This window comes from Gracilinanus agilis, chromosome 4, assembly GCF_016433145.1.
Source record: "Gracilinanus agilis isolate LMUSP501 chromosome 4, AgileGrace, whole genome shotgun sequence".
NCBI classification, from domain to species: Eukaryota; Metazoa; Chordata; class Mammalia; order Didelphimorphia; family Didelphidae; genus Gracilinanus; species Gracilinanus agilis.
This window is the reverse complement of record NC_058133.1, coordinates 501,456,483-501,510,532: the sequence shown is the minus strand read 5'-3', so window position 1 is coordinate 501,510,532 and position 54,050 is coordinate 501,456,483. Positions and strand designations below refer to the sequence as shown.

Here is a 54,050-nt window from a genome sequence, read left to right as displayed (position 1 = left end):
CCCCACCCCCTCCAGCTGCAGCACCCACCAAACTTTTCCAGCTGCGCTATGCCTTGGCTCCTGCTACAGCGGCTCTGCTGCCCTCGGGGGTGGCCAGGGGCCTGCCTGCGGCACCCCGAAACCTCCCGCCTCTGGACTCCCGCCCTGTCCCTCCCCCAGTCCAGGGCTCCCCCCTGCGCCTACTTGGCCAGGCCTCGCTGCTGAGCCCCCGGCCCCCGCAGTCTGAACCCCCCCATCGGTAGGGCTTAGGACATGGCCCCCTCTAGGAGGGCCCCCAGACAGACTTGATACCAGGCTCCTACCACCACCATCCTTGAGGAGTGAGGTGTTGGAGGGGCAGGCTCCCTTCCCCCAGGACTTCAGCAAGGTCCCTGCCCCTGGAGGCAGAGCCCAGGAAAAGGGTCTCCAGGAAGATGAGACAGTGGGTAGGGGTGGGGGCAGGGGACTTTGCCCCCTAGCTTTGAGGGAACTCTGCTATTTCTCTCTCCCTGGCTGGGGTGGGGGGGAGGGTTTCAGGGCTGGCCAGAGCTTGCTTTTTCCCATGCCCCAAGAAGGGAGCATTCCCACATCTAGGCTTGCAGGGTGGGGGTGGGGGCATTTTCCATGATCCACCAGTAACCTGGGAAGGGGCCTCTTGCTGGGCACGATGCCAAGGCAGCTGGAGACGTCCTCAGATTTCTCCCTGGCCTCTTCCTTCCCTCCATCCCCTGGTTCCATTGTCGTGGCTGCCAGGAGGGCCTTTGGCCGGGACAGCCAGGCAGCCCTTGGGACCACGCGCCGTCCCCCTCCTCCCATAAACACATCCCTACACTCCGGGCCCCGAGCACCCCAGGCATGAAGGGGTGAGGGCATCGTGGCTTTGGGGGGGAGGGGGGCGCTTCTGTCCAGCAACGAGAGCGGGGCGGACCCGAATGCCCGGCAATGAGAACACTCTGTCCTTTTCTGTCTTGTCTCTTTAGAGTGGGACCTCCGAGAGGGCAGGGCCCTTGTCTTTGTGTGTTCTGTCTAGTGCCCTGCCCGCCAGGCCCCTCAATAAATGTGGTGATGAAGATGATGATGAGGCCAGCCTACTGAACACTGCACGCTCAGCTCATTCCCACCTTCTCTGCTTGCACTCTCCTCCCCCCTCCTCTGTGCCTCTCCATCTCTCACCTGCCCATCCTCCAAGTCCTACCTCTGCCACGAAGCCCACCAGGCAATAAAGTCCTTTTTTGTGTGTGCTGCTTGCCCCGTTGGAAAGAGAACAGAGAGGGTGTGCATGCCAGCCTGGTCTTGGCCAAGCCGGGCTCGGGAGAGGATCCCTCAGCTCCCTGGGCCCCGGCCGGGGCTCCTCGGACTTCACTACCCTGTTCCCTCGGGGCTAGTTTTCCTGGATTGGTTCCAGGCTGACCACCTTCTGCCGAGATCGGCCACCGGAGCGGACCTCTGTTCTGGTCTTTGGCCACGTGGGGAGACACACTGTAGAATTCAGAGTGTTAGAGCCGGAAGAGACCTACGAGACCCCCCTTATTTTACAGATGAGGAAACTGAGAGCGACCGAGGCGAAGTGGCTTGTCCAGGGTCACACGGGTGGTAAGTGGCAGAGCTGGGATTTGAACTCAGGCCCTCTGATGTCCAAATCCGGCATTCTTCACTGCACTCTTGCTGCCTCTCCTTGGTATGTAAGCCTGGCCCCTTCCCGCCTCGGCGGCGGCCTGGAAGAGGCCACTGAAGACGTGGGGTGCCGAGCCTGGGACTCCTGCTCGTGGGAAGTTCCACGTACCCTGTTAGGACTGAAAAGGATGGAAGAATCACCCGATGTACGGTTCGTAAGCCGGGCCCGTGAGCTTGCTTTTGGGTTTGTTTGGAGATGGGCTCTTCTAGGCTGGGAGCCCCAGGACGACTCGCGGGCAGGTCCAGCTCTCATCAGCACGAGAGTTCTGACCTGGACCCTGGACCACCTGGTGGCCCCATTCCCAAGCGCCAAACGTAGAGCAGACACCAAATCTACATAGCTCACTGCAGCTCAGACCATCTACCACCAGCCTTGGCCTCCCCAGTAGCAGGAATCATAGGCATGCCCCACCATGCCCAACTGTGAATTAAAAACATTTTTTTTGGATAACTTGATTTGGGTGTAATTGGTTTCCTTTATGATCCTATGGATTTTAGGCCTTTCACAATTCGGGGAAGGGGTCTGCCTGCAGGGCTTCGCCAGGCCGCCAGAGTGGCCCGTGACACAGAAAAAGGGTTAAGCGCCCCCGAGCTCTGGTCTAGGCTCTTATTTGACCGAGGAGGACGGGAGATCCTGAGAGAAGTGAATTCCTTGCGGTCATCAGACAAAAGTGTGATTTGAATTCAGGTCTTCTGCCTCTTAAGCCTGTTCTTTCCACGATGGGGGTTCAGGGACATTCCTTTTGAGGCCAAGCATCCTAGGGGCCTTGGACCACCAGCCGGGGGGCAGGTCATTGAGTCTGTGGGCCCTGAGTCAGCCTCCTTTCCCTCAGGACCTCCCAGGACCATCTGGTGGGCTGGAAGCAGGTTGCTGGAGGAGGCCGGGATGTTCTCGCCATGGGGATGGGCCCTGGGGAGGGGCTGATGGGCCTGCCAGGGAGAAGTGTTTCCATGGTAACTGGAGGGCCCTTGAAGAGCTCGGTGGAGAAAGGATCATCGGGGAGGGGGCCTGCCCGTGGTGGGCCCCTCGGGGACCCTCCCTGCACTGAAGGGACTGCGGTTTGCCACCAGCGACGGTGGTGGCAGGAGGGGCGGCTCTGGCCACCCCAGTGGGCCTGCCTCTGGGTAGGGAGGGAAGAGAACGTCCAAGTTGTCGGGTTAATGAGAAACTTCATTAACTGAAGGCCCAGGATGTGACCCTGCCTGGGCAGCAGAGGGGGAAGGGAAGCAGGTGCCTGGCGAGCTGGGCTGGGGAAAACGCTCTAAACCTGGGAACAAAGGGAGTGTGAGGATGTGCTCTCGGCAGCCACGCACGCACACGTGAACACACACACACACACACACACACACACAGAGGCGAGCAGGTATCTGTGCGGAATGGGGGAGAAGGAGGGAATGCTTGGCTGCAGACCAAATGATTTCCACTGGAACGAACCACCGGACAACAGGCCTGATGTACCGCTAGGCCGGGGGAGGCGGCCCCCAACCCAGGCAGGTTGTCAGGAAGAAACTGAGCCACCACGGCCGAGGCAGAGAGATCCACCTGCTCCGGCTCCTCCACGGTCCTGGCCACAGAACAGATCTGTCCCCGTTCCGCCACCCTCTCCTGGACCACTTCCATGGTTTTTCTTGCTTTAAAAAAAACCTGAAAATTCTTCCCAAACCTAAAGGTAATAGTTACTGCGCAGAAAGGTTCTTTGCTTTAAGAGACCTGACCAACAGATTCCTTTAACAGCCACTTTCCTTCCCAATGCTGTTTTTTTTTAACCCTTGCCTTTCCTCTTAGAATCAATATTGTGCATTGGTCCTAAGGGCTAGGCAGTGACTTGCCCAGGGTCACCTAGCAGTATCCAAGGCCATATTTGAAGCCAGGACCTCCTGACTCCAGGCCTGGTGTTCTGTCCACTGTGCTACCTAGCTACCCCCGATTTATTAAATATTTAAAAGGAAGAACAAGCTATATATATCATATTCCGTTTCACATATGATACTTATTTAATGTCCTTGTTATGTAGGGAAATAATCATTTTATTTGGTTATTTGTTAAGACAAATAAGCTCTAATAAAAACAAACAAACAAACAACCCTCACCTTCCATCTTAAAATCAATACTAAGTATCAGTTCCAAGGCAGAAGAGCAATAAAGGCTAGGCAATGGGGATTAAGTGACTTATCCAAGGTCACACAGCTAGGAAATGTCTGAGGCTAGATTTGAACCCAGGACCTCCTCTAGTCCACTGAGCCACCTAGCTGCCCCCACAATGCTGTTCATTTAAGGTAATACTGAGATCAGTCTTTCTGGAGTCCTTTTCTTGTGCAAAACAAGGCATATGTGTGGCACCGAAAGTGCCACAGCTTTCCCGAGGGGCTAATTTTTAACTACTCCAACAGCCTTGTAATGGGAGCCTTGACGGTAAAATCCTTGAGCAGAGAATGGAAAGGGGGTGTGTTTGTGATGGAGAAGATAGCATGGCAGCTTCAACTAAGTAACTTGGAGATCCAGCTGGACTTGTTCAGACTCCCAGGCTGGGGACCACGGAAAGCGTCAGACAGCGCTGGCCCCACATGGTCTGGGACGTCAGGGCACCAGTTCAGCTCAGGCACACTCTTGCATGTAGGGAGGGCAAAAAGTTGATGATGAATGCTCCATCTTAGGTCCAGAAGACGGAGCTGTCTGGTCTGCTTAGGTCCCGGGAGGAGCGTTTGAACAGTGTCTGCTTTCTTCAACCAAAAGGAATTTGGGAGCTCCCGAATGTTTCTATTCTCCTGGGCCAGAATGAATTCCTTGGGTCAAGCCCTTGGAAAAACCTTTGGTGGCCATGGATGAAAGTTGTCCACTGTTGTTTTTTCTTTTCCAAGTCTAGGTTCTGCCCTATCCAGTGGTGCCCACCCAAGTAAGGTGAGAAGGATGGGACGGGGGGACAAGACTGAGTATGGTCGCCCTCCTACTCACACCAACTTAGCTGTCTTTAAAAAAAACTCCACCAAATTCTTTACCTTCTGTCTTAGAATCAACACTAAGAATCAGTTCTACTAAGGCAGCAGAGTAGTTAGGGCTAGACTTGGGGTGAAGCAACTTGGCCACATAGCTAGGAAGTATCTGAAGCCACATTTGAACCCAGGACCTCCTGACTCCACTGAAGCATTCTATCCATTGAGCTGCCCCTTAACGGTGCTCTATCAGTCAATTAATAAGTATTTATTAAGTGTCTTTGTGTTAGGAACTGTATAAAGCACAATGGATACAAATACAGAAACGAGACAGTTGCTATCTTCAAGAACTTTATAGGTTGTGAGGGATGAAGGGGGAGGAATGGAACCCCCGAAGTCCTATCTTCCGGGGCTTTAAGCTCCACCACTCATCGCCTCTCCCTCTGAGCTTTCCCCGTGAGTTTATCACCCCAAACAATAACAACAGGTCCCGTTTATATAACTTTATAATTTACATATTCTTTTTATCACCACCCAGAGAAGCAGTGTAGGCAATATTATGCTCATTGGCTAGGGTTGAAAGAAGGCCGGACAAGGTTGGCTGAGCGGCCCAAGGTCGCCCAGCTCCGGAGCTGGGATTCCAAGCCAAGTCTTCTGATCCGTGGTCTTTGGAGTTTTCATGGCTGGAGAACTTGGCATCCGGTAGGCCTTCCTAGCGATGACCCTCTCTGAACCTGGCTAGACCGGTCTTGGGACTATACACAAGCCTTTCTGGTTTGGGCGATAGAACTTGCCAGACTTGTTTGCGGACTGTGGGCCTCTCCTCCATGCCAGGCTGAGACCCTGGAGGACAGGGGTACAGTGTCTGGGACATAAACATTTAATTGAACTGAAATGTATCATTGGTCAGCGACACGGAAGAAGGGAGAGCAAGTAACTGAAATCTTATCTCCGGGACGGAGGAAGGTAGCAAGTGTCAGGTTAGGGCAATGAACCATCCGTCCTTTGGGGTAAGAAGGTGGTGAATAAGCTTGGAGTGGCTGATCTTGGAGGCACAGAGGGAGGACGGATCCAAAGATACCCAGGGAATTGGCAGCAGAGACTATGAGGGAAATGAGGCATCTTCCTCCTTCATGCCTCAGGTTGTTCAGTCGTGTCTGGGGTTTTCTTGGCAAAGACAGTGCAGTGGTTTGTCATTTCTTTCTCCAGTTCATTTTACAGGTGGGGAAACTGAGGCAAACTGGGTTAAGTGACTTGCCCAGGGTCACAGAGCTAGTTTCTGAGGCCAGACTTGAACCTAGTTCCTCTTGACTTCAGGCCTGGTGCTCTGTCTACTGTGAACAAGGGGCCCTGTGATTCAGAGTTAGCTCTAAATCTTTTGGTCCTGAGTAGGGTACAAGGAGGAGATTGTCTCCCTGAGGACGGGGACCTTGACTAAAGTAACACTGACACGTGTGCTCTGTGCATTCTCAATCTGGTCATCCCTAGCCTAGCCTCCGTCCTTTTCCCTCCCTCCTATAACCACTGCCCCCGGATAGATCACCCATTTCCTCTGACTGGACTCCCGCCTTGGCCTCCTGGATGGTCTCCTTGGACATCTTCCCACCCTCACCCCCATCTGCTCTTTGCAACCAGCACAGCTGCCAAACTGACATCCTTAATTAGTGTACATCTGTCCCATTTTTGTTCAAGAAATATCAGTGGCTTTCCATTGCTTTTATTTTAAAAAATCTTTATTTAAAAAAACAAAACAACCCTTACCTTCCATCTTGGAAGGCAGAAGAACAGTAACGGCTAGGCAATGGGGGTTAAGTGACTTGCCCAGGATCACATAGTTAGGAAGTGTCTGAAGCCACATTTGAACCAGTAACCTCCAATCTCTAGGCCTGGATCTCAATCCACTGAATCACCTAATTGCTTCCTCCATTGCTTTTGGCACAAAACACATACCCTCTGTTTGATATTGAAAGGCCTTTACAGTCTGGCTTGGGCAGATCTTTCCAGGCTCATTACATATTCCTCCTCTCTCACACACTCTACCCTCCAGTCACATTAATCGACTTGCTGGTCTCAAAACATAACACCTCCCACCTCTGTACTTTTGCCCAGGCTATGCCTCATAACTAGTGTGCTCTCCTGATCCTCACCTCCACCTCTTAGAACCCCCAATTCCCTTCACTGATCTGTTCAAACATCTTCAGGTCTTTCCCAATTCCCCAAGCTGTCTCACCTACCTTTCCTCCATATTTACTGGGCTCTACACATTATACTCTGTAGAATCTAAGTTCTAGGAGGTCAGAGAATATCTACCCAATCTTGGCTTTGTATCCCCAATGCCTGGGATATAGTGAAGTGCTTGCTTGGCAAATGCTTATGGACCGGTTGGATTGGTTGAATGCAATCTCAACTAAGATGGTAACAACACAAAGTCACTCCTTGGGGTGAGAGTTGGTTCTCTTAGCCTTTATCTCCTCTGTCACTTTTCCCAAATCTATTAAAAAAAAAAAAAGCTGTATTTTAGTATCAATTTTAAAAAAGAAGAGAGGCAAGGGCTGGACAATTGGACTGAGTCGCCCAGGGTCACCCAACTAGAAAGTATCTGAGGCCAAATTTGAACCCAGGTTCTATCAATTGCAGGTCTGGCTCTCTATCTACTATCTGGTCCCCAAGAAAAGCCTTCAAGGGGTGGGATGGGATAGTAAGCCTAGAGATCGGTCTATATCTCAGGATACTGTTAGGGGAATCCAGTTTTACCTTCTGACCTTCTTCCTAAGTTACTTGTTCCCTAGCGACTAAAGGGGACAAGGAGGCACTTGCCTCAATTTCTTAGGAAACTTCAATTTCTCCAGGCTGCTTAGAGGATCCTTGGGAACAGGAAGGAGACAGAGAACATCACTTGGGGAGCTGAGGTGAGTCCCTGGCTGGATTGCCTTAGCAAAGGCCTTTTAGATCCACAGGAAGAGAAGAGAAAGGCATGGAGAGAGAGCACAGCGTCCTTGGGCCCTAGAAGCACTGTGGTTCTACTTGGGTTCTAGGACTTCTCTGACATCCTAGACCCAACACGTGTGGGAAAGAGCACTGGAAAATCTTTGGGTCTTCAAGCTCTGACTCTGACACTCGTCACTTCCTTGGGCAACTTTTCCCTGCCTCGGAATTGGTTTCTTCAGCTGTAAAACAGGGCAACCAGTCTAACTCCAGGGATCCTTGTGAGGAAAGTGCTTTCTAAACCTTAAGCTGGTCTAGGAACACGAGTGACTGCGGTTATAGCTGACAGTGAACATTTGACAGGAGGGGCCCTTGGTGCAGAGCAGGGCAGTTCCTTATGAACCGCACTCTACCATAGAGCCTGCAAGGTGAGAATCCAGCTTGAGTGGGGATCCAAGGTGCGTGGGGAGGGAGGGGCAGCAGGGTTGAAGGAGCAGGTAAGTTCCTCCCTGTAAGCCCTAGGCTCTTGTTCCTCCAGGGTAGAATTTCATTCCTATTGCCACGGCACAGCACCAAGGAACTGGGCAAACACACAAAGTCAAGATGGATCTTATTTGGGGCAGCTAGGTGGATAGAAAGCCTGGGCCTGGAGGTGGGTAGGATCTGGGTTCAAACACGGCCTCAAATTCTGTGTGACCCATGGCAAGTCACTTAATCCCAATTTTCTAGCCCTCTTCTGCTATGGAACAGATATTCAGTATCAATTTAAGACAGATGATAAAGATTAAAAAAAAGATAAACCTTATTTTCAAGTCCACAGGTCTGAAATGTATAGTGTTTACTGCCTGGTCCTCAGCTGGGGGATAGGCACTTGGCACAGGAAGGACTTATCCAAAGTCACCCAGAAAAGCTGATGCCTGAGGCTCAGAAGAAAACAAGGCATCTTGCTCCTCTGGAGCTGACTGGGATATTTAAAGGGCCAGATCACCTCTGAGACAAACTAAGGAAGCTTGTTTGGGGAATTTAAATGGAAGCTCTGACCAGATACAAAAGGAAAAGACAACTTCTTAGCCATGGGCAGTGTTAATCCTGGCCCAGTTTTTTCAGCCAAGCCCTGCTGATTCTATGATGACTACATCTCGTCATACAATGCCAAGTGCTCAAAGGCCGTTCAATTCAGCTGTATTTGAGATGCATCTCTCTCTTCAAACCAGGTCTAGAATGGGTTGACTTAAACCTTCCTCAGTTGCTCTATTAGGGGACAGGGGATGAATACGTCCTTCCAAATGCTCTTTCCTCTCTAGGCTTCTGAGATGCCATTCCTGATCTTGAACAGCAGCTCCCCTGGCTCCTGACACCTCTTCCAAGATTTATCAAAGAATGGTTTGTCCTGGGCTGCCTCTTCTTCCTATAGTGCCCTACCTCTTGGTGATCTCACTCACTAATAGGAAAGGATTAAACTATCACTTGTAAACAGATGACTCCCAAACTTTACTCTCTACTTGCCAAGTTCTGAACCACCAGCCAAGCCATCTACATCTGCACCAGAATGCCCCCTTGTATCTTGAACTCAGTTACATCCCAAACAGCTGCTTGTTTCATTTTTCTCAGTTGGCCATGTTCAAAACTTTGGTTTGTCTTTGACTTCCTTCTCCTTCTACTCTTATATCCAGTGAGTGACCAAATACTTTTCCCATCATCACTACTGAACAGAATCTCATTACCACTTGCTTTGATCAATTCAGTAACTTCGCTACATGGAAGGTGAGAATTCTGTGTTCTCGTAAAACTCAAACATTAGATTAAAAAAAAAAATAAGACCTTACTTTCCATATTATTAGCAGTACTATGTATTGGTTCCAAGGCATAAGAGTGGTAGGCAATGGGGGTCAAGTGACTTGCCCAGGGCCACAGTATTAGGAAGTGTCTGAGGCCAGATTTTTTTTTTTTTTAAACCCTTACCTTCTGTTTTGGAATCAATACTATGTATTGATTCCAAGGTAGAAGAGAGGTAAGGGCTAGGCAATGGGGGGCGGGGGGGTCATGTGATTTGCCCATGGAAGTGTCTGAGGCCAGATTTGAGACCAGGACATCCCATCTCTGGGCCTGGCTCTCAACCCACTGAGCCACCTAGCTGCCCCAAGGCTAGATTTGAACCCAGGACCTCCTGTCTTTAGTCCTGGCTCTCAATCCTTTGAGAGCTCTGCCATTTTCCACACCTCCCTCCAACATAAAATCTTACCAGGAAAGAGGAACCATTTGACATACTTGTTAAAATTGGCAGCCACTTCTCATAGAGGTATTTTTTGGGGAGTGGTACACAGTATATCCTTTCCCTGTTCCAACAGGATTTTCTCCTATAACTCCTCCACCTTCTCATGGGATCTGAGTTTTGCGCCATTTCTCCAGGAGTGAGGATAGACTGCACAGCATTAATTATATGTATAGTCAGTGTTCAGGAATACTTTTTATTATGTTAAACTAGTGTGGAGAAAAGGCAAAGTTGACTCCATTGGCACCATCCACTTCAAGAAAAGCCCTGCTTTGAATCCCACAGATCTCTGAAACAGAATGGACCTTAAGAGGTCATCTAGTTTGGCCATCTGCTTTCATCGAGGCACTGTTCAGAGGAGATGTGTTTAAGTCCTTTGTGCCAAGCCACAGAGCCACCCAGAAAACAGGGATGGGAGGTGGAGGTTGGATTGGAGACACCAATGAGGAAATCTTATTTCAAAGGGGCCTTAGAGGCCATTGAGTTCATTCCTCCCATTTTCCAGGGGAGGGAAAGGTATGAGTGAGCTGCTCAGGGTCTCCAAGGAGCCAACTTTTGGAGGCAGGATTTGACCTTCCCACAAGTCCCACCTTACCCATTTTACCATCTTCTCAGAACAGCTGACCCTTCCCTGCTTCCCCAGGGTTCTCCAGACGGATAACAACGACAAAGGCCCTTGGATTTGTCAGATGTGGTTCATTTGGCTTTTCCCTTGGGTGACATTTTGCAGAGATGATACTTGGGGACAAGGCTGAGGCAGGCACATGGCTGAGGGCGGGGCTCCAAAGTGCCTACAGGATCTGGTGAGCCCCTGAGGCAGGCTGCCGAACCTGGGGAGCCCCTGCCATCCCCCTCCTTCCCCTCCCTCCCAGCGGGGGCCAAGGTCAAGGTCAGGGCCAGGCTCTAGGCTACTTTAAGTGCACTATGGCTAGGAAGCCCACTAGCACCAGCAGGCCCACAAATACACTCTCGTCCCAGCGTGGCCCTGAGCGGGCCCGCTCCTCCTGTTTCTTGCGCATGGCTTCACGCTGGGCCCGCTGGCGCTGCTCCCGCATTAGCTGCTCCCCATAGTGAGCGCGGTAGAAGGCGTCGAAATCGAACATGTGCTGGCCCCCAGGCATCGGGCGTGCGCGCGTGGCAGAGGAGGAGGCGCGTGGGGGCGCGGGCCTGGGAGACTGCGTGGGCGCGCGCGCAACGGCGTGCGCGTGCTCGGCACCCAGCAGGCCGCGGTCGTACTGGCGGCGCAGCGAGGCGCTACTCAGCACCACGTAGGCCTGGCTGATGCGCGTAAAACGCTCCGCTGCCGCAGGGCTACCTGCGTTGCGGTCGGGGTGATAGAGGAAACTTTGCCGGTAGTAGGCCGCCTTGATTTGCGCCTGCGTGGCCGTGACCGGGACGTCCAGCAAGTCGTACAACGCCGTGCGTGAGTACCGGGACGAGCCGCCGCTTGCCTCGTTCTTTCCGGTCCAGGAGCCGCCGCCGCCGCCGGCGGAGCTGGCCCGGGCTTCCTTCCGCCCTGCGGTCCAGAGCAGCTGCGACCACCGGCGGCAGACCGGGGCCGCCATCATTTGAGGGGCGAGGCCACAGGTCCGGCCAATGAGACGGGGCAGAGGACCGGACGAGCCCTCGTCGGTGCCAATAGCGGAGAAGAGGAAGACCGGAAGCAAGAAGGGGAGGGGCCGGGGCGCGAGGGGAGATGACGTCATATAGGCGTCTAGGAGGTGGTTGGACGCGAGTGGCGGCGCCCCTTAGACGTCGTGACTTCCACGCTGAGAAGAATCCCAGAGTGCAGCCATGGCGTGTCGTGGGAAAAGGCCCGAGCACCGCGGGCCCCCTGAGCTGGTGAGGTCCTCCCGCCCCCGCGAGCCGCAGCCCCGCCGGCCCCGCCCGCCCTCTCACCGGTGCCTTTTCTCTTTCTCTTTCCCTTGCAGTTTTACAACGAAGACGAGGCCCGGAAGTACACGCACAAGTGAGGACGGGTCCTGGGGGTGGGGGGTGGGGGGAGGGAGGAACAGAGGAGTGGGCCGAGCCAGCACCTGCCTCAGCGTCCTCTAAAATAGGGCTAACCCTGAGACCTCCCTCGATGGGCTTCGGAGGGTAAAACGGGTCCGGCATCCGTTGTGGTCTTTCGCATCACTAATAGTGACAACAAACGTCAGGAGAGGGCTGCAGCGACTGAGACGGAAGGTTAGAGCGGAGTGGGGTCTCAGCTTCATTCCGTTATGGGGCCTCTTGGGACCACCAGGGTGGAAGCACCAGGAGAGGAAGAGCCCATATGACATCACTGTCTTGGGTCTCAGTGCCCCCCATCAGTTAAAAAGACTCCTTTCCACTCTAAATTGTGATCTCATTAATCCTTTCTCAGCCTTTTTTTTATTATTGAGGTAAAAACAACTCTTATAGTACTTTTCATACTGGTTTCAAGGCAGAAGATCAGTAAGGGTGAGGCAGTGGTGGTGAAGTGACTTGCCCAAGGTCACATAGATACGAAGTGTTTAATACCTGTTGAAACCAGGACCTTCCATCTCCAAGCCTGACTCTAAATCTACTGAGTAATCTCACTGCCCCCATTCTATCCTTTTAATCATGTTCACGGAGTTCTGAACTTTTCCTGTCACAGTAAACACTTAGTGAACTCCCGGTCTGTAACTATGGGGGTAAAGCTCTAATTCTTGCCTTAGGAGAGGTGGGAGAGCATGAGAGACCCTGGTTTCACTCAGCTTTGAACAAGGCCTTACAGGTAATAGTACTTAGTTTAACATCTGTCCTGAAAATAAATTGTATGTTGCAAAAAAGAGGGTGAGCATATGCTTGGCATCATAGGATTTAGAACTATTGGAGACCTTTTCAGGAACCCATTATGCGATCGGTACATGGCCATGTTGAACCTTGAGCTGAGAAATTGGGATGGGGGATTCCAATGAAAAAGATGTTAGAGATCAGTTAGGTGACTCAGTGGATAGAGAACCAGGCCTAGAAATGGGAGGTCCTGGGTTCAAATGTGACCTCAGATGCTTCTTCCTAGCTGTGTGATCCTGGGCAAGTCACTTAACCCCCATTGCCCACCCTTACCACTCTTCTGTCTTGGAACCAATACACAGTATTGATTCTAAGATAGAAGGCAAGTATTTACAAAAGTAGTAATAAAAGAAAAAGATGCCACTCTCTTTTACATGTCCTACACATTTGATTTCATTCACTGGTTTAATCTCCTCTTAAAGAGAAAGATACAGACTCTATAGAAAGACTACTAAGTTACAAAGAGAGCAATAAAAGCCTTAGCGTTTGGAAACAGATCTTGTTATTCCAGATGCAGTGTTATTTCTTCAGTTTTTAAACACTAGGTGCTAGATAAATAGGTCAGACCAAAAGTGAATGGAGGGCTTGAAAGGGGAACAGTTGTTTATCCCTGGCATAATGATTTTGCAGGGGAATTGGGACTTGATCTGGGTGCTGAAGAGTGGGCAGAGCAGAAGTTCACCCTTAGGTGGCAAGTGCATGCCTAGAACAGAGTAGGATCTAACCTCAGACGCTTCCTAGCTGTGTGACTCTGGGCAAGTCACTTAACACCCATTGCCTAGCCCATATCACTCTTTTGCCTTGGAACCGGTACACAGAATTAATTCTAAGATGGAAGGTAAGGGTTTTAAAGAAAAAAAGAGCAGAGGAGGAAGGGGCCTATGAGAAGAAACAGAAAAACAGTGTAAAGAGAACCCTGCAGGTGCTGTTTATNATATATATAATTCTGTGTCATAGAGTTACAGTTATCTCGGCACATTGTTGGCTAATGGAATGAAAGGCAACCAACCATAGCACTGTGTTATTTATCTTGGGTGTTGATTAGCTCAGTGACTGTAGGTTAATAAGAGTGTGAAAAAGGAGAGTGGGAAGGATTTATAAAGCCTTAAATATATATAATAAAATAAATATGACACCACTACTTCATGGATTTTCACCTATCCTGGAGGTCTTTGGAATGTAACTCCCTCAATAGGTAAGGAATCACTGTATCTCCAGATGACTGGCCATCTAAAAGGAGAATTTGTAGTTTCAAATCAAAAAATGTAGCTCTTAAGAATTATTGCTAAAATTATAGTGCCAAATGTTTTCTTGACTATCATATTAGGCATGAAAAAAAAAAACCCATAAGAAAAGTTCCTACCACAATCAGTATATTAAAGTGATGAGCTTAGATCAGCAAAGTGATGTGAGAAAACCTGGAAGGGGCTTTGGGTACTTGAATTATTGACTGAAGCTCTGGGGCTTTATTGTAGATGTCTGTGAAAAATGGAATTCAAGACTTGCCATTGACCCTCAAGCTGCTAAATGTGTGCGAGCAAGCCCTGGTTCTGCTCCGCCTTTTGGTTATATTTATTCCTAAAGTTCCTCTGGAAAAGTTTCTGGGTTTAACTCACAAAAGAGTATTTTGATCATGATCGTTAAAATCCCCATCCATGTGTTACTGCCTCATTCCATTGTTTTGGTTTATTTGATTGGTTGACTAATGAAGTCAAACCCCCCCTACTCTGTCCCATGGATGGATGTCCTAATACTGACGAGCCATGTCACAAATGAACTGCCTGGGTTATAGGATAGAGAATTATAAACAAAACAGTAAAAATTGTTAATTAGTTGGCTCATTCACTCATTTATTCATTCAACTGGCATTTTCTAAATAATTCCATTATTTAAATCACTGTGTTACATGCTGGAGATTGAAAGTTAAAATGATTAAATATAAAGTTCCTTCCTTCCATGTACTTCAATTCTATTAGGACAAGGAGGAGACATGAGATTGTAAATTACAAAAACAAAATATAAGATAATTTGAGAAGGTACAAAATATGGAGAAATAGAGGGATGAAGAAAAGGCTTTTGTTTTTGTTTTGGTTTAGTTTTCCCCTAGGACTTGGGGCAACATATGTATAAGTATTCTAAGAGATGGTGGTGGGGAAAAAAAAAGAATTTCAGGCCTCAAGAGAATCCTATACAAAGAGGAAAAAGTAGGAACTAAAATTCTGAGGTCAGAGAACAGTATGCACACATCAATTTGGCTGGAACTTGAGAGTATGTGAAAAGTGGTGATATGAAATTAGCCTGAACAGGTATCCTGGAGGCTGATAGTTAAGGTCTTATTTAAATGCCAAGCTGAAGAGTCTGCATTTTAACCTACAGTTAATGGGGAGCCACTAAGACTTCTTAAATAGAGAAGTGATATGGTCAAACATTTGCTTTCAAAAGATTATTTTGGTAGCTGTGTGGAGGTTGGGTTTCAGAGGGAAGAAACTAAAAACAGAGATACCAATTACAAAGTTATTTAAATAGTTTTTATGAGAGGTGATGAGGGCCTGAATGATGGTAATGTCTGTAGAGGTGGAGACAAGAGAGTGGATATGAAAGGTTTTATGGAGGTAGAGCAAACAAAATTTGGCAACTGGTCAGAAATGGCTGATAAAAGAGAACAAAAGGATAAGCATAATACTCAGGTGAGTTGGAAAATGATGGCATCCTCAAAAGAAATTAGGAAGTTTGGACAAGGAGTAAATGGGAAAAGGAGAAGGAAGCAGGGATAATGAATGAGTTCTATTTTGAACAAGTTGAACTTGAGATATCTACAAAATATCCAGGTGGAAATATTCTACAGGAAAGGCTAGACAGAAGAAGAAAGATAAGGACTACATATTTAGGGATCACTACATTTTTTTCAGTCCCTAAGACTAAAGAAAACAAAACAAAAGAAAAAAAATTTTAAAAGTCAAGGTACATTCATCTGTTAGTACTATTACCATCTTTGTTCCCAGAATGAAGAATATGGGGTAGCACAATGTTTTAAAAACTTATAGAACCTTAAGAATAGGTTTATGAGGAGGCAGCTAGGTGTCTCAGTGGATAGAGAGCCAGGCCTAGAGACAGGAGGTCCTGGGTTCATATTTGGCCTCAGACACTTCCTAACTCTGACCCTGGGCAGGTCACTTAACCCCCATTGATTAGCCCTTACCATTCTTCTGTCTTGGATCCAGTACACAGTATTGATAATAAGACACTAAGACAGAAGGTAAGGAGAGAGAATATAATCTTGGTCTGGCTGGCTTTTTTTCCTTTTCTTTTTCTTGATTTCTGCCCAAAAAATGTCCACGAGCAGTATTAATCAGAAGACATGTTCACTTCTTACTTCTTGCCCTGTGTCTCCCTTTCCAGCTCACGGATGATTGAAATTCAGACACAGATGTCAGAACGGGCCGTGGAACTTCTCAATCTGCCTGAGGACCAGCCCTGCTTCTTGTTAGATGTTGGGTAAGATGTCAGGTACTTTTTGAAATGTCACATGGTGTCCTCATTGCTGTTGTCCACTCCCTGATATCTTGCCTGATTTTGCCTTTCAGCTGTGGTTCTGGGCTCAGCGGTGACTTCATTTCAGAGCAGGGGCACTACTGGGTGGGCATTGACATTAGTTCTTCTATGCTGGGTAAGTGAGGTTTTTTAGGGATTGCATGCGTTTGTCTGAAAAAAGCAGCTGGATATATTAGCCTGTCTCCTCTAACATGATCATCTCTGAATAAACAGATGTGGCTGTGGATAGAGAAGTGGAAGGAGACCTGCTTCAGGGAGACATGGGTCAGGGCATCCCCTTCAGGCCTGGGTCTTTTGATGGTTGTATTAGGTAAGATGTGTCACCCATGTAAATGCTGGAGGCAGGGTTTATGTGGAAGAGTGTTGTTGGCAGTTAATTTGAGTGTACAGTGGATAGAGCTATGGACCTGGGGTCAGGAAGACCTAGACTCTTCTCTCTGACACACATTAGCTGTGTGACCTTAGGCTGGTCACTTGCTTGATCCTCAAAGAGATCCCACACCTACCTATATTTGATGCTACGCTTAGAGTGTTAGTGGTGCTGTGTTAGCAGAATCTCAAGAATGCAGTTCCTTTTAGAGCTTACCTTCTAGAAAGGACAGATGAATAAATGTGTCCTATTTAATGTTTGGGTGGGGTGATTTTTGGGAGGTGGGTACAAATGTGAAGAGGGGCAAAAATATAGATTGATGAACATGAGCTGAATGAGTACCTCATTTCTTTCATCTTGAGTTGGATTATGAAATGGGGAGAAATCTGGGGTGGAAGTTTTTTTGTTTTTCTTTCAAAATTCTTATATTATTAGTATCACTTCTAAGACAGGAGAATGGCAAAGGCTAGACAGTGGAGTTAAGTGACTTGCCCAGATTCACACAGGTAGGAAGTGTCTGAGGCCAGATTTGAACCTGGGACCTCCTGACTCCAGACCTGGTGCTCTGTCTACTGTGCCACCTACCTGCCCTCAGGAGGAAATTTCCAAGGTAGGTCTTGGAGGAGAATGCTGAATCATTCCTCTCCATTAGGGAGGACTTTTTAGAGAAAGACTGGAAGAGAGATGTTTATTTCAAAGCCCAAGTGCACCTTTGTCTGACCTTGATTTTTGACTCAGCTGGAGAAACACAAAGGCAATTTTAACAAAGACAGGCAGGCAGAGGACCTTGAAGGAAAAGCAGTTTGAGCAGCTTTGAATCACTTTATTGCAGAAGGATTGACTCGAGTAGAGGATGATAAAATATATCTTGGTGGGCCTACAGGAAGGTATCAATGACCTTTTTGGATGTTCTTGGTTTAAATGATAGAAATAGAATGAGTCCAAGATGAGAGGAAGTCAGAGTGCTGAGATAATATACTTGGTTTCAAGGAAAGACATAGGGCAAATAGCACAGTGGATAGGAGTGCGAGGTCTAGAGTTGGGAGAACCTCGGTTCAAATCTAACCTCTGATACTTCCTAGCTGTGTGACCCTAGGCAAGTCACTTAACCCTAATTGCCCACCCTTTCCACTCTTCTTAGAATTGATATTGAGATAGAAAGTGAAAGTTTTTAAGGGAGCTGGGATGGGGAATGGGAAAAGGCAGCCAGAGACAAAAAGAAGAGGCAGAGATGGAGAGAGAAGAATTGAGAGCTAGCTCCCTTGGGGTTGGGGTGGCAACATGAGGAGATAGTGGAATCTTCAAGATAGAAGTGGGGGGTGGGCCTGCCCGGCCTTGACTTTGTTCCTTAAAAGGTCTTGAACCCTTTCTTAAGCATTTCTGCTGTGCAGTGGCTCTGTAATGCTGACCAGAAGACACACAACCCTGCCAAGCGCTTGTACTGCTTTTTTTCATCACTTTATTCTGCTCTGGTGAGTACAAGATCTCCATGACTTTTTGTAGATGACCATTGGGTCCTCCAGTGGTCCCAGACAGCCTTCTCTGTTGCTTCAGATGGTAACTGGGGCCTGGCCAGAAACCAACAGTTTCCATTCTCCTTCAGGCCCGAGGAGCTCGAGCAGTTCTACAGCTGTATCCAGAGAATGCTGAGCAGGTGAGTCTGTCTATAATGTGGCCAAGCTGTTGAGTCAGGATCCAAACTAGGGGACTAATGGCATTTAAGAATTGGAAGGGAAGGGACCTCAAGGCTCATCTCTTCCAACATGTACCTAAATGGGAATACCTTTCATATCACATCATCTTTATTTTAACTAATCCTATGTGTTTTATACACTTTAAAAAAAGAACAAAACAGAAAAGCCCACTCGTTATTCTGTGAAGTGGCCCATAGTCTTTATAGGGTCCATGGCACAAAAATAGTTGAGAACCTCTGGTCTAAGGATTAGGAAATTTCATCTAAATCATTAAGCCTAAATTTTGGATTATGGTGTTAAGATTAGGGTTAGGGAAGTGTAGGCACCTCTCTCCGCCAATGTCTATGCTAATTGGTGAGAAGAAGGAAAAACTTCTCTCTCCCACCCTTCTAGGCAGTTGTGGATTTCTGTATAATCTGTGTCAGATAAGACATTGGCCTCTACTCCAGAGTCCACATTGGGGTTCAGTCATAGAACGTCCTTCTCTAGAAGGGAAGTAGACCCAAAAGATGTCTGTCTTTATTTTTGAGAATTTTATTAATTTATCTACTTGTTGGTTACATGAAGATTCCAGGGTATCTCCCTCCCTCCCCTCACCACCCCAGAGAAGGCATCATTTGTCAAGAAAAATCAAGTATACTTGAAACTATGGCCTTCTCTGATAATCTGCTCTTTCTCTGGAGGTGGACTTCCACAAGTTATTCTTCCAGCTTTAATTCTGTAGCTATATAGAATATTCTCTTGGTTCTAATCATTTTCATTTTCATAATTTTATGTATGTCCTCCTAGGTTTTCTTATAGTGCTGTGGTATTACATCACAGTCATATGTCACAGCTTATTCAACCATTCCACAATTGTTAACGTTCCCTCCCTTTCCAGTTCTTTGACACCACAGAGAGAGCTACTATAAATTTTTGGAACAGATAGAGACCTTTCCTTTTCCCCTGCTCTCCTTGGGAAATAGAGCCACCGGTGGCATTCCTAGGTCAAAAGGCATACAGTTTTATGACTGGGTATTATTTCAGAGCGCCCTTTCCTAAAGGTGTCTTTTAAAGGAGAGAGGAAACTTCAGGTCTTTTTCATCATGGTGGGTTGTGGAATTAAATTACTTATTGTAGAATAGAAAGGTTTGATATCACTGTTAAGGGAGGATGTCCGAACCACAGGCTTCAGACCATGGGCAGCTCTTCTGAGCCTCAGGAGGAGCTCTTGGAGTAACAGGCTGTTTTTTTTTTTTTTTTTTTTTTTTTGGTCTAGAATTAGGATTTTCCTGGTATAGGAAATTCTTGCTGAGGAAATGCCAACTCCTTCTGCCAATGCAGGCTGATAACTGTTCTGCAGCTGGTAGCCTTAAGGAGTTGCTGGAGTCACTTTCAGGTTCTGAGATCTGTCTGTGGTAACATGGTCCACATCTGAGTTAAGCAGGCAAGCTTTTATGTGCCAGACACTGAACTCAGGGCAGGAGATACAAATGTACAGGATAAAACAGCTCCTTGGTCTGAACTGTCATTCCTGTTCCATGACTCCTCCAGGGCTCTGGGCTGTGAGCACAGCTTGGGGAAGCAATCTTGCCTCTCTTCTGTTATGCCCAGTTCAGATCCCCGTAGCAGGGATGAGTCCACGCCCACAATGCAATAAGCAATAGGAACGTTAATGCTAACTCAGAGTTAGGACCCCGTGGGGAGGGAAGCGTGGGTTTTTATGCTAAATGCAGAGTGTACATAAGCCATTTGGGAGTCTAGTTACATTGTGTCCTAATGAACACCCTATTGTTAGTGACTGGGGGTTTCTGGGAGCCTTCCTGATTGGGGAGTCCCTAGCTTGTTTGCTTGTGGTTGCTTAATTTCTGTGTCATAACTTTGGGGTTCTACACTTCTTTGTTCTTTTTTTTTTTTTTTTAAACCCTTAACTTCTGTGTATTGGCTCCTAGAAGGAAGAGTGGTAAGGGTGGGCAATGGGGGTCAAGTGACTTGCCCAGGGTCACACAGCTGGGAAGTGTCTGAGGCCAGATTTGAGCCACTTCTTTGTTCTTATTGCTCATATTTGGAGCTGTTCAGGGGCATCACTGGTGGGCCTCTCTGGCTTTAAGAGAGAGCCACTTGTACCCATGCACTTCTTAAGCTGAATCCCCTGTGCCTTTCTCTGCCCTCAGTTGGAGCTGATTACAGCCCAGGCAATGAAGGCTGGTTTCACTGGAGGCATGGTGGTGGACTTCCCCAACAGTGCTAAAGCTAAGAAGTGAGTCCGGGGTTGGTGTACTTTCCTTGGGGTAGGAGACTTGAGAGACAAGCAGAAAAGAATGTGGGTGGGCCTGGTGCCGGCATTCACTTGTAGAGGCCCTTGGTTTGGGGGCAGTGTCACCTTCCTTGCTCCTAACTGGATAAATGTCTTGTGAGTTTATGGGAAGATGAGAGCACCTATTTCTTCATGCTTGGCTTCCATCATGTGCTTTTTCTTCAGGTTTTTCCTCTGTCTGTTTTCTGGCCCTTCAGGAGTGTTGCCCAAGGTAAGGAAGGGTTTACTGGTCGAGAGTACATGGAGAATTGCCCCATTTATTCTCTAAAGAAGGGGACAGGGTTCTAGCTTGGAAGTTGGGGAAGGATACCTTGCTGAATGTACAGTGTCCATCCTGGCCTGAACCTAGTCTTGCTCCTTTAAAGTTTGGGTTCCTGAAGGAGAGACCTTATATTTGGTTGCATTAGGCTTGGCTCTAGTTGTCCTAAAGAAGTCACATTTCTTGGTTTAGTTCTGGTGCCCAGAATACTCACATCTCAGAAACTCTGTGTGTGTGTGTGTGTGTGTGTGTGTGTGTGTGTGTGTGTGTGTGTGTGTGTGTGTGTGTGTGTATGTGACAGAAGCAACACAGATAGTCACAGAAGCAGGCCTAGAGGTGGGCGGTACGTGGGGAGTATTGGGTGGCAAGTGGCAGTGTTTTGTTTGGTGTACATGCTTCCAGCCCAGCATCCTTCCTAGCATGGTGCATTCACTAATTTCTCACTGACTCTTCATGCAGGGCCTGGGCACCGAGTGTGGAGATTCACAAGAAATGAGAGAGTCCAAGTTTTCTAATGAAAGGTAAAGAAACTTTTGGCCCAGCCTAGTTCCTGACGTGATCTTTCAGCCTGACTCTTAGATTTGGTAAATGCCCAGGGAGGAGGAATGGGGTTTTGCACAGACTAAAACCCTGAGTAGGGTGGAGGGAACCCTTGGTCTGGGGCAGGGAGCTTTAACAGAGAGGTTGGGTTAAAAAGCTAGTAAAAGTCATCAAGGCACTCAGTTTTGGGAGGTGGGGGTGGAGTGGGGCATTTTAACTGCCCTCAGTACCTGCAGCTTCCCAGTGGGGATAACTGCTGTTTATTGGCATAGTTGGGCACGTTCTGTGTTTCCATTCACATGTTTACATGGCAGCTTACATGGCTAAGGTGAAGCAGACTTTACTTAAAGCCTTCTAAGGTCTTTTCTGGTGAGACATAATGAGAAGAATTAATAAGGGCTGAATGTAACAGGCCCAAGTGAGGAAAGAAAAAAATGAGAGAAAAGACTTGGAACAAGTGAGGGGAACGAGGGGTTTTCTGGGATGAACCTTGATTGTACCACCTGTTCCCCAAACAGTTCTGGCCCTCGCTAAGTGTGGGCACAGATTCAGGTTGCTCCCTTCTTGAGTGTCTCTCACCCATGGGGCTGTTGGATGCTTTCCCTCCACAGCCAGGGCAAGAGACCAAAAGCATTCTGGAGGATTGTCGTCGGGGTTGCCCTCAGCTAAGGCTGCCACGTTTTCCTGCCTCAGACACTTGAGCCATTGACTGAATACTGATTGGAGAGAGGCTGGGGTGCTACAGGCTAGTGTGGGAGCTATGGTATGACAAAGGGACTTGGTCAAAGCAAAATAGCACCACAGGGGTAGCTAGGTGGCTCAGTGGTAGAGAGCCAGGCCTAGAGATAGGAGGATCTGGGTTCAAATATGGCCTTAGACACTTCCTAGCCCTGTGATCCTGGGCAAGTCACTCAATCCCTATTTCCTAGTCTTTTGCCACTTTTCTGTTTGAGAACCAATACTTAGTATTGATTGTAGGCCAGAAGGACAGGCAGGTGGCAATGTTACTTTGCCAGCTCAGATGCCCCTGGTTAGCTCCTTTCCCATGGCAGCAATCCTTTTCCTTACATAGGATCCGCTTTAAGACGACAAAAGGCAAGTCTGTGAAGAAGAGCCGTGACTGGATCCTTGAGAAGAAGGAACGGCGGCGGCGGCAGGGCAAGTGAGTGCTTGGAGGGAACCCCTGGACCACCACTTATCCATGTTATATGCTCAGAGCTAAGAAAGGGAGTCTGGAAAAAGCCCCATCCCAGGGCAGAATCTAATGGTTTTCCTTCTCTTTAATGGAGGTGGATCTTAAAATGCTCTGAGACCATGTGGGATATTTGGGGAGACTGTCCACCTCTCTCCCCCAGCATTTGCTGTTGTTCCCTCTCATTGGTCATAACTACAGAGCCCCACTGGCAGCAGAATGGGGGCTAACCTAGGGAATGATGGGGAATTTTGTTCTTGTCTGGATCAGTAGGTAGCCTGGATCTGTAACCTGGGCCTTATTGTGTGCTCTGGTTTATTGGTCATGATCTGTTGTTTGAGATTATCTCTGAGGTGTTGCTTTTAATGCATCCTGTGGCTCTTCTCTTTTTCACTTCCCTTCTGATGGCCTCATTCCATCTTTCTTGTAGGGAGGTCCGAGCTGATACACGTTACACTGGCCGCAAGCGGAGACCCCACTTTTGAGCATCAGCTCCTGCCCTTTGGAGCTGGCCCAGAGCTCCCTCTGCTGCTTGGGCAGCTCCGGCTTGTTTCCTGTTTGTCTGCCACAATCCAGCCTTAGGTGTAGCCTGACCTGTTACTGCTGCTGGGTAATTCATCTCCCAGGAGAGCAGGTCAGAGCTGTCTGTTGGCTCCTGTGGCCACAGAGCAGGGCTCCCTTTGTGCCTTCACTTGGCTCTCCTGAGGGATCCACCAGCAGTTGGTCATTCTAATCCCAGATTCCTCAAAATGGACCAGTGAGGCTGGAGGCCTCGGGCTTAGGGCTTGGTCTATGGCCTCAGAAGGCACCTGAGGCCAGCCACCAGCCTGCCTGTTCTCAGGGTCACACGAGTCTTGGCTTTCTGTTCAGAAGAGCTTGCCCAGCAGTGAAATGGCATTATAGGCATCAAGGAGGATTTGGTAATGGGAAGGTCCCTCCAAAAAAAAAAAAGACTGAAGAGTGTTTCATCTTTTGAATAAAGTAAAACTTGGCCAAAGTGAAATAGTCTTGAAAGTCAACTTAAGGTGTAGGCAGGGGTGGCAAGCTGCCCAGGCCAGTGCTAGGAGATTGACTTGAGCTAGGCATGGAATTCCAGGCTTTGAGATGGAGAGCTGGAAGGACCCTCAGAGTCCTCATTTGTAGATGAGACTGCAGCCCACAGACAGGATGTGACTCATCCACGTTTCCGTAGCTGGTCAGTAGAGACTGCCCTGCGTGGTTCCTGCTTCTTGGTCAGCAGCAGCAGGAGAAAAGGGAGGAGGACTTGGTAAGGGACGCAGTTAAAAGCCAAGCTGACCTCCTTGGTGCACTCACTTCAGCCTGGGGAACAAAGATGGGCCATGTCCCTTTGCAGCTGGTAGTGGGTAGTAGTGGGGGCATTATGCATTATAATAAAAGAATAATGTGTGTGGACAACTTGGGGCTCATGTTTAGGACTCCTCGTGGGTGGTGGCATGCAGGAGCCCATCCCTCTTTACCTGTGAGAACACTCCTATTGACTTGAACTATTTTAACAATCCGGGTGTCAGGGAAAGGAGTAAGGAGCAAGGTTCAGCTGTGCCCTGTGTCAGGATAAGAAAGCAAAAACAAGATGAGAAATGGTGGGGTCTTCCTGGGAGAGCTTCTGTTCTCTTGGATGCATTTTGGGGAAAATAACGTTAAATGGGGGTCTTCACAATGGCTGTTGTCATGAGAGCTCTGAGAATTGGAATTTAAAAATGAGATGGAGTCTTGATCAGCCTTTCTCTCTTGCCCTTTGAATTCCTTTTGCCCGGGAAAGGTCCCATCTCTGACATGTTAGAGATGCTTTCTCCACTAGGGTTCCAGGGTGCCGAGCAAGGTGTTAGCCTAGCGCCATGCTGGGTCTCTCAGTGCAGTAATTGGTTAATGGGTTGAGTACAAAAGTATGTGGAATGTTCCCTGATTTATTAGTGTTAGCTCACAAGGGGATATGGATGGTGCCATTTGCAGTGACCGCTGTCTGGCTCAGATGGGGAGGCTCCCCTGGTCTTAAGAGGTGAAAGCAAAAATCAAGGGACAAACACAGAACCCGTGCAGGGGAGACAGACCAGTGTTCCAGGAATATCAGTTTAGGCGTCAGAGTGGGGAGGAAATGATGAGGGGAACCAATTAGGAAGGTATTGTAATAATCTGGGGGAGAGGTGACTCAAGGAAGAAAAATATTGTGGAAATAGAATGGGCAGGACTAGGCCGTGGTTGGATATTAGTGGGGACAAGGATATCATTAAGATTGGAAGGATGGTGCTACCCTTAAAGATTGGAGAGATAAGGCCTGGGTAGTAGTGTGACCTTGGTCAAGTCATTTCTCCGGACCATTGCCTTTTGGACTAGAGATGTGTTTGTGTCCTTTGTCAAGTCAAGCTTGCTCTGGTCTGGGTTTGCTCCTCTGTCCTCAGTCAAGGGCCACACTACCTTTCAGTGATTCTCCAGCCCACTCTGCCCCTCTCCCAGGATTCAGTTCACTGATACCAGATCACAGAAATAGCTCAGGGAAAAGGATCAGAGGACGGCTGTGTTCTCAGCTGGAGTTTTCTTGGCAGAGATACTAGAGCAGTTTGCCATTTCCTTCTCTAGCTCATTTGACAGATGAGGAAACTAAAGCAAAAAAGGGTGACATGACTTGCTCAGGGCTACACAGCTAATACGTGAAGCCAGATTTAAACTCGGGAAGATGAGACCTGACTCTAGGCCTGGCCCTCTCCATTTTGCCACCTGGCTGCCCAGAGACGCTGGTACTGATGCCTAACTTATCTGGCTGCTGTGTTCAGTGGTCAGTCTGTACATTGAACCCAGCTTTTTTTCTAAGCAAGTTTCCTGACGGTTGTCCCGGAGATCTGGATTGTTTCGGTGGCTAAGAGAATAAGGTAACAGCAGCCGGCCACCTGGTACAGATACAAATGTTTATTCTACATAAAAATTTCACAAAATGGGCAGCTGGTTGCACCAAGAGCTTTGGTGAGAAGGGAGAGGAGATGGGGAGGGCAGCGGTTGTAGAAAGAAGGCAGCACAGGACGGTGGTCACGGTCACTGGGCTGGAGCAAGCCTCGGGGTGGCAGGGACACCATGCACACATACACCACCCGGGGAAGGACGGATGCACCCAAGAACTACCCGGGCACTCACGGAAAGAGGGGGGCCGAGAGGAGGGAGAAAAGCTGGGGGGCTTGAAGTGGGGATTTTGTTTTAAAACTTCAACCAAAGTCCCAAACAGTGGGGAGGAGAGGCCCTCCCTGCTGGCTGCTGAATACTGCGTCGATGAGACACCCCGACAAACATGGCACAAGGCACATGAAGCAAGGGAAGGGGGGTGACAGTGACAGAGAACTTGTCGGTTTCCAGGAGCATGCCTGGTACATGCAACTACACGGGGCTCAGGGACCCCATCCCCAAGGGTGGAGGGCGGCCACAGCAAAGGATGAGACGAGGGTGCTGGAGGCTGCTCCCTCCCCCCATCACAGGACCTCCAGGGGGGCCCTCGGGGAGAGGTGCAGGAGGAAGGATTGCCCCTTGGGGTGGATCTGGATGTTCTGGACCTTCTCTCGCGGAGCTGGAGAGGGATGGACATCCCCATCCTGGGCAATGCCCTGAGCCCAGCCTGGCAGTGATCAGCAGGGTTAACCCCACTGGTCCCTCAAGGCTCCCCCTCCCTGAGACGAGGGCAACAGCACCAAGTGGCCTCTACCCCATTGTCCGTTGCTAGACTTGATTCAGGACGGGGCAGTCAAAGGTCAGAGAAAGGGGCCAGAGGCCTGGGGCTTGCTGAAGGAAGTAGTGACAGGAGCCCTGAGCGAGGACGGGCAGCTCAGCAAAGGGGGAACTCGCTAAGGTCACGAATGGGTAGGAAGGGGCTGAGGCGTCCAGTGCCAGGCTGGACCTGCCCCCTTGACCTGGGAGGGTTTGGGGAATTCTCAGCTGCCTGGTTCAGTGGCCTCCTGTGCCCCGGGACACCTCCTTCCCTTTCCTGACTCCACTCACTGGTTTTCCAGTCGCCCAGCTAAAGCCCAGCCCTTTCTCCCCCCGTGTGCCACCCCTGGCCCATCCCACTCCCACTTTTTGTCCCCTTGTCCCCCAAGGTCCAAATGCCCCTTCCACACAGACACACACAGTGTTACAATGAGATCATGCATGTGACATGGCTCGGCTGCTCTGGGAGGGGGCCAGCCCTTGTGGTGTGGGGAGGGGAGCGGCACAAGCACAAGGGGGGAGGGGGCTCTGGGCCCCAAGGTGGGGGGGGACATTTCCCCAGGGGCCCCAGTGGTTAGCAGCGGCTGTTGGCACCTCCTTGTTGTGGACGGTCCAAAGTTGGTGGAGATGGGGAGAGGCGAGAGTCTATCCGAAGATGCCCCCAAACGTGGAGGCGATGACGATGCCCAGGATCACGCAGCAGATGATAATCATGATTTTCTTCTGTGGAGGAAGACAGTGGGTAGGAGAGAGCCGAGGAGGCGGCCCGCTGGGGGCCGGGACGGCAAGGACCCGGCTGGACTTGCTCCCCAAAAGTCAGAGGAGATCAGGAAGGACCAGTAACCCCCAGCCCAGCCCCACTCACCCTCCGGGCTTTGCTCTGGTATTTGACTGCTTTCTTGGTGTCCGACACGGCTCGCTCCACGTAGTCCACGGAGTGTTCCACGTTGTACTCGATGCGATCAATCATCTCCCCCTGTGAGGCCAAGGGGGCCATGCTGGAGGGCAGCCCCCCATTACCTGGCTATCAGGCCCCACCCTTGGGGGCCGGTTCTGGACTTTACAGGATGCCCTGATGCAGAAGACAGAAGAGAAGCCATGAGGAAGAGAAAGTGGAGACGCGGGAGGATGGGGGGATGATTTTAGACCTTTGACCCCCAAAGCCAGCACTCTCTGGAAACTGAGGTGGATGTTGGCAAGGGCTAAGACCCTGGGGGTCCTGGCTTCTCTGAGGGGCATGCTGGGGAAGGCACTTTCTGTGCCAGGACCCAAGAAACAATTCATGCGGGAGGCTGGTGGGGCGGCTCCCCGCTTCACACCATCGCGGGGGGTGGGGTGGGGGTGGGGAGGCAGAAAAAGATGAAGCAGAACTCAAAGCACCAAGTCCCAGACCCTCACCCACAAGCCTGGCTCCCTGGAGGAGGAAGGAAGGAAGACCAATTGTTAACCACTTCCTGGGTGCCAGCCAGGAGGGGTTCAAAGAAAGGTAAAAAAGACCAGCCTGCCCCTCAGAGAGCTTCCATTCTAATGGGAGACAAGGCGGAAGTCATTCGTTGCATCCAAGATGGCAGAAAGAAGGACTGAGTCAGGAGACCTAAGTCCAAACTGCAGGCGGCCACTAAGCCTCCTTTCTCTCCGAGTCTCCCTTTTCTTATCAGTAAAAAGGGGATCTCTTGCTTCCCCAAGATGATCGTGAGAGGGTTGGATGCTAAATTGCAACTGGACTGGCAGCTTTTCTCCCAGTCCTGCCTTTGCCCAATTCACTCTCTTTGGGCCTCAGTTTCCTCATCTGTAAAAATGGGAAGAGTGCACTAGCCAGTCACTAAAGGCCACCATTCCACCATTCCAACATTCTGTGACTCGACTGTGTGTGTGTTCTGGCTGGGGTCCCACTGGGCAGAGTTGGGCAAGGGGCGCAGAGCCGGAGGGGAGCCATGCCAGGAGTGAGCTGGGAGGTCCCGCCATGCAGAGGGGAGGGCCTTGGCGGCAGCCATGCAGAGAGGAGCGGAGAGAGGGCCCTGGTGGGCAAGTCTCAGGACAAGCACGTGCGGTCATTTACCTGTGGGCTCCGTCCAGGGACAGCATGTGGGACAGAAATGGTGGGGTCAGGTCAGAGGGGGCTGGCCGGGGCATTTTGGGGGGCCCCCTGCCCCCCAGCACGCACGTGCACACACACACACCCCTCACTGGTTCCCTGGGATGGGGCAGAGGGCAGGGAGTCCGGAGGACACAGCCCAGAGGGCTGGGGGCACCTCACCTGGCTCTCCACCAGCATGGCCATGTCAGTGAACATGTCATGGAGTTCGCGGATGCTGTTCTCCAGCTTGATGATCTCGCTGTGCCTTGTCTCAATTTCACTCAGGGCTTGTTTCGTGATGTTCGAGTCCATGATAATCTGAGGGATGCAGGAAGGGCCTGTGGTTGTGGAGGCCGGCCCAGCCAGAGGACCCATCTAGGGGCCTAGACAGGCTAGAGCAAGGGCCAAAGACCTGGCTATCTGGGAGCTGTTAGCTTTAGGCACCCCCTTCCCATTGCAGTTTTCACTTATTTTTATTCTGAACCTTAATAAATACCAATGAAAACTATTTTTATATACAAAACAGGATAGAAAACGAGTACATTGGGCAGCTGGGTAGCTCAGTGGATTGAGAGTCAGGCCTAGAGACGGGAGGTCCTAGGTTCAAATCCAGCCTCAGACACTTCCTAGCTGTGCGACCCTGGGCAAGTCACTTGACCCCCATTGCCCACCCTTACCACTCTTCCACCTAGGAACCAATACACAGAAGTTAAGGGTTTAAAAAAAAAGAAAAAGAAAAAAGAAAATGAGTACGTACACAAAACTACCAACATCACATAATTAATGTTTTCTTTTAAATGAAGAGCTCATCCAGATCAATTTGGTTATTATTTTTTCTAGTTCTTCAAAATAATAACAAAATTCATATGGGAGGAAAAAAGGTCAAGAATATCAAGGAAATTAATGAAAAAAATGTGAAGGAAGGGGGCCTAGCAGTACCAGATATTAAACTGTATTATAAAGCACTGATCATCAAAACAATCTGGTACTGGCTAAGTGATAGAAGGATGGATCAATAGAATAGATTTGGGGTAAATGACCTCAGCATGCTAATGTTTGATAAACCCAAAGATCCCAGCTTTAGGGATAAGAACTCACTATTTGACAAAAACTGATGGGAAAACTGGAAAACAGGATGGTAAAAATTAGGTTTAGATCAGGATCTCACACCTTGTACCAAGATAAGGTCAAAATGGGTATATAATATAGACATAAAGGGTGATATTATAAGTAAATTGGAACATAGAATAGTTTATCTGTCAGATCTGTGGAGAAGGGAAGATTTATGACCAAACAAGAGACAGAAATCATTACAAAATGTAAAATGAATAATTTTGATTATATTAAATTAAAAAAGATTTTGTACAAACAAAACCAATGCAACCAAGATTAGAAGGGAAATAAGAATCTGGAAAAAAATTTTTATAACAAATTTCTCTGATAAAGCTCTTTTTTCTCAAATATATAAAGAACTAAATCAAATTTACAAGAGTTGAAGTCGTTCCCCAATTGATAAATGGTCAAAGAATATGAATAGGCAGTTTTCAGATGAAGAAGTCAAAGCTATCAATAATCATAAGAAAAAATGTTCTAAATTCCTCTTGGTTAGAGAAATGCAAATTAAAACAACTGAGGTACCACTTCACACCCAGCAAATTGGTCAGTATAAAGGAAAATGATAAATGTTGGAGGGGATGCAGCAAAATTGGGACACTAATACATTGCTGGTGGAATTGTGAACTTATCCAACCATTCTGGAGGGCAATTTGGAGATCATGCCCAAAGGGCTCTAAAACTGTGTATACCTTTTGATCCAGTAATACTACTACTACATCTGTATCTCAAAGAGATTTTTAAAAATGGGGATGGACCTGTTTGTAGAAAAATATTTAGAGCTGCCCTTTTTGTGGTGGCAAAGAATTGGAAACTAAAGAGATGTCCATCAGTTGGGGAATGGCTGAACAAACTGTGGTATATGACAGTGACGGAATACTATTGTGCTCTAAGGAATGATGAACAGGAGGATTTCAGAAAGAGCTGGGAAGACCTTCATGGACTGATGCAGAATGAAATAAGCAGAATCAGGAGAATGTTATACAGTAACTGAAATATTGTAGAATGATTAAATGGGATAGACTTTGCTAACAGCAATACAGTAATCCAGAACAATTCTGAGGGACTTATGAAAAAGAATGGTATCCACCTCCAGAGAAAGAACTGTTGGAGCCAGGATGCAGAAGAAAACATATAATTTATCACTTTTTTATTTGGGTTTGTGATTTGGTTTTATGGGATTGTTCACTTACAAGAATGAATGCTATGGAGGTAAAAAAAAAGATAAAAATAAAAATAAAATAAAAATAAATAAATATAGAATTCTTGGAGACAGCTAGGTGGCTCAGAGGAATATAAGCAAGGCCTAAAAATAGGAGGTCCTGGGTTCAAATGTGACCTCAGACACTTCCTCACTGTATGACCCTGGGCAAGTCACCTTATTCCCATTGCTTACTGCTACTCTGTCTTGGAACCAATACTCAGTATTGTTTTTTTTTTTTTTTAAACCCTGGTACTTAGGTGTATTGTCTCATAGGTGGAAGATTGGTAAGGGTGGGCAATGGGGGTCAAGTGACTTGCCCAGGGTCACACAGCTGGGAAGTGGCTGAGGCCGGGTTTGAACCTAGGACCTCCTGTCTCTAGGCCTGACTCTCACTCCACTGAGCTACCCAGCTGCCCCACTCAGTATTGGTTTTAAGATGGAAGACAAGGATTTTTTTTTTAGTTTATTTGTCTTAATAAACAACCAAATAAAATGAGTATTTCCATATATAACATGGGACATTGAATAAGTATTATATGTGAAACTGTGAATATGATGTATAGCTTGCTTTTCCTTTTAAAAATATAATAAATCAGGGGCAGCTAGGTAGCACAGTGGATAGAGGATTAAGCCTGGAGTTTGGAGGCCCTGGGTCAAATCTGGCTTCAGACACTTCCTAGCTTGTGTGACTCTGGGCGTCATTTAAGCACCACTGCTGAACCCTTACTGTTCTTCTGCCTTAGAATTGATTCTAAAACAGAGAGTAAGGTTATTTTAAAAAAAAGAAAGAAAATCCAAAATGGAATTTTCAAAGCTGTCTTGTTTTTTTTTTTTTTTTTATTTTGGCCTTTTTTCTGTTCTTGTCTATGCATTTAAACATGGTACCAAAAAAAAAAAAAAAAAAAAAGCTTCAAATGCTCTTTTCTTTCCTTTATCCCTTCTCTTCCCTTTTCCTTCCCACCCTCCTTTCTTCTTTTTTCCCCTTATTACTTCCTCTCTCCCTTCCTCCTTTCCTTCCTCTCTCTTTCTCCATCCCTTCTTTCCTTTTGGAAATGTATCCCTAGGACCCTCTCCTTGAAGACAGTTATTATGTCCTGATTTTCTTCCTGATAAATATCCCCAGTTCCTTCAACTGGGCCTCATATTCTGTGACCCTGAGAGCCTTTAGTCCTCCCGGTTGCTCTCCTATGAATACCCTCTATGTCATCAATATCTTTTCTGAACTCTGGGGACCAGAACTGACTACTTCGAGAGGGAATTTTTTTTATCTTAACTTAAATCAATCAAGTACTTGGAGTGCTCCACCCCTTTTAACTTAATCAGTCAGGAAATTGTGGATCCTTTTGATAAAATTTCACACCCTCAGAGGTAGATCCCACAGCCACTGCCTTCTGAGCAGTGCCAGGCAAATTAAGAAACTATGATTGGTTCCTGAGATGTGATAGACCAGCCCACAGTGAAAGGAAGCAGAAACCAGAGAGACAGGAAGTGACATGGAGAAAACTGCTTATAAAAGCCAGCTGAGGGCATTCTGATTCATTCTGTTGCCTTGGTGGCTCTTGCTGAGGGAGGACTTTTCATTGGAGGGATTCTGCTGTGTGGGTATCTCTGTGTTGGAGATTCTATGTTGGTGGCTCGAGGATTTCAGCTCCGGTGACTCGCTTGGGTTGAGGAGACACTGGCCTTTTGGCTCTTCTCCTGTCTTTGGTGGGATGCTCTCTTCGGTGGGGCACTTGGATCCGAACTTAGGATATATACCTAGACAATATCTTCTACCTCCTTCCTACATTTCCCTTTTTACTATCTATACCTTGCTGTAATAAAGCTACTAATGCTACTAACAGCCTTGTGACTTAAGAGTTAATTTTTGTAAATGGCTACCACAACAATTTTTAAACTTATAGTTGTCAAACCCATTTTAATTATTACACTACGGTGCTCCAGATGTGACCTTCTCAGGGCAAAGCCCAATGGAGCTCTCACCTCCCTCCCCATGGCAGCTATAGCTTAGGGCAGAATTCTCTTTCTTGCATGTTAGATTACACTTTGAGCTTGTAGTTCACTAAAACTCCCATTCTGTTTTCAGAGGATCTTATTTTTTGACCCCAAATTAAACAGCCTTATGGAAAGCCATCTTACTAGATTTTGCTAAGCAACCTAGTTTGTCAAGATCCTTTGGGTCCCTGATTCTTTCACCCACCATGCTAGTTATTCCTCCTAGCTTTGTGTCATCTGCAAATTCCATGTGTGCCTTTATATACAGACACTGAAAACATCAAGCTCATATCCTTTGAATTTAGCAGCTTTTTTCCTCTACCTATACCACACTGCTTTGTTCCTTCTCTGGGCTCCCCGGATCTAGGGAAGAGAAGCCCAGGATCCTCCCAAACACCCTCCAAATGCATTGTCCACTCTAGTCTAACTAATTGTATTCATTTGATTATTAAAAAAAACAACCTTACCTTTTGTCTTAGAATCAATACTTTGTATTCCTTTTTAAAAATTGAACCTGCAATTTTCCGATGGCACATGGCATATAGTTGGTGCTTAAAAAATGTTTATTGATTGATTGATTTCATTGCCATTAGGTCATAGTTTTAGGGCTAGAAGGGACACTGCAGAGGACAAGGAAGGCCAGGAAAGTGAAGGTAACCCAGGTAAGGCAGGCCCTTTGCCCCCAGATCCAACTGCCTCTGGGAAAAAAGAAAATGGAGTCCAGCTTGGCCCACTCACCCCTGAAGCAAAGATGGCGGGATTCCCACTCTCCAGCATGTTTTCCAGCTCCTCGCTTGTGGTAGTTCTGCCAGCTGCATGGAGGGAGGGAGCAAAGGAAGGTGAGACTGACATCCACCTGTCCCCCATCCCTTCCCTCCAGGGACCCCTCTGGCCAGCCTCCTCAAGGTCTCTCCACCACTAGGCCAAAGGCCTGGGGACTGCCCATCCCCATGCACTCACTGATCTCCAGCTGCCTTTGGATTCGGCCCTTGCACCGTTCCCTGTAGTCGGACTGGGTGGCGTTGTACTCAGACATGACCTCCACAAACTTCCGGGACAGTGTGGAGTGCTAGGAGGTACCAGGCAGGCAGGGTCAGCCCGGGATCTGATGGCTGACCATCATCCCCTCTCCGTGATGACACACGTCCATCCCATGCCCTCCCCGACTCACTTGGGTCTTCCGGATCCTCAGGTCCGCAGAGGATCTGTTCAGCCCCTCTTCCTGCTCAATACTCTGCTCAATGCCTGGAGAGGAACAAAGGTTGTAGTCCCCAGTCTTCTACCCTGAGATCTCCCCTAAGATTTGGTCTTACCTTTCTCCAGGCCAGAGAGGAAAAGAACTAACCCTCCCCCACCTTCAGCCCACTCCAGGAAGGGATAGAGATTCATAGGCTGGAAGGGAAAGGACCAGTTCTCCTGTTTTACAGATGAGGAAATAGGTCAAGAGAAGGATGTGCCTTGCTCAGGGTCATTTTGTGGTTATCAATCAGTCATTTTAGACTTTTCATGACCCCATTTGGGGTTTTCTTTGCAGAGATATCAGAATGGTTTGCCATTTCCTTCTCCAGTTCATTTTACAGATGAAGAAACTGAGTCCAACAAGGTGAAATGACTTACTCAGGGTCACACAGCTTGTGTCTGGGACTGGATTTGGACTTAGTTTTCCTGAGTCCAGACCAGGCACTCTATTCATGGTGCCACCTACCTGCCCCAGGGTCATACAGCTTAGTAAGTAAAAGAGAGAACCTGGGAAAAGCAGAGAAGCTGGGTTTGAATTATTAAATGGAGCAGAGTTAAGAGTTATTACCTGTGTGACCTTGGGCAACTCCCAATTCCCTGGGGGACCTCTGAAAGCCCTCCCAGCTATAAATATGTGACCCCATAACCTTGTCCTTCAACTCTGAGCCTCAGTTTCCTTATTTGTAAAATGAAGGGGCTGAACTAGCTCACCTCTGAGGACATCTAAAACTATCTGGTTCTAGACCTAAGATTTTAAGTGACAAGAAGCTGGACTAGAGTCTATGGCTTCATGACTCTAAGACCAGGCCTGTTGGGAGCCCAACATACTGATTTAAAGTCAGAGGATACCAGCTGGAAAGGACTCTAAAAAATCATCTAGTTAGTGCAGCCAAGTGGACACTTTCTAGCTGTGTGACCCTGGGCAAGTCACTTCGCCCCCATTGCCTAGCCCAGGGGTCGGCAACGTATGGCTCTCGAGCCATATCTGGCTCCACGTCCTGATCGGCCAGTCTAGGCAGAGCCCCAGGATGTGCCCCAGGGGGCCCTTCAGCCCCTGCCCCATATTCCAGCGCCTTCTGCCTCCATCCTCCTCCTTCTGCAAGCGTTTATGGCTCTCACGGCCAAAAAGGTTGCCGACCGTTGCCCTAGCCCTTACCACTCTTCTGCCGTAGAACCAATACATAGTATTGATTCTAAGATAGAAGATAAGGGTTTAAAAAAATCATCTAGTCCAATCCCCCCATTTTATAGCTGAGGACACTGAGGGCACACAGAGAATCAGAGATGGACCCCAGACTCTTGAGGCCCACTCCAACTCTTCTACTCAATTTGAGATTGATCAGCACAAAGATAAATAAAAACACAAAGCCAAGTAATAATACTCGGGGGTTTTTAAGTGTCTTCCTCAGAGGCCAATATAGTCCAGCCCTTCATTTTTCAAATGAGGAAGACTGAGGCCCCAGAGATTAAGTGAGCATCCCTCTTCAGGGTTGCCTTCTGTTTCTCTCTCTCTCTCTCTCTCTCTCTCTCTCTCTCTCTCTCTCTGTCTCTCTCTGATGTATTCAGTTATCTATTTACAGGTGTCTCTTCTATTAACATTGAATATTAATTAAAATTAAAGTTAATATTTAAGTTCCTGTTTTTGTCTTTGTCTCCATAGTACTTAGCAGTGCAATGGATGTCATATAATTGTAATCACTGGATGAAATTGCTTACATACAGCAAACAATTAATGAGTGTTTATTGATTGATTGTACAAGATCACAGAAGGAGTGATAGGAATAAAAGCAGGATTCAAATCCAGAAACTCTAATTCCCGATCTGGGGCTCTTTCTACTTTTTACCTTTTTTTATATATATATATATTTTTAAATCCCTTAACTTCTGTGTATTAGTTCCTTGGTGGAAGAGTGGTAAGGGTGGGCAATGGGAGTCAAGTGACTTGCCCAGAGTCACACAGCTGGGAAGTGTCTGAGGCCAGATTTGAACCTAGGATCTCCCGTCTCTAGGCCTGGCTCTCAATCCACTGAGCTACCCAGCTGCCCCCTGGGGTTCTTTCTATTAGCCCACACGGCCTCCTTTACTTATCTGTTATCCCAACCTGCCCCAAAGGTGCCAAGTTGAGGGAAAGATTTCCCAAAAGCTCCTGGCTACAAACAAGATTGGGGAAAGGCAGCAGAAGTGGGGCTGTATCCAGAAGGCCCAGGAGGTGTATGTCTCTGCAAGGTGGGCCTTGCTTTAAGCAAACCCAATATATGAAGAAAGTGGGGGAGAGGGAAAAATTGATCAAAGAATGCTGCTTTTCACACCAGGGGCTCCCGACACATTCTTTTTACATTGAAAAGAACTAGCTCCCTCCCTTCCCCATAGTAAAAACAGAACTCGGTTGACGCAGGATTTCAGCAGTCTGAAGTGAGGCATCCCTGTCCTTGATGCAGGTGAGGGTCCCTTCACACCCCCCAATACTCACTCTTTAATTTGGATCGGACTTTGTTGGCCGTCTTTTTTATGTCTGACATGAGTTCTTCCAGCTCTTCTTTTGTCTCTAGTGGTGTGGGGAGGGGAAAGAAGAGGAGACAGAGTCCTTAGGGCTGAGAGAACCCCACTAACAGCCCCCTTCCTTCCCAGGCAGCCTCAGTTTGTGGGGTGAGGGAGGAGTTTAAAGAAGGATCTTCTAAATGCCCACTTTCAAGATCCCAGCTCCTGCTAATGGCATTTTGATTGTGCGTGAATAACAATTTAAATGGCTCATAAAAAAAAAAACAAAAACCCTTGCCTTCCATCTTAGAATCAATACTGTGTATTGGTTCTAAGGCAGAAGAGTAGTAAGGGGTAGGCAGTGGGGTTAAGTGACTTGGCCAGGGTCACACAGCTAGAAAGTGTTTGAGGTCATACTTGAACCCAGGACTTTCCATCTCTAGACTTGGCTTTCAATACATTGAGCCAACTAGCTGTCCCCTTAAATAGCTCTTTAAACAGAATTCTTCCCCCTAGTTTTCAGAGGTTCATCTTCCAAGGCTTGGTCCCCTTATTCAGCACTTGGGACAGGGACTGAAGCTCCTGGCTTGGATAGATAATCTACTTAGAGAATAGAAGGAGAAGACTGGGAGGAATTGCACTTTTATTCTTGCTTCCCCCCACCCCCAAACCCCAGTATTTTTGTCCTCTGAAATACTCTCACTCCTCCCTCTTTCCACTCTTCATATAACAAATGAGTGGGGGTCTAAAGTTAAAGAGGAACAATTACAGAGCATCTAGCTTTGTGGCGAACTGAACAATTGAAGCCTGGTGCTTAGAAGGGGTTGGACTGGGTGGGGTGAGGTAGTGCCCCCTGTGCCCATGGGGGGAATGGTCCCTGGAGAGGATGGGCCCCTTTCCTCCTCCCTATAATATGTCTTCACCCTGAAGAGGCTCTGACGGAGGGTATAAGTGTGGGGGATCCTGCTTATGATGGCAGATACTTTCCGTGTGTTTGTGTGTGTGTACACACATGTATGTTTATACACTTTAAGTAGCAATGTCCTAGCCACATGGACACCCTATTGTGATGGGTATATTACTCCTAAATTGGCTACATCACTGGCATATCCCTGCAAAAGGATGTGAATGTGGAGAGAAAAGAGTTCCACTTTGTGGATATCATTGTGGATAGAGCCTACCCTGTGAGGAGGGCACGGGCTTGGCTGGATGGAGGGACTAGAGCCCTGCTTTATCCTCCACACACAGGCTCCTTTTCAACTTCTGCCCTGGCCCTGCTCGGCTTCTACTCCTCACACACTTACTCTCTCCATTTCCCATACTTCGCCCTCTCCTCACCATTCCGTGCTCTGAGATCCTTTTATGCTTCTCATCTCTGAAAGCTCTCATTCCCCACATCTGCCACCACGTACGCTATGGGTGGGGGGTGGTAAGGAGGCTGGGGCATTCTGGTCCTTCCTCCAAAATCCCAGATGAAATCTCGCCACTCACATTCCAGGGCTGAACCTCAATTAGCTCATGGAATTAGGGGGCACGAAGGCAACCCAGAGGCAGAGCCCCTGGGATGGGATTTGGGGAGTCTGAGACCAGAAGCTTCCAGAGCACAAAGCCTCAGGAGAGGGGAAGATCCGGGAGGGAGGGGGGAATGGAAACCTGTCTATAGGGGTGGGAGGACCAAAAAGGAGGAAGAGATGGTGAAGCAAGCGCCTTGTTACTCCTTAATGAAGGGAAAATTCATTTACTACTTACTGTCAACTGGGCCTTCCTGTTTAAATGAAAAAAGAGAACAAAAGATAACGGGGTTGATGTCTCAGCCCCTAGGGAGGAGGGGCACAGGCACACGGTCCTAGATCTGGAGTTGAAAGTAATTTAGTTCACTTTAAAGACTTGGAAATTGAGACCCAGAAAGTTAAATGACTTTCCTCAGGTCACACAGTCCCACCAGTGGGAAGTGGCGATCACCCTATGTGAACCTGAGTTCCCCATTGCTTCTCTTCCCTTCCCCTCTGCTGCTTACACCAGCCTGGGCTCCCCCATTTCAGCTTTGCTAAGCCCTCAAATATTTAGCTTTTTCTCTTCTACTTAGCTGGATCCTCTAATGAGGGGAACTGAGGCACAAAGCCCCCACTCGAGGGCTGGGAAGAGAGTCAGTCAATGATCTCAGAGAAGCTTGGCTGCATTTCCCCCAGCTTTTAGGGCAGTGACCACGTCAGCCCCACCCTCTGCGGGACCCTTCCACCTTGGGGGGAAGGGAGACTGGCTTCAGTTCTCACTAGAATCAGCAGTTTCTGTTCTGAGCCCTGATCACACTTTATGTGAACAGCTGGGGAAGGGGGAGGTCCATGCCCAGGAGGGCCAGGGGGTGTTAGAGGGAAGCAAGAGAAAGAGAGAATATGATTAGTCTGCTCCCACTCCTTTGGGGGGGGCTCCCTAGGGAAGAAGGAAAGAGACAACCTCCTTGTCAAACACCCAGACCCCCCCCCCCGCCAGGAACGCACATAAATACAGATCTACACGCACATAGGCTAACACCCACCCAGGGGTGCACGTAGGCATACACAGACCCACATGCACCCTTCTTCAGCCTGATCACTCGAATAAGGTTCTCTGAATGGAGCAGCTGGATATTCCCCCTCCCCCCCCAGCTTCCCAAGGATGACACCTCAGACGTCTTTGTTCAATTCAGACCACAGCTGCCTCCCTTTCTCTTCCTCCTCCTCGTCTCTCTCCTCCCTCTCCTTGTCCTACTACTGGCTCCTAATGACACTGGTGACTCTCCTCTCTTATTTGAAGGGTTGTTCTCCCTCCCACCCCCTGGGAAAATTTCCTCAGTTATCCCAAAGTGATCTAATGGGGTTGGGTTGGAGTACACCCAATTGGGCATGCATTCAGCTCCTGGGCAATCTCTGGGGAGAAATCCTAGGGTGGTCCCTTGGTCCCATTCCCTGGGCAAGCTCAATGGGGCGTGTTCCAGAACGGGGATAATGGGAGCCACAGAGACTTGGACCTGCAGAAAGAGTAAAAGCTAACGTTTATCTAGTACCTTGTGCTTATTATCTCTTTGGGAAGGGACCTCAGAGGTCACCTGGTCCAACTCCCCATTTCCAGAGGAAGGAAGCAGATGAGATTTACTCAAGGCCTCACGGGTAGTAAGTGGGAGAGCCCAGCCTGGATTTTGGGTCCTCTGGCTCCAAATGGAACCCTCTTTCCATGATCCTTGTGATCTTTGGGTGGTTTCCCTGTGTTAGAAGAGAATCTCCTCAGGTTAGAAATGCAGAGGAGTTAGAGATCACGTCATTTCACAGATGTGGAAACTGAGGCCTGGAGAGGGGGGGAAATGATTCGCCCAACGACACTGAGGTAAAAAGTGGTAAAGGTAAGATGCCAAGATGAATGTCCAGCCTCTTGGACTAATGAGAAGACATTCAGGGCCAGCGAGTGTTCTTACCACCGTAGTAAGAAGATGCAATGAATGGACCTCTGAGATTCTTTCCAACTCTACGGTTCTGGAGGGGTTATTTAATGATTAATTGATGAACTCTCAATTTCCTAAATGCACGGATAACTTTCCCTTCAAATGGGACACATAAGAATAACAGTAAATGAGGCTCCTTGAGGGTTTGGTGCCTGATTCAGTGCCTGGCAATTAATAAACACTTAGTGAATTGAATAACCACATGCTTCCTCCCTCATTTCTGACTGTCCAGACTCTGTTCTTGTTTCCAGGATTCAAGGCTGTGCTTGGGCAAGTGACTGTTTGAGAGCCCAGTGGACAGAGTGCTGGCTCAGAGTTGAGAAAACTTGAGTTCAAATCCTGTCTCAAACACTTACTAGCTGTGTGACTCTGGACACCTCTGACTGCCTCAATTTTCTTATTTGCAAAATAGGGATAAGATCAATACCTCCTGCAGGGGGTTGTTGTGAAGATCAAAGGAGATAACAAACAGTAGGAAAGTGCTTTGTCAACCCTCAAAGGGCTATCTAAATTTTAACTTATTTAACAGCATGATGTAATCAATTAAATACTGGAGAAGGGCTGAGGGCTAGAAATGGGGAGCATATGCCAACTTGGGGTACTGAGGATGAGATCCCATCCCTGGGGCTCTGCTGCTGGGCTGCCCCTCTATGCCCCCAACACACATGCTTCTCCATGAGGACAGAAAGTCAACCTGGTATCATCCTGGTCCTCTCTTATAGCTGGCAGGGCTGGCTGGCAGCAGCAGCAACAGCAGCAGAGAAAGCCCTGGCCTCTGTTACCATCTGCTCCTCTTGGGAAAGGGAGGTGTGGCGTGTGTGTATGTTTGTGTGTGTGTGTGTGTGTGTGTGTGTGTGTGTGTGTGTGTGTGTGTGCCTCAGCAGCCTCCTCCCAGACAACCCAGCTGCTCCCCTGACTCCAGGACAGGCAGACAGGGTGCTGCCTGCCAACAGGGCAGGAAGAGCAGGCAGGCTGGGAGCTTGGTTGCCAGGAGAGAAGGGGCACAGGTAGGGGATCTCACTTCCACTTGCTTCTCTAGGGTAAGGGAACTTGGAAAGGGGAAGAAGGCTTGGGCCCAAGGGCTCCTGAGTTTTCTTCCACCTTTTAAACTTACTAAACAAAGTGGAAAGAGTATTGACTTTGGAGTGGGAGGGCATGGGTTCAAATCCCATCTGAGACATCTACTCCCTGGGTGACCTTGAGTAAGTCACTTGGATCTCTCCCAGACCCAACTTCTTTATTTATAAAGTGTGGGGTTTGGACTAGATGGTCCCTCCTAGCTCTACCTCTATATTCCTAATTTGTCTCCATCTTTATCCTTAGCCCCCTCCCCTCCTCTTCAGAACCAGAGACCCTTAAGGACACTCTCTCAGGGGAGGCTTAGGAGGAATCCTCACCCACATTTTCCCAAGGGCCCGATCCCTACTCACTCTCATCAGGGTTGGGGGCAGCCAAGATGGCGCTATGCTTCCTTTTCACCTCTTCCACGTTCTCTGAGATCTTGTCGATGAAACCCCGTATCTCTTCCACCTAGAGAGGCAGTTATCAAGAAATTTGGGGAGGGGACAAGTCAGGGCGGGAACCATTTTGAGGTCCAATGCTGGCCTCGGATAGATCTGGGGGGCAGAAGGTTGGATGCAGCCTGGATAAGAATGGAGCTGGGAGCTGGGAGCTTGCCCCATCCATGGACAGAGGTGACAACTGGTCCATGAGATAGGTGGATTCTAGTTCCAACTCTTGCTGTGTGACCTCGGAAAAACCATTTTGTCTCTAGCCCTCAGATAATTCTCTGATGGCTAAATAGCTGACCATTGAGGCTGACTCATCAGCTACCTCCCAGGGTTAAGGTATTAAGAGTGCTTTGAAAATTGAAAAGCAGGGGGGCAGCTAGGTGGCTCAGTGAAATGAGAGCCAGGCCCAGAGATCAAAGTTCTGGGTTCAAATCTGGTCTCAGACACTTCCTAGCTGGGTGACCCTGGGCAAGTCACTTAACTCCCATTGCTTAGCCTTTACTACTCTTCTGCCTTGGAACCAATACACGATATCGATTCTAAGGCAGAAGGTGAGGATTAAAAAAAAAAAAAGAAAGAAAACTAAAAAGCAGTGGACAAATTTCAGGTAGAATTTTGGTGCCTTCCCTCTTCAGGTCCCCTCTAATGTCTCTGAGGTGTGGAGGCTCCTCTGTCTGGCATACCCTCCATCTTCAATACTCTTTCTTAGAATCCCTAGCTTCCTTCCAGGCTCGGCTCAAAGGCCACCTCCTCTAGGAAGTCTTTCCTGTCATCCTTCCAGAGGCTCACACCTCCCTTGCCAAGTGTCTGCATTTATTTTGGATGGGTCTCCAGACAGCCCTCGGCTCAGCTCCTTTTTCCCAGTCCTTAGATATATTTGGGTGCTGGGCTCTGAGGTCCCCTCACCAGAGACTCTGAAGGATGCTCTCAGCAGAAACCTCAGGAGGGACCCTAACCCACATTTCCCAAGTGCCCAACCCCATTCGCTCTTTTGTTTTGTTTTTTGAAATCCTTCTGTTCTGTCTTGGAATCAGTACTGTGTATAGGTTCCAAGGCAGAGAAGCAGTAAGGGCTAAGCAATGGAAGTTAAATGACTTGCCCAGGGTCACCCACCTAGGAAGGATCTGAGACCAGATTTGAACCCAGGATATCCTCTTTCTAAGTCTGGCTCTCAATCCACTAAAGCAGAGGCCGGCAATGTCTGGCTCTCGAGCCATATCTGGCTCTTTTGAGGGCCAGATGTGGCTCTTTCTGCAGGAGCCATGAAGTCCATTTTTTTTCAGGCGCTGTTACAGGAGCGGCACCGTGAGCACTGCACGGCTCTCACGAAATGACATTTTAAAAAATGTGGCGTTTATGGCTCTCACGACCAAAAAGGTTGCCGACCCCTGCACTAAAGAATCACTTGCTCTCATCGTTTGGGAGCAGTGAGGAGGAAGGCTATTTGCTCTCCACCTCTAATGTATTCTCTGAGATCTTGTCCATATATAAATGCACATGTCAGTATATGACATGTATGTGTATGAGTGGATCGTCTCCCCTCAGAGGACGTGAGCCCCTTCGGGGCAGGGGTTGTTTCATTTTCTGCCATCATCCCCCCACACTGTACCTGGTACACAGTAGGGGGTTTATAAGAACTGGCTGAATTCCTGAAGGATGTAGATGAAGGTGATGTGATGGGGAGTCAGGAATTCCCTGAAGGATCTCTAGGCCGAACTGAAGCCTAGCTGGGGATGGGGAGAACAGGCTGGGCTCCTACCTGCTCGAAGAACTCATCCATGAAGCGTTCTCGGTCCACGGTGACGGTGACCTCATCGTCGTCATCGCTGTCCTTTGCCTGCACACAGACATTCATGTATGGAGAGGTTTAGGACGCCCCTCCCGAGAGACCTGAGCCCAGGAAGCGGGGTGCCCCCATCACATTTGTGCTGTCTGACCTCTGCTGCCACAGAGAGCTCCCAGGGGCCCCAAGGTACCATCCACAGAAAGAGTCAGCCATGTCGGCCCAGGGAGAGACGCCTCTGGCTCTCTCAGGGCGTGTGTAGGTGGGGAGAGGTGGCTGCTCCCAGTCTGGACTCCTCTGGGCTGTCTCCTCTCCCTCCCTTACCCCCTCAAGTGTTAGTGAGCCTCTACAGCAGGCTGGTCTACAGCAGCAGGACCTGCCATTCTTGACTCTCGTGGGGGGTGGCACCCACTGTTGCTACACAGAACAAAGAGCACAAGTCCTTGGAGCTGGAAAAGCCCTCAAAGGTTACCAGAGGATAATTCTAGTCCAATGTTCCCATTTTACAGATGAGCCCCCAGGGAAGTGATGGTGAGCTGTTACACAATAGGTGGCACACTGGAAGCTAGATGGTAGGGTGGATAGAGTGCCAGGTCTGGAGTCAGGAAGACCTGAGTTCAAATCTAGTCTCAGACACTTACTAGTTGTGTGACTACTTAACCCTATTTGTCTCAGTCTCCTCATCTGTAAAATGAGCTGGAGAAGGAAATGGCAAACTGTTCCAGTATAAGAAAACCCCAAATGGGGTCAGGAAGAGTTGGGCACAACTGAACAACAATATGGACTCCTTAAAAAAACAGTTTTAAATCCATAAAATAAGGGGGAAGCTGGGTGGCTCAATGGATAGAGAGCCAGGCCTGGAGACAAGAGGACCTGTTGCCCAGCCCTTTAACACTCTTCTGTCTTGGAAGTAAGATACAATATTAATTCTATGATGGAAAATAAGGGTTAAAATGCATAAATGAAATACAGAGCATTATAAAGACGGAATCTTTTTCCCATTCAACAGTCTATGCATGGACCCCAGGTTAAGAGACCTTGCTCTAGAGAGCAGTGGTGTCAAAGTCAAATATAAATGGGACCCCTAAATAGTATATAAAGTTCCCTGCTGACTGCATTTTAAAAAACATTTAGCTTCCATTTTATAATTAATACTGTGTATTGGTTTTAAGGCACAAGAGCAGTAAGGGTGAGGCAATGGGGGTTAAGTGACTTGTCCAGGGTCACACAGCTGTAAAGTGTCTGAGGTCAGATTTGAACCTAGGACCTCCTGTCTCTAGGCCTGACGCTTTTTTATTTTTATTTTATTTTTATTTTTTTTAAACCCTTAACTTCTGTGTATTGGCTCCTTGGTGGAAGAGTGGTAAGGGTGGGCAATGGGGGTCAAGTGACTTGCCCAGGGTCACACAGCCAGGAAGTGTCTGAGGCCAGCTTTGAACCTAGGACCTCCTGTCTCTAGGCCTGACTCTCAATCCACTGAGCCACCCAGCTGCCCCTCACTGACTGCCTATTGACTTAGGTATAAAATGTAAGATTATCTGCGTTTAAATATATTTTTATTTGATAGACTGTGGGACCAACCCCGCACCCCCTTCCCTCAGTCCCTACTGAAATGAACAGGCCCCATCGGTCAAGTCTGACATTATTTACTTGTAATTTATGAGTAATTTCCCAATTACAATTTCATCTGACTCGGGCCCCATTAGGGAGTGTTGTCGGGGGCTGCGTGCTCGACCCCCTCACAGTCATAGATCTGGCCTGGCGGATCTGGGGAGCAGGGTGGGAGGGAGCCAGAGGACCCCCAAATAGCCTCGCTCCCCTGGGATTGCCGCTCAGCTGTTTGGAGTCCCAAAGACCCGGCGGGGGCGCCATGCGCCCCTTCGTGCCCCTGGCAGACACTGTCACTGCAGAGAAGGCCCAGATCTGCCCCAAAGAGAAGCTCCTCGCCAGGAGGAAACAAATCGGTGATTGGGTGAAAAAAGAGAGAGAGAAAAGCTGGGGAGCTGGGGTGGGGGTGGATGGAGCCCTGGAGGGAGGGGGAAGGAGCCCCATTTGGGAGGTCCCCCTCGTGCCCTGCCCCAGTCAGGGCCCCTTAGCTGGGCCTATTTCAGGCAGCTGCCCGGGGAAGTCACATGTTGGCTCCTGCCTCTGGGGCTCCAGGCGCCGGCGCTTTAATTAAGACAAAGGCTGATTCCAGGCTCCCTTTCCGGGGAGGTCCCTTCGGGAGGAGGCCTGACAGCTGGCCCCTCTTCCCCTCCTGGACCTCTCTGCCCTGGGCTGGGTGGGGCTGCCATGGAGGGCCGGGCGAGGGAGGAGGCAGGAGGGAAGGGGGCCGGGAAGGCCCCGGATTCTGCCACCCCCCCGGGGAGACGCAATGCAAATAAACAGTGGGCCGGCTCCCTGGCACGGCTGCCAGTCTCGGGGGCATCTCCTCCACGGCTTCCCCGCTGCCTGGGCAGACAGACGCAGCCGGACCCTCGAGGGGAGCGATGGGGTCAGAGGGACCCTCGGAGGCTCTGCGTGAGAGCATCCTTGTCATGCAGGCCGTGCCACCCCCTCCCCCAGCAGCCTCCCAGCCCGGGAGAAGGGAGCAGGTGCCAGGCCCAGCCGCCCGCCCCAGAAGCGGCAGAACAACAGTCACCCCCCGGGAGTAATTACATCTTTGGCTTCCCTGCCTTGGAGCAGAGCAGCCCCCCCACCCAGAACTGTCAGGACTGCGCCCTTCCCCAAATCCCTGTCTTTCTGCCACAGGCTGCCCTCGTTCTGCTCCTGTGCCAGTGTGCCCACCCATCCTGCAGATGGAGAAAGCGAGGCCTGGCTGAGAGGAGGAGGAGGAGCTGCCCCACGGCAGGGCCATCGCCCCTCCTCTGGCAGAAAGCTCCGCTCCTCAGGGCGATGGGGATCTCTCTCCAGCCCAGCCAGGGCTCCCCAGTACTGCAGGGCCGAGTCCAGGGTGGGAGAAGGGAAGAGGACAGACAGACTGCCGGCCGTGACTTTGAAGGCCACAGCAAGAAAGCAGCTCCCATAGGACATGGATTGGAATCTCAGCTCTCCCACTTCTCAACAGGGCGGCTACTTGTGTGGGCTTCACTTCCCTTGTCTGAGAAGCGAAGGGCTCTGGAGGCCCTTGTGGAGGCTCTTCTGGAGGCCCTTGTGGAGGCCCTTGTGGAGGCCAGGGGTTCTCTGGGTGGTCTTGGGGCCAAGGATATCTCAGCTTCCCATGTACAGATTTAGGAAGGGGTGGGCACAGCGGGCATAGGGAAGCAGCATGGCTGATGGGCATCAAACCCCTGGCACTGGAGAGCCCTTGCCCGTTGGAATCCTTGGATCTGGCATGGTCAGGAGCCACTGACCTCCCACTGCCCCCACCCCCAAAGGGCACTCTTTGGATTTCCTAAATGACCCCCATTCATCCCCACCCACCTTGCCTCAGTAGACATGGGAGAACAGTTGGCAGAGGGGCTCTTTATGTAAGACATCGAACCCTGGGCCAGCTGCCCTCCTGTCGTGGCTCACAGAGATGTGCTTGAGGGACCGAAACCCTCTTTTCACATTCCTCTGGGCCAGGCAGGTGTCCCGGGAGAAAAAGGGCCCCAAAGCAGAAGGGAATACACTCCAAAAGCAACTAGATTAAAAAAAATGAAAACCTCCTTTACCTTCTGTCTTGGAAGCAATGCTGGGCATCCCTTCCAAGGCAGAGGTGTGGCAAGGGCTAGGCAATGGGGGTTCAGTGACTTGCTCAGGGTCACACAGCTAGGAGGTGTCTAGAGGCCAGATTTGAACCCAGGACTTCCTATCTCTAAGTCTGACTCTCAGTCCACTGAGTCATCTAGCGGCTTCCTCCAAACAGATTTTTAATTGTATCAACTACTATTTGGAATGATATAATCTCTGATGTAATTCACAGAAAGCATCAGGCGTGATTTCTGCCCATGAGAGAAGCAGAACAGGGAAATGGATAAAGTGCTGGACTTGGGGGTCAGGAAGGAGCTGAGTTTGAATCCTGCCCCTGACATCTATGAGGTGACCTCGGGCATCACTTCTCTGAACCTCAGTCTCCTCATCTGTTAAGTGGGAACACTAATGCCTGTGGGGTGACTCCAATGAGAGGATGCTGGCAGAGTGCGTTTGCTCCTCTCCCCGCTCAGGAGGGGAAGGGGGGAGGCAGGGATGGCTCTTTCACAGTCCATGGGGCACCTCTGTCCCCCACCTCCCCAGGGGCGGCTGCCAGACTCCCCTAGCAGGGACCAGGGCTGTCTGGAACTCCTGGTCCAAGCTGCTGAGGAGGAGGGATGAGGGAGGTGGGAAGTGGGAAGTCTAAGATGGTGAAGGAAGCGGGTGTGAACCATCTCCGAGCCTTCTGCTGTCACGGCTCCTCCCACGGCAGCTAAAATAAACCCCTCACTCAGCCTTGCTGCTGCTGTGTGGCACCCCACAGGAGGAGAAGCTAGGGAGGGATCTCCAAGCACTGAACCTAATTCTCCTGGGGCTGGGCTGGCCCAATAGAGGTCAGCTAGTCTCTCCCTGGGGAAACCGGGGCAGGAAAGCAAGACCTGACTCCTTGGACAGCCTCAGAGTGGGGCAGGCAGAGGACTCAGGAATTCTCCACATCTAGCCCCACAGCCTGTTCTCCTCTGTGCCCACTTTTCCTGTCTCTGTTCCAAGGGAGGGAGAGAGAGACTGGACGGCGAGAAGGGGGTGGTTAGAATCTTTTAGAAGAAATAGGCATCTCTGTCCTCAAGAATGAATAATGAAAGTCTGGGGCAGAAGTAGGCTTGGCAGCTGTATCCCAGGGGACAAAGAGACCCCCACTTAGCCTGTCTGGAGGGGCAGGCAGCTTTTCCCTCCCATGGACTCCTCCTCTAGCTTGCTGGCCTCCCCAAATGAGAGGCAAATGGCACAGGTGTTCTGTGTTCTTCCCATCTCCCGCCTCCTCTGCCACACCACTGGGTAGGATGGGAGCTGAATTGTGTCTCAAGCAGTGGGGATGTGCTTCACTGAGCCATCCACACCTTCTGTGTGGATGTGTTTAGGAGAAAGCTAAAAGAGTGGGCAGATTTGGGGTCAGGATTAGCACTGGAAACAGGGCTTGGAATTAGGGCTGGGGAACAGATCTTGTCCATAGCCAGGCTTAGGAGTCAGTAGGTACTTTGGGAGTCTGAGGCCAGGGAAGATGCTTCGCCAATCTCAAAGTGCCTGACTCACAGAAGGACTGATCCATGACTTTGGTCCTTCCTGATTGTGCTCTAACTCCTAAAATCTAATAGCTGTGGCCTTGCCTCTGTATCCCCCCACAAACAAAGTAAATAGGAAAAATCTTGGAGGAGGCACCCCTGGATTGCTGATCTGGCCAAACAGGGCACCTTGTGCTCCAGGACATGCCTCAGTTTCCCAACCTGCCAAAGAGGCTGGATCAGTCTTACAAGCTTTGCCCAGTGGCAGTGTCATAGCCAATGAGGTTTAACGGAGGTGCGACCTTTGCTAATTGAATCTGTCTTGCCTCTTCTTCCTCCCACAAAAGAAGCAAGTTTCCCAAGCTCATCCATTTAGAGCAGGAAGGGATATGAGAGGCCATCTTCTCATTTTGCAGATGAGGAAACTGAGGGTCCTGAGGATCACAGATTTAGAGATTTATCCTGGCAAGGATTTGTTGTTCTGTCATCTTAGTGGTATCTAACTCTTTGTGACCCCATTTGAGGTTTTCTTTTTTTTTTTTTTAGTTTGATTAATTAATTTAGAATCTTTTTCCATGGTTACATGATTCATGTTCTTTCCCTCCCCTCCTCTCACCCCTCTCTGTAGCCAACAAACAATTCCACTGGGTTTTATATGTGTCATTGATCAAGACCTATTTCCATATTATTGATATTTACACTAGGGTGATTGTTTAGAGCAGTGGTTCCCAAACTTTTTTGGCCTATCGCCCCCTTTCCAAAAATTATTCCTTAGCCTCCTGGAAATTAATTTTTAAAAATTTTAATAGCAATTAATAGGAAAGATAAATGCACCTGTGGCCATCACCGCCTCCCTGGATCACTGCAGCACCCACCAGGGGGCGGTGGCGCCCACTTTGGGAATCACTGGTTTAGAATCTACATTCCCAATCATATCCTATTTGGGGTTTTCTTGGCAAGGATACTGGAGCCGTTTGCCATTTCCTTCTACAGTTCATTTTTACAGATGAGGAAACTGAGGCAAACAGAGTGAGGTGACTTTCCCTGGGTCACAGAGGTAGGATATGTCTGAAGAGGGAATGGAACTCAGGTCCAGGACTGCACCACTTAGCCGCCCTATCAGATCATCCAGGTCAACTCTCTCATTTTAAGAATGAGTAAATTGAGGTCCAGGGAGGTGGGTGACTTGCCCAAGATCATACATATAGTAAGTGGCAGAGATGGAATTCAAGTGGTGGTGGGGCCCTCTACAAATCTTATTTTCCACTGAGCTATGCTTGCTTCTCATATCATGAGGCATTTGAAGCCCGTGTTAAAAAAAAAATAATCTCATAAAAATTTGCAATAAGAAGCATTATTGGGGTCACACAACTGGGAAAGGATTGAATGCAATGTAGCTGACCCGAGCATGTAGCTAAGAACCAAAGAGCCTCAGGAAGCTAGCTGGCAGGAAGCTAGCTGGCCCAGTGAATTGAGAGCCAGATCCAGAGATGGGAGGTCCTGGGTTCAAATCTGACCTCAGAAACTTCCTAGCTATGCGGGCCTGGGCATTGTTGCTACTGTCCAGCCTTTACTGCTCTTCTGCCTTGGAACCAATACACGGCATTGATTCTAGGACGGAAGACAAGGATTTAAACAACAACAACAAAGAACCACAGAGCCAAGGACTGAAAAAGGCAGAGCGCCATAGAGAGTGAGGATGCCCGTGTGGACGGTGGCTCTATGAGAAGAAAGGATGCAGGACCGAGGATGGGGGGAAATTCAGCTAATAGATGGGTCCAGGGGGAGCCACGAACTACAGCCTAATGGAGCTGGAGGGCGTTTGAAGAGAAGACTGATTTGGGGTCAGAAGGCCTGGATTTAGGCCCTGGCTCTGCCACCCACCCGGCCCCTGCCACGCCGCGGCCTCCCACGCTCTCTAGATGAGCTCTGAGTTCGGTGGTGAGGGCGGCCTGGCAGGCTCTGTTCCTCCATCTCCTGGTGCCTCTAGCATCCACTGGACCCCGCTGAGGGGGTTCTGGGGGGGAGGGAACCCCCTCCTGTCTTAAGCAGAGCCCCCAGCCCCAGACTGACCCCTAGTCCTGCTCACAAACTGAGTTCTTTTTTAATTTTTTTTAAACCCTTAACTTCTGTGTATTGCCTCTTTGGTGGAAGAGTGGTAAGGGTGGCAATGGGGGTCAAGTGACTTGCCCAGGGTCACACAGCTGGGCAGTGTCTGAGGCCAGATTTGAACCCAGGACCTCCCGTCTCTAGGCCTGACTCTCCATCCACTGAGCTACCCAGCTGCCCCTCACAAACTGAGTTCTAATGGCCACCCCCCATGACCTACTTATGACCACAGGCCTCTGCTTGCTTTCCACCCTTCTCTCTCCCAAATAAGCCCAAGAGAGGCCTCTGGCCTTCGGTCCACTCCGGTCAGAGAGCTCTCAGTCAGTCCGGCGTTGCCCTTGGGGCCTGCCACGCAGGCAGACTGCCCAGGAGCCCCGCTGGCCGAGGCCTAAATGAATCTAACCCCACGCCTGGTGCTCTTCCTCTCTGTAGTGCGGCTATTTTGGGACCACACGACGCGGAGACGGTGAGGGGTTGGAGGGAAGAACAACGTAGCCGAGAGAAACGAGGCAGGCCAGCTCTGTGGAGGCCGAGTAGGCGGTCACCAACAGACGAGGCCTGAGAAAACCTTCCCCTGCCCTCAAAATATCTCTTACCATCTGCCACGAGCCTGAAATTCCACCATTAGAAAGTCACTCTTTCGGGAGTGCTGCCCCCGGGCTCCCCTTTTAGAATCCAAACAACCCGAGAGGAAAAAAATAAATGGATTGTGTGGCTCTTGGAAGGAGCGGAAAGGGAGATGGTCAGGAGGGACGGGTCCTGGGTTCTAGTCTTGCCTCTGTCCCTCACTGTGGACCTGGACACGTCCCTTCCCGTCTCCAGACCAGACCCGACGGACTCTCCGTAAAAGGAAGAAGGTGGCCTCCTAGGTTTTCTTTACCGCCTCTTTCAGCCCTGCCCTCCTGGCAGAGACATCCCCGATTCTCGGGTCTGAGCGTGTGTGTCGGCTCGCTCGTCCTCGCCAGGAGAGATGCCGGGGAGATGCCGGGGCCCCTGGGGGAGAGGCGTCATCGCAGGGAGGGAGAGGGCCCTGAAGAGACCGCCCACAGGTTAAATGACTTGCCCAGGGTCACACAGCCAATAGGGATCTGAGGTGAGACCCAGAACGGACCCAGGTCCAGCTCCTGATCCGCGAGGCCGGGTGGCCATTCATCTAAGGTTTGGTTCCGGTCTTGGGGATTAGGAAAAAAGCTGGGATGGGGGAGGCAGGAGAGAGGGGAGGTGCTGGTCCTGAGACGAAAGGCGTTCTTTAGGTGGGGGAAGTCTTAGAAGCGGAGGGGAGTCAAAGGCACAAATCCCGGCTCACAGATTCAGAGCTGGAGGGAACCTTCGGCAGAGGCCATCTAGTCCTCCTTTCACAGAGGAGGAAACGGAGGCCCGGGAGGAGGAAGGGCCGAAGAAAGGCAGACAGTAAACGGCGAGGCCAGGATTTGAACCTGCATCCTCTCTGCCTCCCTAGAGCAGGTTGAGTAATGCTCCACTTATGCTTTTTGAGCCATTTCTGCGCTTTTCTGAGGGAGACGCTCCCCTCCCACCTTGTGGAGAAGAAACAGGCCGGGGCTGGATTGGGCCAGTCATATGGAGGCCTTTGGGACCACTCAGGCCCGGCGGGCCTGGGCTTCCGACCCCGGACGGCCATTCGCTTTGGGAGGATTCGCCAGCCATCTTCTGGCCTTGGGGTCCAGCCCAGTGACCTGCCGGGTTTCCTTCCAGCCCGAGGCCCCGAGGATTCGAAGAATCTGCGCCTCTTGCGGGAGGCAGGAGAGGAAGCTGCCAGCACTCCAGGGATGCAGCCCTCCGGGGGATGCCAGGCCTGGACAGGCTGATTCATCCCGAGCTGCTGTCGCACCAGGCTCTCTGCTGCGGCCCTCCCCCACCCTTTCCTAATGACTAATCAAAGTCCCAATTAAAAAAATCACAGAAGGCAAATAGATGGGGCAGGGCTGCCGAGGGGGGATGCCAGAGCGCCCTCTCGCAGGCTGGTGGCCTCCACCCCAAACCCTGGGGCTCCGAGGAGATCCTGCTGGCTTCCTGGAGGCAGCAAGTGCAGTGGTATGGGCTAACGAAGGCTGGATTTGGAGAAGGAATCCTGACTGATGTTACCCGGTGACCTTGGACAAGTCACGTCTCCCTGGGCCTCAGTTTCCTTATCTGTAAATTGACCTTTTGCTCTAGATCTCCTTCCTATGAGCCCTAAAGGGCCAACCTAAGATTTATGGTCCTGCGACCGTCTCCTCCATTTCCAATGCCGGATCCTTTCACCACATTAATCAAGCAATTAATCAATCAGTCCCCTTCCACAGGGGGGATGTGTCTCTGCTTGATTGTTTCTCAGCTGACAGAAAGCACAGGAGAGAGCTAGAAAGGATACCAGGGAATGAGTAGTTGATGGATCATCAATCAATCAATAAACAAGAGCCTTCCAGAGGGGCAGCTGGGTGGCTCTGTGGATAGAGAACTAGGTCTAGTGATAGAAGGTACTGGGTTCAAATCTGGCCTCAGATACTTACTTCCTAGCTGTGTGACCCTGGGCAAGTCACTTAACCCCCATAGCCTAGTCCTTGCTGCTCTTCTGCCTCGGAACCAATAGGGATTTTTTTTTTAAAAGAGCCTACTAGGTGCCAGGCACTGTGCTAGGCTTTGGGGACACAAAGATGAAAACGAAATAGTCCCTGACCCCAAGAAGCCACAGTCTAGCTCTGGGAAATGTAGATTTACCAAATAGATACAAGACAAAAAACCAGGCAGCAAGGAGATGCCACAGTGTACCCAGGGCTGGGACTGGAGTCAGGAAGATTCCTATTCCTGAGTTTGATACCAGCTTCAGACACTTTTTAGCTTTGTGACCCTGGGCAAGTCACTTAACCCTGAAGTCTTAATTTCTTCATCTGTAAAATGAGCTGGAGAAAGGCATGGCAAACCACTCTAGAATCTTTGCCCAGAAAACCCAAATGGGGTCATGGAGAGGCAGACAGGACTAAAGCAACTGAACAACAAAAACTGGGGATGAGCCAGAAAAGGCTGCCTGTGGAAAGAAGAGCTCGAGTTGAACTTTCAAGGAAACAAGTCTGACCTTATTGTTGTAAAGAGGGAGGAAACTGAGGCTCAGAGGAAGAGAGCAGCTTGCCTGAGCACGTACAGAGAGTTGAGTAGCAGAGCTAGGACTTGAACGAAAGTCTGAGGAATTGAGTGTGAAGATGTCATGGAGCAACAGCATCTCCTTTCCCCTCCTGCCAATCTCTAACTGGGGCGCCCTGGCTCAGATCTCCCATCCTATCTGTGGAGTCCCCTCTTTGTTCTATCAAACTCCTTTGCAGTGATAGGAGCCACGGCCTCCCTACTCCCTCCTAACATTATGAGAGGCTCCATGGGGTGGGGTTATGGAAAGCCGCCCCAGAGCTGGAAAGACACTTGGCTTGAGGCTGGGCGTCCCTGGCCAAAGTCTCATCACCTCCGAGTGTCCTAGACCTCTCTGGGAAACTAGAAATTGCATGATAAATGCCAACCTGCATTGGCAGAGGGCATTTCCTCAGAAGGGACTCCAGTGAAATCCCAAGTTCTATTCTTAGTTTATCCCATTCTTGAGGGATACTGAAGTCTGGGGCCACCGATCCAAGGAGATGCAGTGGCAGAAAGGGAAGAACCAAACAGGTTTTACATTCTCACATTCTCTCTCTCTCTCTCTCTCTCTCTCTCTCTCTCTC

At 49.3% G+C, this 54,050-nt stretch overlaps 3 protein-coding genes and 1 non-coding gene across 4 annotated transcripts; 2 read left to right on the top strand and 2 right to left on the bottom strand.

Moving 5' to 3' along the window:
* Positions 1 to 9,963: 9,963 nt before the first annotated feature.
* DNAJC30 (DnaJ heat shock protein family (Hsp40) member C30) lies at positions 9,964 to 11,573 on the bottom strand. The gene has a single exon (XM_044673095.1). It carries the CDS (start codon positions 11,485 to 11,487, stop codon positions 10,690 to 10,692), a length of 798 nt encoding a protein of 265 aa, XP_044529030.1. The 5' UTR covers positions 11,488 to 11,573; the 3' UTR covers positions 9,964 to 10,689.
* Positions 11,496 to 23,899, top strand: BUD23 (BUD23 rRNA methyltransferase and ribosome maturation factor). Its single transcript, XM_044673094.1, has 12 exons — positions 11,496 to 11,623; positions 11,713 to 11,750; positions 15,980 to 16,075; positions 16,165 to 16,247; positions 16,346 to 16,442; positions 17,878 to 17,974; positions 18,106 to 18,156; positions 20,350 to 20,435; positions 20,658 to 20,703; positions 21,211 to 21,272; positions 22,364 to 22,453; positions 22,914 to 23,899. The coding sequence occupies exons 1-12, from the start codon at positions 11,576 to 11,578 to the stop codon at positions 22,966 to 22,968; spliced, it is 849 nt and encodes a 282-aa protein (XP_044529029.1). The 5' UTR covers positions 11,496 to 11,575; the 3' UTR covers positions 22,969 to 23,899.
* On the top strand, positions 21,861 to 21,990 carry LOC123248262. Its single transcript, XR_006506330.1, has one exon.
* A 2,934-nt stretch (positions 23,900 to 26,833) lies between the features above and the next one.
* Positions 26,834 to 43,111, bottom strand: STX1A (syntaxin 1A). Its single transcript, XM_044676427.1, has 9 exons — positions 43,040 to 43,111; positions 41,200 to 41,299; positions 36,287 to 36,361; positions 33,749 to 33,822; positions 33,538 to 33,646; positions 33,316 to 33,389; positions 28,446 to 28,583; positions 27,054 to 27,164; positions 26,834 to 26,911 (listed from the first exon to the last, which is right to left on the bottom strand). The coding sequence occupies exons 1-9, from the start codon at positions 43,058 to 43,060 to the stop codon at positions 26,834 to 26,836; spliced, it is 780 nt and encodes a 259-aa protein (XP_044532362.1). The 5' UTR covers positions 43,061 to 43,111.
* Positions 43,112 to 54,050: the final 10,939 nt, after the last annotated feature.

Excerpts from the sequence above, each read along its gene's own strand:
- STX1A (XM_044676427.1), bottom strand. The coding sequence starts at position 43,060 with ATGGATGAGTTCTTCGAGCAG. Across the intron at positions 28,584-33,315 it reads CCGCCATCTTTGCTTCAGGG|ATTATCATGGACTCGAACAT; the intron begins GTGAGTGGGCCA and ends TGCATCCCTCAG. Across the intron at positions 26,912-27,053 it reads ACCAGAGCAAAGCCCGGAGG|AAGAAAATCATGATTATCAT; the intron begins GTGAGTGGGGCT and ends CTTCCTCCACAG.
- DNAJC30 (XM_044673095.1), bottom strand. The coding sequence starts at position 11,487 with ATGACGTCATCTCCCCTCGCGCCCCGGCCCCTCCCCTTCTTGCTTCCG.
- BUD23 (XM_044673094.1), top strand. The coding sequence starts at position 11,576 with ATGGCGTGTCGTGGGAAAAGGCCCGAGCACCGCGGGCCCCCTGAGCTG. Across the intron at positions 11,624-11,712 it reads ACCGCGGGCCCCCTGAGCTG|TTTTACAACGAAGACGAGGC; the intron begins GTGAGGTCCTCC and ends TTTCCCTTGCAG. Across the intron at positions 20,704-21,210 it reads CTTCAGGAGTGTTGCCCAAG|GGCCTGGGCACCGAGTGTGG; the intron begins GTAAGGAAGGGT and ends CTCTTCATGCAG.